At 32.6% G+C, this 67,882-nt stretch overlaps 4 protein-coding genes and 2 long non-coding RNA genes across 7 annotated transcripts in view; all 6 read right to left on the bottom strand.

The window, feature by feature from the left end:
- Positions 1-15,451: 15,451 nt before the first annotated feature.
- On the bottom strand, positions 15,452-16,309 carry LOC122598898. Its single transcript, XR_006323773.1, has 3 exons — positions 16,137-16,309; positions 15,993-16,044; positions 15,452-15,770 (listed from the first exon to the last, which is right to left on the bottom strand). It is a non-coding gene; the product is annotated as an uncharacterized LOC122598898 (long non-coding RNA).
- Positions 16,310-27,309: 11,000 nt separating this feature from the next.
- Positions 27,310-27,882, bottom strand: LOC122602061. The gene is made up of 2 exons (XR_006324149.1): positions 27,849-27,882; positions 27,310-27,712 (listed from the first exon to the last, which is right to left on the bottom strand). It is a non-coding gene; the product is annotated as an uncharacterized LOC122602061 (long non-coding RNA).
- Positions 27,883-29,696: 1,814 nt separating this feature from the next.
- On the bottom strand, positions 29,697-36,666 carry LOC122598818 (probable WRKY transcription factor 53). The gene is made up of 3 exons (XM_043771305.1): positions 36,184-36,666; positions 35,039-35,173; positions 29,697-30,443 (listed from the first exon to the last, which is right to left on the bottom strand). The coding sequence occupies exons 1-3, from the start codon at positions 36,555-36,557 to the stop codon at positions 29,918-29,920; spliced, it is 1,035 nt and encodes a 344-aa protein (XP_043627240.1). The 5' UTR covers positions 36,558-36,666; the 3' UTR covers positions 29,697-29,917.
- Positions 36,667-42,130: 5,464 nt separating this feature from the next.
- On the bottom strand, positions 42,131-45,010 carry LOC122598817 (BAG family molecular chaperone regulator 6). Its single transcript, XM_043771304.1, has 3 exons — positions 44,947-45,010; positions 43,445-44,707; positions 42,131-43,341 (listed from the first exon to the last, which is right to left on the bottom strand). Exons 2-3 carry the CDS (start codon positions 44,648-44,650, stop codon positions 42,199-42,201), a joined length of 2,349 nt encoding a protein of 782 aa, XP_043627239.1. The 5' UTR covers positions 44,651-44,707; positions 44,947-45,010; the 3' UTR covers positions 42,131-42,198.
- Positions 45,011-45,550: 540 nt separating this feature from the next.
- On the bottom strand, positions 45,551-52,828 carry LOC122598816. The gene is made up of 14 exons (XM_043771303.1): positions 52,333-52,828; positions 52,172-52,258; positions 51,424-51,533; positions 51,220-51,270; positions 50,971-51,142; positions 50,312-50,626; positions 49,858-50,067; positions 49,127-49,612; positions 48,124-48,333; positions 47,548-47,736; positions 47,022-47,185; positions 46,760-46,912; positions 46,607-46,685; positions 45,551-46,232 (listed from the first exon to the last, which is right to left on the bottom strand). The coding sequence occupies exons 1-14, from the start codon at positions 52,690-52,692 to the stop codon at positions 45,783-45,785; spliced, it is 3,036 nt and encodes a 1,011-aa protein (XP_043627238.1). The 5' UTR covers positions 52,693-52,828; the 3' UTR covers positions 45,551-45,782.
- Positions 52,829-62,660: 9,832 nt separating this feature from the next.
- Positions 62,661-67,882, bottom strand: part of LOC122599948 (protein ABIL1-like) — a 5,349-nt gene continuing 127 nt past the window's right edge. The window contains exons 1-11 of one of the 2 annotated variants that reach the window (XM_043772569.1): positions 67,655-67,882; positions 66,118-66,200; positions 65,478-65,628; positions 65,008-65,107; positions 64,827-64,919; positions 64,156-64,240; positions 63,849-63,901; positions 63,641-63,747; positions 63,309-63,479; positions 63,193-63,211; positions 62,661-62,976 (exon numbers count right to left, since the gene is read on the bottom strand). The exon at positions 67,655-67,882 is cut by the window's right edge and continues 127 nt beyond it. In XM_043772569.1, coding sequence (XP_043628504.1) covers positions 63,339-63,479; positions 63,641-63,747; positions 63,849-63,901; positions 64,156-64,240; positions 64,827-64,919; positions 65,008-65,107; positions 65,478-65,628; positions 66,118-66,200; positions 67,655-67,759 — 918 coding nt within the window. In that variant the 5' untranslated portion in view covers positions 67,760-67,882 and the 3' untranslated portion in view covers positions 62,661-62,976; positions 63,193-63,211; positions 63,309-63,338. The remainder of the gene's footprint in view (positions 62,977-63,192; positions 63,212-63,308; positions 63,480-63,640; positions 63,748-63,848; positions 63,902-64,155; positions 64,241-64,826; positions 64,920-65,007; positions 65,108-65,477; positions 65,629-66,117; positions 66,201-67,654) is intronic. The other variant, XM_043772568.1, reaches the window with a different exon arrangement.

The raw sequence follows: 67,882 nt of genomic DNA, 5'->3' as shown, positions 1-67,882 counted from the left end.
AATGGAACTTTAATATTTCATTGTACATAATTATGAACTCGTCATATCAATCAAGATTTAAGATCAAATTGACCTTCATATAAGCACATAATTGAGGTCTAAAGCACGTCAAGAACTTAGATAAATTGAACTGTCTGGCCGTTCTAATGGCAATTGTACGTTTTTAAGAACTTAATAAGAACATTTCTAAGACGGTTGTTACAAAAACTATATAGGTTGGGTCATAAAAACAGACTTAGATTATAATCTTGATTAGGAGACTTAACAGGAAGCTTAATCAAAGGGTTAGGGGACTTAACAGGAATCTTGACTATTTAGACCGAGGGACTTAACAGGAAGCTTGGTCGTGATTAGTTGTTCAACAGTTATAAATAGCTGGTAGATGATCTATGTGGCATGAGAACTGTTTCCATGTAGATGTATCATTTCCATTTTTATTATCTTTGTTTTACTTTTCAAATCATTTTGTACTTCCTCGCTAGACCAAGCGGTTGGAAGCTTTTTGTTAGTTTTAGTTAATTAAGTAGTGACAAACCCCAAACAATCTTAGAATTACACCTAGCTGCATTCTTAGAACATAGTCCCTGAGAATGATCATGGTCTTACTGATTTGCTATACTTTAAACGAACGGGTCCACTGCCCGTGAGTGAGTGTAGTAGAGAAGTTAACCTTGTAATATATAAATTTAAAACTTGTTAGGAATTTTAGCAATAATCCCTAAATTCGGAAGTTCCGATTTCTCGTTGTCGTTGTCGTCGTCTTCTGGCGGCTTCAAGTTTTTGGCTTCTATTGCTCTTGCAGCCTTATAAGAAGACACTGCATCTTCTTCTTCTGCACACACACAAAGATTTATTTCAAGAGATCGGCATACGGCTCATGAGAGATTGATGTCCATGTACTTTGTGGATGAGCCGATGTTTGTAACAACCCTCAGTTTCCAATTAGGACTATTTACTTATACTTATCTAGGTATCGATCCGTAGAGGTTTATTAAGAGAAATGCCTTAGAAATACCATAGATGACTAGCTATCTTAGAAATGCCATAAACAATAACTATAATCATTCAAAACAACCTCAAGCTATCAATGAATTCCAATTGAACTTGATGAAATGCCAACGAACCAAAAAGTTTCATTCGAGAAGTTAAGTTGCAAAAATATTTGTACAAGACTCACAAATTGTGATAACATTCAAGAAATCCTTATAGATGTCCAACCATTTAAACATTAAGAGAATCTAAGTCTATGCAAACACAAATATATATATATATATATATATGATGACCATCTAAAAATATATTTATAAGCTAATATGCATTTAAAAGTGTTATGAATAAAATGTGACCAATTATCCAACCAACAAAACTACTTGTTACAAATAGCATCTTGCTGTTGCATCAAAACATAAAAATGTTGACTAATCTCGCTAACATTGAACTTGGTAAAATGAAATGATTGAATAATTGAAAAATGAGATTATTCAGGAATACACATTGAATGCTGAGATTACGCATTGAATTTTTGGAATAATAATAAGTATATATATATATATCTTATATAAACTGCAAGTTTATAAACAAAGAGTTAATTAACAAATTAAAACACAAATATATATGAACACATACACAGATATACGACCATATATATATACATATTCATACAATCACACAAGTCTTTTAAAAGCCTACTAACTAGTAATTTAAATTAACCACACATGCACCCATACATACATAATGTACCTAGACATCAAATAACTAACAAAAACAAATTTCCTTTTCAAAATTTAAGCTAAAATTCGGCCTCCCCCTTCCCAAAACACCTTACCCAATCAAAAAAATCAACCACTCTTTCATTTCTTACACTTCCAATACACTACTTCACACAATACTCAACCTACACACTCTTACACTCCCCAAAACACACACACAACATTATTCCCTCCCACAAACACCTTCTCTCTCTCATTTCCCCTTAATTTTTCTGCATTTTCCTCTCCCTTTCTTCTCTTCATTTCGGCTCAAACAACAAAGAAAAAGATTTAAGGGTTATTTCTGTGACAACCCTCATTTTCCGACTAAGACAACGTACTTATATTTATCTAGGTATCTATCCCTAGAGGTTTGTTAGGGAAATTGACCTTCTAGACATTTAGGCATATTGACAATTGCCCTCTAGTACGGTGAAATGCCTTAGAAATGCCATAAACAATAACTAAAATCATTTGAGATAATCTCAAGCAATAAACTAGTTTTAAATGAACTTCATAAAATACCTTTGAACAAAAATTTTTATTGTTCATCAATTAAGTTATATAAACAATAATGTAAGACTCACAAGTTGAGATAACATTCAAAATTCCTATAAATTGTCCAACAAATTAAACACCAAACCAAATTTAAGTAAATATGGCCATGAAAATAAAAATTTCCATCTCGAAAATATTTGTAAGTTATATGTACATAAAGTGCTTAAATAATGAGTAAGTATATATATGCTTAAAAATAAATACAAGTTTACAAATAATAGCTTATGTAACCAACTAAAAATACAAGAATATATTCATACATACATATATACATGACATATACATACACTTATATATTTTTAACCAAAACAACTAATTACCTACATTTAACTAACATAACACTTACAAAACAAATACCCACTTAACCTATACTTACACTACAATATATACACTATTTTTATACAAAAAAAAAAGAAGAGAAAACCCTTCCCTCTCCCCCTATTTGGCCATCCCCCATACATCCACACACATACATCTCCTTTTCAAACTTTGCATGTCTTTTTAGTCTTGGAACTCACCACAAACACATACTAAACACCACTTTACACACACAAGTCATTTACTCTCTCAAAACAACTTTCTCCTCTCTCTTTTTCTCTCTTATTTTCGGCAGGAAAAAGGGCAAGAAAAGCAAGAAAAATCAACATAAACACATACTAATAATAAGGGTTTAAGATAGATTAAGTAAGGGTTATTGTAAGCATAGTTTAAGGGTTGTATTGAGGTGTGAATAAGGGTTGTTGGAGGCTTTAAGGGGTCACGAAAAATCTGCCTATTACCATCTTCAAAAAGTGATTCTTCAAGGGTATAATCTTCCCTCCTTTCACTAGAGTAAAATCTTGTTTATGTTTATGCTTAAAGGTGTTATCAAAAACTCATGTTTTCTTTATGAATCTTCAAGTTTTCTTTTGAATATACACTTGATGAGGGAAAGTTGATAGAATCTTTTCTTTCATGCTATTGCATGTCAAGATCTAGAGAAAAGATTCAAGGATTCAACAAGTTTAAGATCCAAAAGTGTTGTTATAGATTAAATAACTTTTAAAGTCATTTTTCCTTTGAAATATGGTCATATTTTTATATATCTTGATGAATATATTTCTGGAGTTTTTCATAAAAATATGTTTTTAAGTTGTTGAATTGAAGATGGATAAATTAGATTTGTTGTTAAAATGATGAGATGATTACATGCATGCTTGGATTTGCACTAGTTTAAGTTGTTTTGATTTGAGATTTGAGATGGGTCTTTAATTGATGAGTTCATATATATTTTGATGTTAAAATACATGTTAATAATCTGGGATTTATGAAGTTAGTACAAGAAATAAGGATTTTATAAGAATTCAAGACCAAACAATGCATAAATGTCACTAACCGAAATCACAAGAACACAAATATAAATTCATCACCTTCATCACATGATTTGTCCATAAAATATGATATAAAATCTGGAGAAAACACTAATGAAAGATGAAGAGATGAATTAGGATGAACAAAATGTATTGGGTTTGCCAAAATAAGTATTGGGTGAAGCCATAAAGTAAAGGCATGCATTGGGCAAACAAAGTAAGCTGACAGAATCCATCTTCTGTCTTTGAACGGGAAAATTGGGCATGTGAGGGCATTTTCAAGAAATACTATCAAAATAAAAGTTGTAGACAAATGAGTTAAGATTAACCTCCAACTGGAATTACTCAAAAATACTGAACCGAACGAAAGATATGATTTTTCTACTGAAACTAGTCAAAATTGTAATTTTGTATGAATATTTTATAAACTTTAACAATTTTTATCTCCTAATCCATAAAGTTCCAGGAGATCATACTTGGTGGAAAGTAATTTCAATGTGTTGTGAACTTAAAATAAAATCATGGGATTTTTCTAACAATCAGAACATCAAGAACTTTTATAAAACTTCTGATGTCGCAAGCAGTGCCCATTCGGGACAGTTTGTGTTTGGATAATTTTTAGGGACGCCAAACATCATCTAAAAATTCACCAAAAATTCACAAAAATACTAGATACATATAAGTCACTGTGTAAAAATCATGAACGTCCAAATAATTCATCTTGACCCCAAAATAGTAGCTAACATTTCTTAAAAATAAAGTATAAAACAAAAAATTTGTAAGTAATCTTATAAATGGCATAATGGGCTATGTAATGAACTAAGAACCATAATGGGCTAACCCGGCCCAAATAATGAACCCATAAGGAACACAAATTAGTAGGCCCACTTGGCCCAATAAGCCTTATAGCCCAATAACCACTATGACCCATTATGCACCTAACCCAAATAAGGTAAAGCCCAATAACTAATGTAAGCCCAAAACATTTAAAAGCCCATGACACCTAAGGCCCAATTGATAATGGCCCATAACACTTAAACGAATTTCATGAGATAAGTGTAATCAGAATAAAACAAAGATAATTAAGTGAGATTGACATAAGTAATTATGTTAACCAAGCTATAAATTGATATCACAAATGTTAATTCACACTAAAATCGGTTACACAACAAATGATGAATAAGGTAACATAACTTAATAAGATATTTCTACATGATGACCTAAGATGCCAAGTGAAACCACAAATGAAGCCAAGTTACAAAAAATCTAACAACTTATAACTACGCATGTCATAAAAGTACCCTTTTACACCATCAATCGCTACAACCAAAACAATGCGAATGTTGGCAATATACTTGGATTCCACAATTGATAGCAACATAATAAAAGTGGCATTTTTAAGTGATGGCTTAAGATAGGAACTTACGTGTATTAGTCCTATCGTAGGGATAGTCTTGGCTTTCAAATGTGATTGAGAAACGTGACGGATGTATGATGGAGCGATTGATGGGAAGTACCCATTTTGGATAAGTGAATATAATATGTGGCATATCAAGGTGAATCATAGCCCCCTTTCAAACTATTTTATGTGTTTTAACTATCGGGGTGAAAAGCATGATATATAAGCTAAATTGCTTTTATTATTTCATATATATGAAATGATTCTTGATATTATGATTATGAAATGAAGTTGTTTCGTATGTTCATTATGATAAATGATTTATATGATGAGCTTGAGTTCTGTCAAACTGCTTTCTTCGGTTCACTACTATTTACTCCGATTATGGAGGCCTGTAGTTAGTTAGTTGCGCAACTAGGTTTCGTCCACCCACCCATTTGTGTAACGGTGGAAGGTTGGTTGCCTTTGTGACAACCTCCACTTCCAGTCCGACCACGGGTGTTCTAGCTACCTTACTTAGGTCGTCTCCATGGCACGACCCCTTTATATTATTATTATTACGGCACTTGATTGACAGCTTGTGCAAGATTTATTTATTTATTATTGGACTTTGAAAAAATAGTAGTAGTAGTGGCTCAAGCATTTACTCATCAAAATTATGTAAATTATGCCTTTGTGGCTAAATGAAATTTGACATTGAATTATGCCTTGTGGTTAAGTGAAATTGATATTAATATTGTTGATAATTGGAAATTGTTTGAACATACGGATTGGGTATCGTCCCTCATATGATATCTTGAAAGACGTTGAAATTGGTGATATTGAAATGATTTTGGTAACCGAATGATTTTGGTATGATATATGAGTAATCGATTTATATACTTTTTCTCTCATGATGATCTGATAAATGAGAACCTGACATTTTACTATGGATTTTTCCAAAGTCTTGATATAACATTATGGTATACGGAAACTTGATAACATGATATGAAAATTTTGTCGATCGTATGGTTTGGATATTTCGAAATGTAATAGTAATCAGTTTTTCTAAGTATTAAAATGGTGATGTACCAAGATTTATATAAAAACCTATGCACTCACCAACTACGTTTTCGTAGTTGACACTTTTTCTTCATGCTTTTCAGGAAATAAGCTTAAGCATTGAGGATTTATATGCTTCATGATTATTTGCATTTTCCTTTGGAGTCAAAGATCAAACCTTGTGATAGGTAATGGAATCCGCCTTGATCATTGTAGTATACTACTTCATATGCTTGTTATTTGTTTCGTGAACTTAATATTCAAGTACGATGGACGCATTTGTACTTGGAAATTGGTTCACATGCTTGTACATTTGTAAATTCTTTTATCAAATAAAACTATGGTGAATGTTATTTATAATCCTTTGTTTTGAATACTCGACTTTCTGTACATCTCATTGTTCCGCCTTAGTTGGGGTGTTACAATTTCAAGCTTGGAATAAGGGTTATTAGGAGCACAAAGGCCACGAAATTTCTGCCCAAAAATCATCTCCAAAACCGAGTTCATCAAGGGTATAAATCTTCATCTCTTTGTTTAATCTATCTTGTTCTTACTTATACTCAAAGATCTTTATCAAAAAGGTTATATTTTCTTCATGTTTTCTTTGAAAAACACACTTGATGAAGGCAAGTTGATAGAATCTTCTTCCTCATGCTCATGCATGTCGAAATCTAGAAGAAAGATTCAAGGATTCAACAAGTTTAAGACCCAAAAGTGTTGTTATAGATTAAATAACTTTTAAAGTGATTTTTCCTTTGAAATATGGTCATATTTTTATATATTTTGATGAATATATTTCTGGAGTTTTTCATAAAAATATGTTTTTAAGTTGTTGAATTGAAGATGGATAAAGATTTGTTGTTAATATGATGAGATGATTACATGCATGCTTAGATTTGCACTAGTTTAAATTGGTTTTGATATGGGACTTGAGATGGATCTTTTAAGGATGATTGATGAACTTGAAATTGATTGAAATCTGTATATTTGATGTTAAGAGATACAAAATAAAGTAATAATCTTGTTAGTGGGAATCTAGAGGTTAAAGCAAGCAACCAACACCATTGGTGAGTTGATATAACCAATAAACATTCTAACAGAATTGATCTCCTGTCTTAGAACGGGTAAACTGATTTTGTGAGGGCATTTTCAAGAAAAACTTTCAAAATAAAAGTTGTAGAGGAACGATTTAAGTGTAACCTCCAACTGGAATTAATCAAAAATACTAAACAGAACGAAAGATATGAATTTTCTACTGAAACTGGTCAAAGCTGTTATTTTGTCTGAATATTTTATAAACTTTAACAATTTTTATCTCCTAATCCATAAGGTTCCAGGAGGTCATACTTGGTGGAACGTAATTTCAATGTGTCTTGAAGTTTAAATAAAATCATGGGATTTTTCTAACAATCAGAACATCAAGAACTTTTATAAAACTTCTGATGTCGCAAGCAGTGCCCATTCGGGATAGTTTGTGTTTGGATAATTTTTAAGGACGCCAAACATCATCTAAAAATTCACCAAAAATTCACAAAAATACTAGATACATATAAGTCACTGTGTAAAAATCATGAACGTCCAAATAATTCGTCTTGACCCCAAAATAGTAGCTAACATTTCTTAAAAATAAAGTATAAAACAGAAAATTTGTAAGTAATCTTATAAATGGCATAATGGGCTATGTAATGAACTAAGAACCATAATGGGCTAACCCGGCCCAAATAATGAACCCATAAGGAACACAAATCCGTAGGCCCACTTGGCCCAATAAGCCTTATAGCCCAATAACCACTATGACCCATTATGCACCTAACCCAAATAAGGTAAAGCCCAATAACTAATGTAAGCCCAATAACTAATGTAAGCCCAAAACATTTAAAATTCCATGACACCTAAGGCCCAATTGATAATGGCCCATAACACTTAAACGAATTTCATGAGATAAGTGTAATCAAAATAAAACAAAGATAATTAAGTGAGATTGACATAAGTAATTATGTTAACCAAGCTATTACTGATATCACAAATGCTGATTCGCGCTAAAATCGGTTACACAACAAATGATGAATAAGGATAACATAACTTAATAAGATATTTCTACATGATGACCTAAGATGCCAAGTGAAACCACAAATGAAGCCAAGCTACCAAAAATCTAACAACTTATAACTACGCATGTAATTAAAGTAACCTTTTACACCATCAATCGCTACAACCAAAATAATGCGAATGTTAGCAATATACTTGGATTCCACAATTGATAGCAACATAATGAAAGTGGCATTTCTAAGTGATGGCTTAAGATAGGAACTTACATATATTAGTCCTATCGTAGGGATAGTCTTGGCTTGAAATATGATGGAGGAACATAATGGATATATGGTCAAGGAAGCTATAGATGGGAAGTACCCATTTTGGATAGACGAGTATAATATGCGGCATATCAAGGTGAGTCATAGCCCCCTTTCAAACTATTTTGTGTGTTTAACCATCGGGGTGAAAAGCATGATATATAAATGAAATTGCTTTATATATATATATATATATATGAAATGATTCTTGATATTATGATTATGAAATGAAGTTATATCGTATGTTCAATGTGATAAATGTCTTATGATGAGCTTGAGTTCTGTCAAACCGTTTTCTTTCGGTACACTACTATTAACTCTTCGAGAGGCCTGTAGTTTGAGAGTTGCGCAACTAGGACTTGTCCCCTCACCCAACGCGTAACGGTGGGATGTTTGGTTTGCCTTTGTGACGACCATCATTCCCAGTCCGACCACGCGGTGCTCTAACTACTATATCAGTGGTCAATCAGATACCACGCCCCCTTCTACTACTTTATTGGTCGTCTCCATGGCACGACCCCTTTGTTACTATTATTGCACGTGATTGACGGCATGTGCTTCTTATTATTTTGGACATAACCGGTCTTAGTAGTGACTCAAGCATTTACTCATCAAAATTATGTAAATTATGCCTTTGTGGCTAAATGAAATTGATATTAAATTATGTCATTGTGGCTAAGTGAAATTGATATTAATATTGTTGATAATTGGAAATTGTTTGAACATACGCATTGGGTATCGTCCCTCATATGATATCTTGAAAGACGTTGAAATTGGTGATATTGAAATGGTTTGGTAACCGAATGATTTTTGTATGATATACGATTGATCGATTTATATACTTTTCTCTCATGATGATTTGACAAATGAGAACCTGAAATTTTACTATGGATTTTTCCAAGTCTTGATATGACATTATGGTATTTGGAAACTTGATAACATGATATGAAAATTTTGTCGATCACATGGTTTGGATATTTCGAAATGTAATAATAATCAGTTTTCTAAGTATTAAAACGGTGAGGTACCAAGATTTATATAAAAACCTATGCACTCACCAACTACGTTTTCGTAGTTGACACTTTTTCTTCATGCTTTTCAGGAAATAAGCTTAAGCATTGAGGATTTATATGCTTCATGATTATTTACATTGCACTTGGCAATTTTCATCGGCTAGTTTTGGCCGACACAAGTGAACGTTGGGTCTGCACTTTTGAACGTTGGGAGCGTGTTTTTGTTTTTTTGTTTTGTAGTCAAAGTGGCCGTTTTTTAAAAAAAGTTTACAAAACTTACCCCCATCTTTATTTACTATATATACAACAGAATATACATTCATTTCCACTACTAAAAATTTTACTTACTCTCTACATATCTCATCTCTTCTACATATTTTTTTTAAAATGAGTCCCACAAAAAAATCATCCAAAACATACCGAGCACCAAGAAATCAACTCCCGTTTCAAATTCCTCGGCCCGTCGAACAACAATACGATTTTGTCGGTTCTTCAAATCAAAACAACGATTTGGGCGGTTCTTCTAACCAACATCAAAACAAAACCTAAAACCTCGACCACGACTTCTCTCAATTGTTAAGCGATGGGTTCCCCGTGCAAATCGACATGTGCCGCTTTGAACTTCCTTCCCAACCCACTCAAACCCACGATCACTTTTCTTGAAGACAATGATGATGTCCAAGCACAACCCGACGAGGCGTATGATGATGTGCGCGACACCTCTGGCGAGGAGGTGGATGCGCCACCTCCACCCGGTCGTGGGAAGGCAAAAAATACAATTGCAATGCAAACACGACATTTCCGAAAAATACGGGTGGCCATGTGATAACTTGTTTTAGTTGTATTGTCTTTTTATTTAATTCCTATTTGTAATGTTTTTAGTTTGTATTTGTATTGTGTTTTTAATTTTAATGAAACTTTAGGGTTTATTTTGAAACTTTTGAAACTATTTCAATTGGCAAAAATTGGCAAAATGTGGCACTACACCATCAAATTTGGCTATATTTCGGCTAGTATTGACAAGTTTTTGGCTATCACACGTGGCTTCCTCTCATTGGCTAAAAACTAGCCAAAATTTGCCAATTTGCCAATTTTTTGGCACTACACCCTTGCCCCTTAGGAGCAAGGGTGTAGTCGGCAAGTTTTATTGGCAAAAACCATCGGCAAGCATCGGCAAATCGGCTACTCTATAGCACTTATATCGACTTGTTTCGGCAAGCAAAATCGACAAGTATTGGCTATATATATATATATATATCGGCTAGTTTTGGCCGATGGTAGTGAACGTTGGGAGCGTTTGTTTTGTGACCGTTTTTTTTTTGTTCTTGTGCTATTGCCGAAAACCTAAAAATTTTTTTGGGGGTTTTCGTTTTTGAGGCTTGATCTACGTTTTTCTTGGCTTCTATTGCCGGAATACGTGCCGATAAAACTTATCGATGCTCCTAAAGTGATATATCATCCTTCCGATGAGATCCGAAACCCCTTTTTGGGGTTTCCGGTCGTCGCCCGCCAAAAACGTTCAATTTTTACGGCCAAAACTTTGTTTGGCCTTGCAGGGGTGTAGTTGGCTATGTTATTACTTGTTCCTTTGGTTTTTCGGTGATCCCTTTTTGGGGTTTCCGGTTTTCCGATGTGCTTCCTGTGCTTCTGCATGTTGCATCGGTTTTCCGGTGAGCCCTTTATTGGGTTTTCCGGTGAGCCCTTTGCTGCTGTTGCTACGGCGGCGTGTGGTTTTCCGGTGAGCCCTTTCTTGGGTTCTTGGTTAACTGCTGCTACTACTACTTCGGGATGTTTTCCGGCGAGCCCTTTTTGGGTTTCCAGTTAGACTCCTGCTTATATACGTATATTTATGTATATTTATCTATTTACATTGCCGGATTTTTCCTTGGTAGTGTTAGCGATAGCGTTGCCAGATTTTTCCTTGGCGTTGTTGCCGAATTTTGTTCCATTAAAGCAATAGGTAGCCGAAAAAAGTAGTTCGTAACCGATGATGATATCGTTGAATAGTTTTTTAGGTTTCCGGAAAAAATGGGCGATGATGATACAAATGTTCGTAAAAATGGGACTCGGATGATCCGGGGCATATCTTGGCGGGGTAAACCCTTCGGGTTAGCAGCCATGGCGTCTCCGACTTCTGAAATTCCCGACCCCCAAATTCTGAGCCTAAGTTTTATTTTTTACAAAAAAAAGTCACTTTTTTTAGCTTTCCGGCAACTACGTTTTATAAATTCCGGTTACATTTATTTACTTTTGAAATTGGCAAATTGGCTAGTTTTCCTATACTACACCACCATTTTTTGCAACGACACGTGGCGATTTGTGATTCGCCGATAGCTTGCCAAACTTGCCAATTTGCCAATTTTGTGGCACTACACCATTGCCTCTTATAGCATGTAGTTTGGCTAGTTATTGGCAAGAATTGGCTTAGACACGTGGCTCTTTGTAATTGGCTTAAACTTTGCCAAAACTTGCTAATTTGCCAAACATTTGGCTCTAAACCTTTACCTAAGTATTACCTTAACAAAATCTATTCTTAGAAACAAATGATGGTGTGTATTCTTCTAAAATTTCGTTTTAAAAAAAGGACTACCATAATTGATTCTTGTAAGTTGTAATTGTTCCAAAAAAACTAAACGCTGATGCAATAGAATCTAAAGCAAGTCCAACACCTGGACCACAATTAGCTAGATAATAATTATTATCATCCTTCACGTCATTTGGACAGTTTCTATTTTTATTTTATTTTTTAACAGTGACTTGGACAGTTTGTAACTTTTTTCCATTAGGCAAATCCCAAATAACAGCAGCCTGCTTAGTGCCCTTTTAAAACCCATAGACCTCAAATGGTTTATCACTATATATACTAAAAATCTAGATGAGCTGGTCCGAATCTACAAAACACTTCCGAATTTGCTAAATTCTTCCGGACTTATCAAAACACACAAAACAATATGTTTAACTCAAAACTGTTGCAAGTAATTCTGGAATATTATAGTCATTGCATGGTTGTAGTACACCTATTTTGATTTTCGAATCTTTGCCAAAATCTGATCCACTTTCTTCGTTTCCTGAGGAATCTCCAAGAAAAACATCATCATTGGTGAGGTCGGCTTTCCCAACTACTAGCTAGGATGGATTTTTTTTTTTTTTTGACCTTTTTTCTTTTATCTTTCACTTCGGCCTTTCCTTGCTTGCGTTTCTTTCTTAAGCTTGCCCTTTTATCATTCAAGATCTTAGCAAACCCTAAGAATTTGTTGCAAAATGGATGGTAAATGGGGTTTAAGTTTTTTGTCTTTCTGGTGAAATATTCGAATTCGTTCGACATGAGTTGTATCAATTTAGATGCTACCGCATCATGGTCCTAGGAGGGGGTTGGTTTCCAATGGAAATTATGTTATTTAAGTTTTAATCTATTATCTACCAAATAACACTTTTGTTTTGTTATAAACGGTAGTTTAGAAACATCTTCACTGTACGAACCTATGTGTGTATTCGTGATTCTTTATTCAAAGGAACATAACCTTGCAAACTTCATAGCCACCTGATACTTTGTTTTCTTACAAGTTACAAAACAAATATCTGAATAACCCTTGTGTATCATAGTATAATACAGTAGTTTGTACTCCATGTTAGAAATCATTTGTGTAGCTGTAGCTCTATCAATCTGCCTTAGCAAGCATAGAGAGAGTTTGAACTTAAGATTGATACAAATATGAGTATTACCTTACCAAAATCTATGCTTAAATACAAATGATGGTGTATTCTTCTAAAATTTCGTTCTAAAAAATGACAAACCGGATACACTCCTGTAACTGTTCCAAAAAAACTAAACACTGATGCAATAGAATCAAAACCAAGTCCAACACCCTGACCACAATTAGCTACATAAAGATTCCAGCTACATAATAAGTAACTAGGCTTAAAGCCAGCGTGAAACGCGGGGCTAGTTCAAATATATTACAAAACTAAATATTCTTTTAAATATTTGTAAACAAACAATGTTTTAGATTTTTCTAAAAAACATAGGCTATATCTAACTCATTCCTTGTATATTATCAAATTTTCATTTTTACTCATCAAATTATAAAAAAAAAAATACATATAAACACTTAGGATGTGACCTAAGCGTTAAGTCTCCTCTTTAAGAGAAAAGGATATATATGTAAGCGTTAAGTCCTCTCTTTAAGAGAAGAGGATATAGACCTAAGCGTTAAGTTTCCTCTTTAAGGGAAGAGTATATAGACCTAAGCGTTAGGTAGGTCTCCCCTTTAATAGAAGGGGATATAGACCTAAGCGTTAGGTCTCCCCTTTAATAGAAGGGGATATAGACCTAAGCGTTAGGTCTCCCCTTTAATAGAAGGGGATATAGACCTAAGCGTTAGGTCTCCCCTCTAATAGAAGTGGATATAGACCTAAGCGTTAGGTCTCCCCTTTAATAGAAGGGGATATAGACCTAAGCGTTAGGTCTTCCCTTTAAGAGAAGGGGATATAGGCCTAAGCGTTAGGTAGACCTACGCGTTAGGTCTCCACTTTAAGAGAAGGGGATATAGCGTTAGGTCTCTTCTTTAAGAGAAGAGGATATATACCTAAGCGTTAGGTCTCCTCTTTAAGAGAAGAGGATATAGACCTAAGCATTAGGTCTCCTCTTTTAGAGAAGAGGATATAGACCTAAGCTTTAAGTCTCCTCTTTAAGAGAAGATGATATAGATCGAAGCGTTAAGTCTCCTCTTTAAGAGAAGAGGATATAGACCTAAGCGTTAAGTCTCCTCTTTAAGAGAAGAGGATATAGACCTAAGCGTTAAGTTTCCTCTTTATGAAAAGATGATATAGACCTAAGCATTAAGTCTCCTCTTTAAGAGAAGAGGATATAGACCTAAGCGTTAAGTCTCCTCTTTAAGAGAAGAGGATTTAAAAACAGTTTTTACATATATATATGGGTGAGTTATTTTAGAATCATCCCTTATTTTAGGACCAATTAGGACTACATCATAATCATCATCACCGACCACCATCACCACCATCACCATCATGATCATCTCCGACCAAAAGCAATGGATTTGCAAATTGAATTTATAAAGTTTTACTTTTGTAAATAAATGTGTATTTAACACTTGAACCAGAGGGCAAAGCAATAGTAGTAATCATCATATTTATTGATAAATGAAAAGGATTGCAATAGATTATACAAACAATCGGCTATATATACTTTAGTCTTTTTTTTTTTTTTGTAGCCACGCATTCCTCCACACTGGTTATTAAAACACGGGATTATCTCATCTGAGTCAGTCAATCGATGACCGTAATGAAAAATGGCCTCCATGCTTTTAATCTGTACACAAGATTAGACATGTGTTTTGAAAAGTGTAACTTGATAAAAACAAAGTCCAATAAGTTCTTACTCACTCTTAACTTCTGCAATTTCAACTCTTTCATACTTGTAAAGATTATTTTGGTATTTATAAATAAGTTTTATGATGTAAGTTTTATAATAAATTTTTTATATGTAAAAAATCATTACATATAAACTAATAAATGGGCCAAATGTCAAAACCGGCATATTGAATAGATTTATTTCAGCGTCAAACGCGGATTTATTGAATAGATTTATTTCCGGATCCATAAGTGCATAAGTGCAATTAGCAATGAATAAATATTTAACTCAACTTCATTAATCTAAAATTCCATAAGTGTAATTAGCAATGAAACTAAAAATCCAAAAAGAAATTACAACTATGTAGCCAAATATTGGCTTGCCCATAATCTGAGCAACTTGAGCAAAACATGAAACAACCATTTTCCAATCTTTTTTTGCAGGCCAACAATTTGACATAAGTTGGAGAAAGAATGACGGAGACCATTAAAATTACATAATGCAAGTTCAATCCATTTATAATCGAATGGGTCAAATAATAAGGAGCAGCTTATTAATAGTAATTATATATAGTCGAGTAGACTAATCCATTAAGAGTTACGACTTCATAGGGATTCAAAGTCGAATGACGGAGACCATTAAAATTACATATTGCAATTTCAATCCATTTATAATCGAATGGGTCAAATAATGAGTAGCTTAGAAATAGTAATTATATATAGTCGAGTAGACTAATCCATTAAGAGTTACGATTTCATAGGGATTCTAAATCGTCTCAAATCAAAATCCAAAAAAAAGCACCGTTGTTGATCACTTTTCAACGGCCTCCAAGCTACACGATGCCTCATTATCTATCCATAAAAGCTTACTTGCAGCCTTCGTTTTCTTCACGTCTTGACTCGAGTATACCAATATCCGTTTCACCATGTTACAAAACTCCCTGCATATGGACATTCATCAGTGATGCTTGACATACAAATGGACTATTACTTTAATCATCATGAGTTCATGAGAACCCACCCTTAATACATGCTATGTGCTTGCAGAATATATGCAGTAACAAATTAAAATTGGGCCTAAAGAAAAGAATATTACTAAAGACATAATGCATATACTCAAAGATAACATGTGTTTACGAATGAATGATCAATAAAAGACTTACCTATATACCCAAAGAACACCAATAAATTCAGCTTTAAATATGTCTTATTCCCCTGCACATAACACAAAGGATCACTATAAAAAGAACCCAAAACGTTCTATGAGATTGATCCTTTGTATCAGAAAACCACATATAGCCATTTACCATATCGTAGACATCTTTCACGTTGTGGTCCTTTTATCACTTGCTAAAACAAATGAATTCCAGAAAATACCAATAAATTCAGTTTTGAATGTCTTTTCTCCAGCACATAACACAATGGATCCGATAAAACCTCAACTCAATAAGCCAAATTAGGGCGAAAAATTAAGAAACAACCAAATTAACTACACATTAAAGTTGAAGAAACAACCAAATCCATACCAAAAACACACAGAATACTGATCACTCATTCATATATAATTAATACAAAAAGATCACTAATTACATATACTATTGTGGAGATTATTTGTCTGCTTAAATCAACATTAAAATGGAAGTTTTAATGTCTATTTCCAAAAAATGTTCCAAACTGTTATGGTAAAAACACATGAGAATAAAAAATACATGGTAGCACAGACAAAAAAAACTACACAAAAACACATACATGCTATGCAACCACAAAGCCTCATTGGATACATAATAGTCGTTTACCTGAAACCATGAACTTCTTACCTAAACGGCCGAAAAAATGACGACTTGATTGAAACACACACCCCAACCTATTCCCTTATCGACCACAGATTTTTCACACAGTATAAACACTATCATACAAAAAGCAATTTCTCACACAGTATAAACACTATCAAATACACAGCAATTTCATCATCAACACCTAAGCTTATTGCTAAAACATACATTATTGCTTGACACGTATTGTTTAATGACAGCAGCATAACCTCTTCTCTTTAAGAGAAGGAGATATCATCCTTCACGTGACTTGGGCAGTTTCTAACTTTTTTCCATTAGGCAAACCCCAAATAACAGCAGCCTGCTTAATGCCCTTGAAACCCGTAAACCTCAAATTTACCCAAAAATAGATGTTCCAATTATTTGGAAAATAAAACTGAAAACAGAGATCACTCAAGACCTCAAATAACGTTTACCAACACATCCTTACATAAGTTAATGATGTCCGCAATCTATATTCCAATTCCAATACATACAGAAACAAAACAATATGAAACATCAAAATATATATCGACTCAGGTAACAACAACGCAGACAGTACCAATGTGATGTAGCACTACCTCGGAGTTACCGGGCATGTATAGTCCATTCCCAGTAGCCGATCTTAAAGCAGATTGTAAGTCCCTGGTCACACAGATACACAGAATTATCAAAAAAATATAATCAAGTGCGGAATCCTCCATTATACCCAATCAACAATAGTAAACACAACGAACACAATTAAACAATAGCGGAAGCCTTTTATTAATTTGGTATAATATCAAAATACAATCAACATACTCTGCTAATCAAGAAACTAAACTGATGATTAACCTCTCAACGATATGGTTAATCACTATATATACCAATCTAGACGAGCTGGTCAGAATCTACAAATCTCGCCTGAATTTGCTAAGTTCTTCCGGACTTATCAAAACACACAAAACAATATGTTTAACTCAAAACTATTACAAGTAAATGACTTAACACAATCTTCTGGAATGCTATAGTCGTTGCATGTGGTTGTAGTACAACTATTTTGATTTTCGAATCTTTGTATCCACTTTCTGAGGAATCTCCAAGAGAAACATTATCATTGGTGAGGTCGGCTTCCCCCGCTATTAAGATGGATTTGTTTTTGATTTTTTGAACTTTTTTCTTTTATCTTTCTCTTCGGCCTTTCCTTTCTTGCGTTTCTTTCTTAAGCTTGCCCTTTTATCATTCAAGACCTTAGCAAGCCGTAAAAATTTGTTGCAAAATAGATGATGGTAAATGGGGTTTAAGTTTTTTGGTAAAGCAACTTCACTATTTTGTGTTTCCGGAGAGATATCCAGGGCATGAGTTGTTTTTAGTGAGAGGAGATTTTCAACATAAGTAGCAAAAAGATAAAACCTCGATATCCAATAAACACTTTTAATATAAGTTGTTTTTTCAAAATCATATATCCGCATATGACCATTGTTGACCACCAACATTTTGCCATGACCATCATCATCATCAAAAACTGTGTAATCTGTCTCGGTAAACTCATTATCATCAAGAAGAATCTTAGTCCAAGATTCTTTGACACCGTACTCATTCATTAACCAAATCTCAAACTTAAAACATCTGGAATACATATACATGGCAAGCTTTCCACCAAGGACAACTAGTCGGCAATATGTAAGGAGGGTCTTGGTAACAGGAGATAAATTGGGTACGGGTACTTGACTAAAACTCTCGTCTGCTAAACTAAAAGCAACAATTAGGTGTGAAAAATCTTTATACCTACCATTCCAGAGAAGAAACCCATCAAGAAAAACGGCATCAGACCAGCCACGAATATCATAAGGGCTATCAATGAATAGCTGCCTCCAAGTATTACTTCTGAGGCTGTAAACAAAAGTTTGGGTAACCAGATCTGTATTTTGATATTGCTGTCCAAAGAAAGCAAGGGTAACAACCTTGTAATCATCAGTGGCCGAATCATAACCGAATCCATGCATTATGAAACGGAGGTAGGTCCCTCCATTCCGAGGAGGAGGATTATAACCGCATTGCGGTAATTGCACGGATTCCAGAGTAGTTGGGTTCATAAGCGTGAGTGTGTCGTAAGGGTGCATGCCCGTCCCTTGAGAGACCAAGACCAGGCCGTCACAAGAGCCTCGGAAATCCACACTTGCATCATCAGTAAATTCAAAGGGTAATTTATGTGTTGGATATATTATATGATAAAAAGGGCGGTAATCATCAATAGGTGGGCGTGAATACAATACATAACTCATTGTCCACCTATCTAGCGACACATACATGTGGTGCTGCTTGGTACGGTTGTTTCTGTTGAAAGTCAAAGTCATATCCACGTGATAATTTCAGTTGATTTATTTTACCGTTTGTTTTCTTATAGAAGTAGTCAAGAGAATAAGTCTAGTCTTTCATTATATTTCGGTTTGTTACCTATTTTCTAGGAGTAGTGGCAGTAGCCCGTTAGTTTTTTTATTAGTATTTAAGTAGTGTTATGTTCCTCATTATGAAGTAACTTGAAAAATAAAAAGTGAGTTCGTTCTCTTATTTTTTAGTGCACCTTAAATAGCAGTAAACTCAAATTGTGTGTTCTTCAATTATCTGATCTATAAGTTCTTCAATTGGTATCAGAGCCTATACGGTTCACAATCCAATCATGTCGGAGATCCAATTAGTTGGTGGCGTGAAGAAATTGAACAACAACAACTACAACTCATGGTCCACTTGCTTGATGTCGTATTTGCAAGGCCAAGACTTGTGGGAAGTTGTGAACGGGACGGATACCACGTCACCCCTGCGAGAAGATCAGAATGGAGTGTTGAAGAAATGGAAGATTAAGGCCGGCAGAGCCATGTTTGTTCTGAAGACCACAGTGGAAGATGAAGTATTGGAACACATAAGTGACTCGGTGACACCGAAAGAAGCTTGGGACACCCTGGTTACTTTGTTTTCTAAGAAGAACGACTCGAAGTTGCAACTCTTAGAAAACAAACTGTTATCGGTGTCTCAAAAGGATCTGACGATTCCACAATACTTTCACAAAATTAAAACGCTGTGCAGGGAGATAGGCGAGCTGGACCCACAATCAAAAATCGGTGACGCACGAATGAAACGAATAATCATTCATGGGTTGAATCAAGAGTATAAAAGTTATGTAACAGCAATACAGGGATGGCCTACACAGCCAACCCTCAGCGAATTCGAAAACCTTTTAGCATCACAAGAGGCGTTGACGAAGCAGTTGGGTGATACCTCACTCAATTCAACAATGAAGTCTGAAGCTGAAGCCCTATATGTGAACAATAGAGCTAAAGGAAAGGAACGATACAAAGGGTTTAATAATAAGCCCTACAGGCCAAATAAATCAGAAAGCCATCCCAAGAAAAGAGGAGAATCTGATAAGTATCGTGGGGAATCAAGCGGTGAACGAAGATCAAAATGGCAAGGAAAAAGGTTTCCGTTCAATTGCCATTCCTGTGGCCGCAAAGGTCACATGGCAAGGGATTGTCGTACTAAGCAATCAGATCAGGGAATGCTGCTGTTACAGAGGAAGAAGCTTGGGATGTACAAGCTAACGTCGCTCAAGTCGAAGAGTCACCGACCTCTGCCCTAACCGTCACCACTGCTGGTAAGCCTACAAACCAATTAAGTGAATGGATTGTAGATTCAGGTTGTTCAAATCATCTAACTGGTGATAAGGAAAAACTAAGCAATCCGGTTAAGTACAAAGGCAGTAGAGTCATTGTTATTGCTGATAATTCGCGTCACCAGATTGCGCATATAGGAAATGTCATTTTCCCATCTGAGGATCAGAAATGTGAATTGAAGCTCTCAGATGTCTACCATGTCCCGGGAATGAAGAAGAACCTTCTGTCGGTTCCTCAATTGACCGATGAGGGAAAATATGAATTGTTCGGGCCTAAAGAGGTGTATGTGTTTAAGGAATTTAAGACCACCTCTGTTCCAATTTTGACGGGTCACAAGAAAGAGGCAGTGTATGTTTTATCTGCACAAAGTGCTTTTGTTGAGAAGACGAAGGATACCCAAAATGCTGATTTATGGCATCATAGGCTAGGGCACGTGGGGTACGATAAGCTGGATTTGATGATGAAAAGGGAGCTGGTTACCGGGCTTCCTAAGCTTGAAGTCAACAAGAATATTGCTTGTGGAAGATGTCAGTATGGTAAAGCACACCAAGAAACCTTCCACAGCTCAAATTATTGAGCTGAAGCACCTTTGGTGCTGGTACATTCAGATGTATGGGGGCCCACTAAACATGCTTCCATTAAAGGTATGTTGTATGCTGTAACATTTATTGACGACTATTCCCGCTATACATGGGTTTATTTTATGAAAGAAAAAGTTGAGGTGCCTCAAAAGTTCAAAGAATTTGAAGCTGAAGCCGAAAGAGAAACTGGATGCAAAGTAAGGTGTTTGCGGTCAGACAACGGAGGAGAGTATTTGTCAAATACTTTCAATCAATACCTGAAACAACAAAGAATCAGACGCCAGCTTACTTGTCCAAACACACCCCAACAAAATGGTGTGTCCGAGCGTAAAAACAGGCATTTGGCTGAAGTTATGAGAAGTATGTTGCATGACAAAAACCTTCCAAGTCGTTTTTGGGAAGAAGCTATGCGCATAGCATGCTACCTGATCAACCGCACCCCATCTCAAAACTTACAGTATGCATCACCGATTGAAAGGTTAATACGTGTTAAACCCAATGTTCATTATTTTCGGGTTTTTGGGTGTGTGTGTTATGTGTTTGTACCTAACCAGTTTCGTGATAAGTTGGAGAAAAAGGCGACTAGATGTATCTTTATAGGTTATGATCCGGAAAGAAAAGGGTGGCGATGTATTGAACCAAACTCGGGAAAAGTTCATGTCTCACGAAGTGTGGTATTCGATGAGATGTCCTCGTGGTGGGGGCTTGAAAATCAGTTGGTTGAAGACTCAAAGAAGCTGGTTGAGGATGTAAATTCCTCTATGGTTAAGCTGAATATTGTTGATGAAGAAAAAGAAGTTTCTGATGCACCCGAGGAAGAACCGATTGTGCTTATACAACCCAGTCAAGAAATAGTAAGTCCACAAGCACAGCTAAGAAGGTCAGAAAGGCAGAAGAAACCTAACGCAAAGTATGCAATCATGTATGCTAAGGTGGCTATTGCTGAAAACAGTTTAAGTGAGCCAGAAACGTTTCAAGAAGCTGCACAAAATGAAGAATGGTTAAGTGCTATGAAAGCTGAAATGAGTGCTCTTGTTTCAAACCAAACATGGGAGCTAGTTCCAAAACCTCATGATGTTAACCTAGTGACGTGTAAGTGGGTTTACAAGGTGAAGCAGAAATCTGATGGATCAGTGGATAGATTCAAAGCTCGTTTGGTAGCACGTGGTTTTTCTCAACAACTGGGGTTAGATTATGAAGATACCTTCAGCCCCGTTGCAAAAATTACAACTGTCCGTGTTCTTTTAGCCTTGGCAGCTTGTAAAGGTTGGAAGTTGTGGCAGATGGATGTTCATAATGCATTCCTATACGGAGAACTTGATCATGTTATTTACATGATGCAACCGATGGGTTTTGAAGATCAAGAGCATCCAGAATATGTATGCAAGTTGAAGAAGGCAATCTATGGTTTGAAGCAATCACCAAGAGCGTGGTTCGGTAAGATGGCAGAATTTTTGGAGCAAAATGAATATCAACTTACTTCAGCTGATTCGAGTTTGTTTGTCAAGAAAATTGGTGAGAAAGTCATGTTTATCCTTGTTTATGTAGATGATTTAATTATTTCAGGTGATGTGGAAGAGGAAATTGAACTTTTGAAGTCAAACTTGTCTATAAGGTTCAAAATGAAGGACCTTGGAAGGCTCCAACACTTCCTTGGTCTGGAATTGAACTATACAGAAAAAGGAATGGTATTACATCAAACAAAGTATACCATTGACTTGTTGCATAAGTTGCAAGTGGCTTCATGCAAACCAGCAACGGTTCCTATGGACCGGAATGTTAAGCTATATGCAACAGAAGGTAGAAAACTAGATGACCCAACATGGTACAGAAAGATGGTTGGAAGTTTGATTTACTTGACATTGACACGGCCTGATATTGCATTTGTCATTGGAGTTCTTAGTCGGTTCATGCAAGACCCAAGGAAGCCACATATGGTAGCCATGAAAGAAGTTCTTAAGTACATCAAGGCCACCGCAGGAAGAGGTATACAGTTTAGAAGAGAAATCGAGCCTAAGTTGTTTGGTTATTGTGATGCTGATTATGCTGGTGATGTGAATGAACGAAGGTCAACAACTGGATATGTTTTTATGTTTGGCTCGAGCCCTGTTTCTTGGTGCAGCAAACGTCAACCGACAGTCTCTCTATCCTCGACAGAAGCCGAGTATCGGGCTGCTGCTATGGCAGCCCAAGAGTGTGTGTGGTTAGTCGAGTTGTTAAGGAACCTGAACCAGAAAGTGGAGTATCCAGTGAAGTTGTGGTGTGACAATATCTCAGCAATCAAGTTGGCTCAGAATCCAGTGTTTCATGCTAGAACCAAACACATTGAAGTTCACTATCATTTTATTAGAGAAAAGGTATTAAGTGGTGAGATCAGTTTGGAAGTTATTGCTTCAGAAGAGCAAGTTGCAGATGCTTTTACAAAAGTCTAGTTGGTACAAAGCTGAGGGAGCATAGTAAAAGCATGAGCATGGTGGAGTATGACATTGAGAGGAGGTGTTGAAAGTCAAAGTCATATCCACGTGATAATTTCAGTTGATTTATTTTACCGTTTGTTTTCTTATAGAAGTAGTCAAGAGAATAAGTCTAGTCTTTCATTATATTTCGGTTTGTTACCTATTTTCTAGGAGTAGTGGCAGTAGCCCGTTAGTTTTTTTATTAGTATTTAAGTAGTGTTATGTTCCTCATTATGAAGTAACTTGAAAAATAAAAAGTGAGTTCGTTCTCTTATTTTTGAGTGCACTTTAAATAGCAGTAAACTCAAATTGTGTGTTCTTCAATTATCTGATCTATAAGTTCTTCAGTTTCGACAATGGGTTTTCGGGTTGTGTAAGTAGAGACAGCCAACCCTTTGAAACACACCTAAATCGGCCGACGGGTTCGGACGGAAGACGATATAGAATTTCAGTAATCATATCTGCTGGAAATGCGGCGTTTACACTATCGTCCTCCATCGTACGTTATTACGACTATGATATTAATTAATAGAAAATATAACTAGTTTTGATTAATAAAAGCACAACATCTTAAGTAAACTAGTTATAAGGTGGGGTGAACAACCCCCTATATATAATCAGGATTTGGTTAGATTAGGTTATACTTTATTGGGCTGAAACATTAATTCGGCATGGCTTTTAAATAATTTTTTAGTCTTCATGGCGCGAGGAAAAAAAAGACCTGTTTGGCCCAAACTGCTTTTCAAAGAACAAAACAAAAGAAAAACCGGTTTGGCCACACACACAAAAAAAAAGGGTTTCGGTTTTCCCCCAAATCGCCGGTTTCCAACGGGTTTTGGATATTACCTTTAGGACCGGGTGAAGTGTTGGTTTCAAAGAACCGGTTTTTTGGGCCTATTAAATAATACGATTGCTTTTGAACAATTTGAAAATCGGGTGATAATCTATTTTATGTGTTAAAAAGGTGTCAGACTTATTTAAAAGTTGAACAAAAGGTTTTTGCAATAATATTTGATAACGCAAGTAATAGTACTACTAATGATTGGTCTCTTGGGCATATGAGGACTTGCTTTCACAAGTCAACTCAGAATTGTAGAAAGGGTAAATACAACTATTTCACTTTTTTAATCTTTTAGTGCAATATTATTTATTTTAAGAAGTATTGTTCAAAATCATAACAAGATTTATAACTAAAATGTCATGCATATTTTGATTTATCAAATATGTTATTATAAGAAAAAAAAAAGAATAAGTAAATTATTTGATGTTGTCATAATTAATATATATTTTATTTATGTACCTTTTGGTAAAAGATAAAACAAGTAAATAAACAATAGATCAATTTTTCTTTATCACAAAAAAAAAAAATTTCAAATATTTATATAGCAAAATGAAACATTTTTTTTTTTGTTTTTTTTTTCCAATTTAATGATTGTTATCAATATTTTTATTTTTTATAAGCAGTTTTTTAGTGAGAATATGTTTAAAATGAGAACAATAAGAACGATCTTCATCTATTTGATGAAAAAAATCTAAAAATTAGTATGATTAAGAGTATTTTAAAATACTTAATTCAATTAATGATAATGATGTCTTTTTACATGTATATTGGAAGGGGGAAAAACGATTACTAATAAAAAACATTTCAAATTTTTTTTATTAAAAAATACATACGAATGTAATACAAGTTGATGACCGTTACAATTACAAAGGCTGCGTCCATTATATTACGAAGTTGTTCATTCACTTTAAAGGAGTCCAATTACTTTGCCCCCTTTTGAAATTTAGAAAAGAAAAACCGTCTCCACATGAAATTGAATATGAATAATCAGTTAAATAAGATCCAATCATAACCGTTTGTTAATGATAAATAAAAATTAATTAAAAATTTTAATTTGCTTATTTATCTTTACATTAGCTGGTGACGTGGATGTTTATAACTGGTTCTTTTATGGTGTATATTTTAATTAGCTTAAGCATCTGAGTGAAACCCAAAAAATATTAAGTTAACTGGTTAATAGTTATTTCAATTATGATGTAAATGTTAAATATGAAAAATACGACAACATAGTTAATTAAGAAGTAATCAGACATTTTTAATTACACACCTTAAAAGTTATTGCAATAAATAAAATTCAAATAAAAAATCTTGTTCAAAATACATTCAAAATATGATCAAACAATATGTAAATGATTTGTTTGATATTAAGGTTTTATGGGTGACTGGTTATGTAGGGACCATTTCGTTTTTATATGCTGGTCACATTTTATTCATCAAATGGATTGAAAAGTTAAATTAAAGACTTAAAGATTAAAGAATAATAAATTATGAACAAATAGGAAAAGAAATGTTGAGAGAATAATATGACATCACAAATAGATTTTTACAAATAAAGTTCTTCAACAAAGTAGGTTTGGGTCCTGTAGAAGGGGCAGGGTTTTATCCCAATTAAATGTCGTGCATTCAGGAAGGTTTAGTTGGGAGTTTTTTCTCCTACTAAATAAATGAGGGGCCCTCTAGCAGACCTGATTAAAAATAAATAAATAAATGAAACGATAATAGCCATTCCAATTCAGATTTTTTTTTACCTACTATTTAGGTAAAGACTTGAACTTTATTTATGATAAAGATATATTAGGACATCCCATATATACAGAAAAACTTTAGATCATTCAGGAAGTGGTGGAGTATTTCATGTCAACAAAAGTATCATCCAATCATAATGTACCAATAACGAGATGATACTTTTGTTGACATGAAAGAAAACCATATTTATTATTATTACTAAATTATGTCTCATGGTTAGAGCAATATAACAAAACTAACTAGATTTTAAGCCCGTATCGAATATACGGGCTTACGATGTCATCAATATTAAAAGTTTTTATTATTGTTCAAAATTTAGTTTACTATCTGTGGTAATAAAATAACTTTTAAAAATATGTTTATTGAAATTGTTTATTGTGTCATGCTTACCGATATTTGAATATTACAAAATAAAAATTATAAAGGAGATGACATAACGTACTGCTTTATCTTTTTTCCTTCTTGGTTTTAAAACTTTTAACCAACGAATTGATATGTGTACTATTAATAGGGTGTTTGGGATTGCGTTATAAAGTGATTATGTAATAATTACGTTTGTAAAACACAAATAATTTAAAAAAGTGTTTGTATGAAAAAACTAGAGTGAAGTCCCGTGCGATGCACGGCTTAAGTATTTCTTTATCAAACACTATATGTAGGAACATTGACAACTTTATTAAATTTCAACTTAGAAACACATATAAAACATAAATGAAAAACACTTTTAATTCATAACTTAAAAGGAACTTTTGACCCATAAACCCACAAATCCTAATCTAAGACAACAAACATGAAAAAAAAGTTTTACGCGATTAGTTTAATAACTTGTACAATTGTTCCAAAAACATGAAAATATCACACAACCAAACCTAGCCAAAAGTCATCTAAAAAAATTTCAAATGCTTAAAACACCAAAAATTGATTGGATACATTGATTTATTATTACGGTATAGGTTTTATAACTTATGCTATACATCGATACCTATGACTAAAAAATGAAGAACCATGTGTCGACAGAACAAACCATCATCAAGCTAGAAGTTTCAATACATTTAGTAATGGTCTATCAACCGATTCTGACTTTCCAATGATAAATTAAAATAAATTGGGTTTGAATTTAGGATTATCATAATTTGAGAAATGAGAAATTGAACAAAAAAAAAAATGGAATTCGAATTGACATGATGAATGAATGAGAATATCTAATCAGTGAGTTATGAAAGATAGATGTAACTCTTCCACTTCCAAAGCCGTTCCACATACACCTTTCTCAACATTAATATTTAATACAACTCATTTAACCCATCGATATATGCATATATTTAACATTTTATAATCACTACAACCTATTAAGCATTAACCTCATAAACAAAAAATGGTGATTAACATTAACCATATTAATGAAATCTTTAATTAATATCATAAAGAGAGGGGCTAAACCACCTTCAAGGTCACAACTTTATATGTATATAGATATAGATCTTTCTTTTACGTAAAGTCATTATCAAATATATGTAGTTTAGTTAACAAAAGTAATTAACCCTACTAATTAACCCTATTAACTACACACGATGAAGCGGCAAGAATGCGTTAAATTCTTCCACCACCATGATAGAACTTTACAGTTCCAGTTTATTCATATTCGTGTTCTTATTGTTGATTGCTAGTGTATAAGAATTTCCGCACTTATACATTAGATACTTAATCTCGTTTGCTCCGGTGGCTAAGGGACTTTCATGGATTATTGTCCACATTTACCCTATGTATGTCTTCCTCATATACTTCATAGAATCACACCCTGCATATCTTAATACGCATCAAAATTGTTCATCTAAAAAAGTAAGTAAGTAACTGCTCAGTGCCGCCTTCCGCAGGTTTTGAGCCCCAATACCTCGACGGTGTATGGGGGAGGTTAAGATGTAGGCAGACCTTACCTCTACCAAAGTAGAGAGGCTGCTTCCAGTTTCTACCTAAATGGTAAAAAAGACCCTCCAACCTTTGCATGGGATGAGGATCGAACCCATGACCTCTGTCTCCAGAGGCAAAGATGTTTACCACTAATCTAACCATGCTGCTCATTGTTCATCTACAAACATTAAATAATCAGCAACTTCTAGTCATAATAATGTAATTATACAAAAAAGTAAAGAAGTTTCACCAAACTGACATTGTATGTAGTAAGTTTCTTCTGTCATATTTGAGACATCCATTTCAGAGGCTTGGCCCGTTTAATGCTTCGATCATCCTTATATCTGGGTTCATTCTGTCACTTATTCGTGTTTACTTCAATCTTTCATTGCATGAACAAATTATGGGTTATACTTATGGTATGCTTGCAATCAAGCTGGTAACTTGTGGGAACCATCCTCCTGGCCCATCTCCAGACCGCAAAAAACCTATATGTTTGCAATCACCGTACAAATCTTGACCTGATAATTATTGCCATTGCTCTCGGACGGAAAACTGTTACGTGTTACATATAAATTAAGCAAACTCTCTAAGATTCATGTCTCCCATTCCAGCTGTTTCTTTGACTCGTGACTGAGACGTGGATGATGCTCATATGAAAAATTTCTTCTGCCGTGTTTATTTCATCCTAAAATAGCAACTTCTCTCATAAATTGCCTGAACAAATCGTGTGTTACACCTATGGTATACTTAGAATGAAGCTGGTACTTCATGGGGACCCACCTCCTGCTCCTGACATCAATGTACAACTCTTGACCTGATAATGATTGTAATTACTCTTGGCTGAAAGCCATTTTATTTTAAAATTATGACTTGCTTTTTCAGTAATATCAACTCAGAAAACTTACTAAATGTTGTGCATAATAAAAGTTGCTTGAAAGGAAATCTAATACTCCATAATATTAGCTACTAAAGAAGCAGAATTATCAGTATATAAACCCAAAAACAAACCACAGAAAAAAAAAAAGTGATGTGTATCCAAAACTTGAAAAGGAAAGCGCAATGAGGCATTGTATCAAACAGCTTATGAACATTATCTGTAAATATATAATACTAGAAGGACTATTTTGTAAATATGATACACAGAGATTATATGTATATATAAAAAACGGTAAATTGATAGGAACCGTTTGATCCCATGTACCGAATTGGTACCCACATAATCCCCAGCAGAGATAGTGTCAAGATTATATGTGTATATATATATATATGTATATGGGGGATGTGAATATAAGGCTGTCGGATATCTTAGCTTAGGTGTGGAACACTCACATATTAGTTTTTTTAATCCATAAAAATCATAGGGGCCCATGCATTTATTCATTAAACAAGAAATAATAAAATATTAGTATGTGAGGGGTTCCACACCTAAGCTTAAGCGCTGGACAACCTTATATTCCCTATTCCCTATGTATATATATACATAACACAGTTTATAAAAGAAAATTAAAAACTATTAAAAAAAAGAGTGACCAATCCCAATGCTCTTTTTTCATTGTGGTCCCCACCTTCTGATTTTATGGGCACCGGGCTCAAAACCTTTCACCCAACCCGCCTGGCTATAGTTTTGATGGTGGCAGTGGTGTAGCCGCTGGTTTGTACCCAGCCCGCCTCAACCCGATGGTCCACTCCGAGCCCCCTAACGTTACAGAAACAAATTCTTTACGTAATAATAAAGAGATCTCAAAGATCTTTATCTTAAAATTACCTCTTGTCTATTTATATCATAATCTTACTTTTCCTTAGATTGGTCATCAAATCCGACTATTAACTATCCGGAGTCGTAACAAATTCATTTGTTGGCATAATCCCCATACAATTTACAACATTATTATTATCTTGGAAAATAATATACACTCAAAGGAAATAGAAAGAAAAAAAAAAGGAAGATAGTAGAGTGCATCACTTACACTGAACATATTATCATCAATTTGCTTTTTCGGGTTTGTTACTATATATTAGCCCGATCGAGGGGAATGCAAAAGTAACAACAATTAACTAATACTAGTCTAATAAGGTAGGTTTTTAATTATAATTAAGTGAACATTTCCGTCGCAAAATAAAAGTTACCATCAAAATCTTCTCGATCAAGAGAAAACTCCCAATCCACCACCAAAGGCGAATTTGTTGATGAATTAATTGGTGTTGACTTCATCATCTCAGCACTAACATCAGAATCCAAATTCTGCAAATTGACGTCGTAGTGAAAAGTAACTGGATCACATCCTAAATGGAAAAGCTTTTCTAGTTTTTCGGTTTCAATTGGTGTTGAGGCAAACGAAAAAGAATTATTAGGAACGAGTCCTTTCTCCTCACTTTTATTATTAGCTTTGAAGCTAAAAACACGTTCTATAAACATTTTATGTGTCGGTTTTGAGTCGTCTTCTTCTTCTTGCTGATTTAAATTTTTCTCCGATAATAATGCTTTAGATGGTTGAGTGAGGCAAGTGTGCCTACCCTTATAAGTTACTTCAAAAACCGATGCATCTTCATCCGATCTTTGTATTTGCTTTGTTGCCAAACATCCTTGAACGTTTCGATGAGTGCATCTATAATATGCCCTGTAGGAACTTATTTATTTAATTATATGCAACCAAATCGAAAGGATAATTTTTTCATTAGTTAACAATTATGAATGAATGACATATATGATTTTTTCTTATGTGTCATGCCTACATTAATTTCTTAATTTTAAGCATTCTCTTTAAAATAATTTTTTATCTTAATTATCATTAATTAATAATAAAAAATACAAAAGTAAAAAAATAAACCTAGAGAACAAGTCGCCTAAACAAGACAATGTATCGGCTAACAATGTTAAAATCTTTCTATCAATTTGATTTTTTTTATTTTGAATAATGAATACATCTAAATCTTCTTGATATTTATATATTTATATCATTGGTATTGATATATTTATATAAAATAAAATCTTCTAATTTTGAATCACCTAATAAATATAATATATCTATATCTATCTTTTTTTTTGTATTTTATATTAAATTCACAGGTCAACTTTTTGTATTTTAATTATTATAATTAATTCTTCCATGTATATTTTTTAAAACTTAATGGGTGGATTTTTTTTTCACCAAGATACAAGTTACGATTTTAATCTCTTTATATAATTAAGAAAGGATAGTTTCAAGTTTAGTTGACATTAATCTTTGATTGTCGCATCATATTTTTTTCTTATGCATTCTCCTTTTCTTTACAAGATTTATAGTGATTTAGTTTAAAAAATAATTATTGATACGGTTGTTATCTATCTATATTTATTTATAGATATTTGTGTTTAATCTTCATCTTTAATTTATAGTTTAAGTTTTCAAACTTTTTGTTTTAAACAACGACATTTATAAGTGTTTTATTTTAGAACTAGGTATTTTTATCCGCGCGATGCACGGTTAGTTATAGATGTTGATTGAAGTGTTGTCTTACATTTTTTTTACGTAGACATTAGTAATTGTTAATATTTTGGTTTATTTGTAGTATCGTTGGCAGCACAAAAACGATGTCAAGTCCAAAATGCATCACGGTAATTTTTGAATCAAGTCCGTAAACAAAAATATCTGCTAAAACGGAATGGATATTACATTGGAAGAGACCATTTGCACTAAAACTTAATATAGTTAAAGAGCCCATTCAATATTTCAATCTAAACTTATAACACATCTTCAAATAATAATTTACACTCGTATAAACTTGTAAAACTAAATGAAATTGACATTCTTTTTAACTTGCTATACCATTACTATATATAACCAACCATGCATTATACACCAAATTATTTGTCAAACAACCCATTAAAAATCCTACAGCAATTATGCATCAGCCAACTTAATTGATTTGCTATCATAAAACTATATATTAATTATTAAGTTGAGAGAGTACCAAGGCTAACTATTACGAGTACTTCCAAAGCATCAAATATAAAAGAAATAAATTCAACTTTTTGGCTGAAGAAACAAATGAGTGGTTCAAAAAAACATCTATATAAATTTAAGATAAATGCTTTACCGTTGAGTCATATGTACATAAAGCAAAAGTAATATCGTTTATAAACTTTCAAAGAAATGATTGCTCACTGTTAACATTAAGCTATTACCGCTAACATATTCAAGCTTGAGTTGGTTCACATAAATATTTCATTCGAGAAAACGAACGACATTGTTTGTTGGGTAAGCTAAATCATAGAATTTAGAAATCTATCCGACGAGGAACCAGTTCAAATTCCAACCATGATATACTTAAAAAAAAATCTGTTAAAGATAATAATTAATTAATCTAAAAACTTACATATTGATGTAAAATCAATTAAGAACTTACAGATTTATGTTAAATCCCTAAATATAGATAAAAAAAAATTAATGAATAATAAATTTATTTCTATCAAAAAGCAATTCAAAAAAACTTACAAATTTAATTATAATGTGTTAAGCAAAGAAGAAAAATAGGGAGGAAAAGATAACCTCAAAAACTTTGGATCGGTATATATGTATATAGGATGAACATCCTTGTGTTTTTTGGGTAACTGATATCATGTTCCTAATTATAAAGATTTAAATTCCTACAATATAAAGATTTATGGTATTTGAAAGATTATATAGATCTGATATTATTTACATCAATACTAATATTATGTTATATTATTATTATTATAGAAATATTTGTGAAAAAAGTTTAATATAATGTCTAACAACTTTTTTCATTTTTTTGTTTGTTTTGTATCCAAGATTTGTTTCATTTTTTTTTTCTTTTTTGTATATTATATCTTATCTTTATTTGATATAATTATATTTTCCTTTACTTTTATTCTTGTATAAATATATGAGATAATAAGAAAATTGTAAAAAAGTATAAAAATGACACATAGGTTACAATCCTATGTATCAATATTATAAAATAGGTTTGAGTTTTTAGAGGTTTTAGAATCGCTCGATTTCCTACTTTTTTTAATAATTATATATAGATTAGAACAGTTTCTTTTTTAAACTCCTTGATTACTCTTTCTTTTTTTTTCTTTTTTTCTAGCAAATCTATCCTATATATAAATATTAATATTAATTAATGCTATAATCATATCATACTTCTCTAATCATTATTATTATTATTATTATTATTATTATTATTATTATTATTATTATTATATATTATATAATTTTCGTTTTAAATTTTCTTATTATTATTACTACTATTATTATTACTCTCACATATAAATTTGTTCTAACTTAATATTATTAAGTTTAAATAATCATACTTAATATTATTAAGTTTAACATATATATCATATGTTTATATTTATAAAAATCATAATCTTATTATTTGCATATTACAACAGTCGTAATCTAATAGTTTTTATAATATCTTAAACTATGAATAATACCATAACTGTCAATATATTTTTTATTTATGTCTTCGATCCTATCTGGACAACGTCCGGGTTTAATCTAGTTAATTAATATTAAGGAAAAGGAGCTTAGGTGTGTAATCATTCACATATAAAATTTTTAGTATTTTTTTTATAAATAAATAAATGTTTGGGCCTCCATGAATTTTATGGATTAAAAAAACAATATGTGAGTGTTCCACACCTTAGCTTAGGTACCTAACAGCCTTATATTACCATCCTCTTCTTATCAATTTCACACACATATTTTTGATATTTGTTTTTATATTTGATTTAATTTCCCCTCTTCACTTTTATATCTTTATTTTCATCCTTTGTTTCTTTCTTTATTCTATTTTATATATGTTATTTTCAAATTTTACATGCATAATAAAAGTATAATATTATTAAAAATTCTTTGCGTTATTATTATGTAGAAGATGTATTAATACTTTTGACGTATATATGTTAATCATTGTTTTGAAGTAATATAACTTAAAATATTATATTTGTGATCAATTTAATGTAATGTGTATATTACCATGCATCGCATGGGGCATAATCTAGTATACATATATAGGGGTTAATTATTGTAAAATAAATATTAAAGTAAAACAAATAGGAGTTCATCTTGACCCTTAGATAAGATCATGGTAAAATTGATGCACAAAGATTCACGTAGCACAAGTGTATATATTGATACACGATTTTTTTATGATGCAAAATGATTTTTAGTGAAATTAAAACCTAGTGTTTTATTTGTTTTACTTTAATACTTGTTTATTTTACCTAATATATATATATACTAGTACGGTCCTCGCGCAATGCAACGATGGTCATGGTGGTAATGGTGTGGTGGCGGGGGTGCTTATTTGTGGTGGAAGTGGCGTCGAGTTGTGTAGATAATTGATTTAAATGGTTATTAAAGATTTTTTAAAAGATAAAAAACCGGTAATGTAATTTAATCATCAAAGGTATTTAAGATAATTTTTTCGTTTAACTTTTAAAGAGAGGTTGTTTGTAACCAAAAATTATATTAAAAATAAGGGTATTTTGGGTATAAAAATGTATTGAATTTCTTAAAATAAAATAGTTTAGTTTGCTTTATAAAAGTTATATATGAAAAAGTTAATGAGAACATTTCTTCTCATTATTAAAATAATAAAAATTATCTAGATTTTATTCAAAAACTTATTACCATCATTATATTACCATCCTTCTAATATTAATATACATATACAGGGGTTAGTTATTGTAAAATAAATATTAAACTAAAACAAATAGGAGATCATCTTGACCCTTAGATCATGGTAAATTGATGAACAAAGATTAATGTAGCACAAGTGTATATATTGATGCATGATGTTTTTTTATGATGCATGGATGATTTTTAGTGAAATTAAAACCTATTGTTTTATTTTAATACTTGTTTTATTTTACCTAACCTATATTTATATACTAGTAGCGATGGTCGTGGTGGTGACGGTGTGATGGCGACTCTTTGTGATGGAGGTGGCGTCGAGTTGTGTTGATAATTGATGTAAATGGATAATGAAGATTTTTCAAAAGATAGAAACCGATAGTGTAATTTAATCATCAAATGTATTTAAGATAATTTTTTCGTTTAACTTTTAAAGAGAGGTTGTTTGTAACCAAAAGTTAGACTAAGAAATAAAAATATTTTGAATATAAAAATGTGTCAGAATTTTTTAAAATAAGAGAGTTTAGTTTGTAATGAATGAATGAGTGACTGAATAATGGACATACCTTGGGTGATGAGCACCTAAGATATCCTTCTGACCATATTTTCTCCAACTATATCCATCACCTCCTTCCGCTGTACAAACTTTCTTCTTCATCACTACTTGTTCACTCCCATATTTACTAATTCCCTTTGTTTTCCTGCACGCGCCCGGCCGAAATAGTTTTAAAACAAAAATGATTCATTAACATAATATGTATACAAATTAATTAATGCACGCATATACATATGGAACTTTTATTTTGAGAAATGCAAGAGCCATAATAACTTGTAAATTATGCATTAGATTATGTATTTTTAAACGTTATAAAAATATATGTTGTATAACAGAACTTTTTTTTAAATCTTATACATAATTGTTTGTTCACATGTGAACTGAACATAAACAAATTATTTCACAAATTCACGCAAGGTTATTTTGAAAGTTTTTTAAAAAAATTTATAAAGACAAGGAAAATCTCTCTCTCTCTATATATATGTATATATAGGGAAAAATTATTTTAGGGACTCCTTATTTTAAGGACCATTAGGGACTCGTATTTTTTGTAACTTACAGACCATCATGATCATCTCCGACCACCACCATGATTTTCCGGCGACAAGCCCGCCGGAAAATCATGTGCAAGTTAACTTACACACGTGTAAGTTAACTTACACATGATTTTCCGGTGGGCCCGTCGCCAGAAAGTCTTAGTGTTTTTACAAAAAAAAATCTTGTATATCGTAATAGATGATGATGGTGGTGTGTAAGTTACAAAAAACACGAGTCCCTAATGGTCCCTAAAATAAGGAGTCCCTATATATATATATATATATATATATTTTAATCGATAAAATTCATGGGGCTCAAACATTTATTCATTAATCAAGAAATATTAAAAATTTTGTATGTGAGGGGTTCCACACCTAAGCTTAGATGTCGGACAATCTTATATTCACTTTTCCATATATATATATACATATATATATATGGTGGTTTTTCGGTGAGAACGCCCTTATAATGAGAACACCGTAAAAACACTTAAAAACGTCCTATTGATACATTAAAAGTTCATAAAACAACACAGTGTAACTAGTTATCATATGGAAGTGTTTAATAACAACATATTATTGATCCGTTAAAATCAAAAAACCTAAATAAGTTAATTACCTTTTTTTAAAGATATTTGTGTTGCAGCTGGGATTGATATTATGATGATGATGAGTCGTGGGGATTTCATCATGACCAGGAGCACCAGAGGAATTAGAAGAAGAAGAAAAAGGAGGAGAAAGTTGATGACTACTTATAATTGTAGTTATGTTGTTGTTGTTGTTATGGAGGTGCAGCAGTGAAAGCGCTTTCTCATAGGAAGAAAGTATCTTGTCAACAAGCAGAGACGGCTCACATAATAATAATGACCTTCTTGTTTCATCGTCGGCAGCTGATGATGATGGGATTGGTTTCTCAAGATGCTCTTTAAGCTGGTTAGTGAAATCTTTCCCTTGAATTAGCAGCTCATTGATCAAAGGCGGCCTTTTCCTCATCTCCTCCCAATGGACAATATTATATAATAATTAATTAATTAGAATATACTAATACGAAAGGAATGTGGGTGGGCTGTGTCGTTTGTAAAATAAGCTATCCAATTTTTAAGGGAATTGAAGGAAGGAAGGAAGGTGTGTGGAAATAGAGGTGAAGGAAGATATTATTATTGTCATGTATACACACTTATAAAGAGCCCAGAGTATGAAAAGGATGTACCCCGGCCCATGAAATTATTGACTTTTTCAAAACCCAACTACATACGATTTCCCCTTACATGTACCCCTACTGAACTATTGTACACCATACGACCTCATACGACGTCAACTCAAACAATGCTATAGATATATATAGTCCAAACTAATTAAGAGCTCGGGAAAAACAAATTCAGGAAGCAAAACTATATAACCCACGAAAAAATTCAAATATCCAGGAAAAAACTAAACATTTAATTGTTAAGGAAAGATATGATAAATAAACTAAACTATGTGAATGCCTCTTATTAGCTAATTTTATATCAATCAAGTGTTAAAATTGGTATGACTTTTATAAACCGAATAAATTTGTTGTGCATTGAGAAATATGATAAACAAACTAAAAATGTGCGAACGCTTTTTATTAACTAATTGTATAAATTGATATGACTTTTTATAAATCGAATTGTTTGTTGTGCATCTAAAACACTCAATTGACTTTAATTAATTTGTACACTAAGAAAGCAACATGCTCAAATATATTAAACGTATTTACTAACCATAAGTGATAGATATAAATATAAAATGATACTCAGATGATATGTTGGATAAAGCAAATCATCGTAATTAATTTAAGTTGTTGTCATCCCATCCATTGATGGAACTCAGATCCTTGGCCGATTAAAACATGAAATTTTTTACATACTAATTTTTAATATTTGTTGTATAATATATAAGGATAATCGTCCAGGTCTTATTGTGAAAGAAAAAAGCCACCCCGCCACAAATTTCAATTTGTGGAAAGCCTTCGATGGCTTCCTTATGAAAACATCCATTTTTAGGCCCATGATTTTTAAGGGTTAAAAAATCAAATGAAATTTCATACAACTAAATAATTGATATGGAGATAGTGAGTGAAAGAGGCTGGAAGAGAGGGAAGGATACTAAATGAAGAAGTCAGCAAAGGGAAAAAGAAAAGAAGAATGTTCGAAGGTGGTTCCACGTTGTTGCCTTGGCTTTTGCTTTTCACGGTTCAAAAAAGTTGATTGTTGGGTGAGAAAGAGACAAATCTATCAAGGAGATGATATAATGATAGATGAGTAGATGACGATCACACGGAGCGTGTCATTCTCAAACCCCATTGCTTACGTTCTTCACTAATGTTTTAAAAGCTGTCATTTTTGGTCCTACCGAAATGCTATTGTAGGTTTTACCGGACAGGATTACCGATAGGTTAATTTTAATATTTTTTATATAAAAAACTAAAAAATTTGTTATAATTTAACGCAAATATACAAAACACAATTGAAATTCACTCAAAAATTATATCAAATAGATATTTTATAACAAAATATAAGTTTTAAAGTTTACAAACAATAAAAATAACATTCAAGTATCATAAAAATAATTCCAAAAAAGTTTCAAAAAAAAATACTTGTAATAATGAAGAAACCAATTTTATCGGAAAAACCGGACAATACCAAAAAAGCCGGACAAAACTGGGAAAAACGACAATATGGAATAGTGAAAATACCGTGCATAAAACCGGGTTATTGTGTCGGACCACCAACCGGTATCCAGTACGTACCGGTATATAAAAATTGCTCGTCACATCCCCCCCCCCCCCCCTCTCCCTCCTTATATATAAAATAAATTTAACTCCAAATAATATTATGGGCGTATAAATAGAAACAACTTAATACCGTATAAAACGGAAATAAGTATTCTGGATGTATCAGATAGAAACAACTTAATACCGTATAAATGGAAATAACAAGAGCTCTCAGGTTTGAGTCTTACCCAGATATATTTAGGCGTGACGAGATGTATTCAATTTTCACCTATGATAAGTCTTTAGTTTTTCTCCATCAGATCTTTAGGTGACAGAGAATTCTCATCAAGTGATTTAGATTGGGGATCTGTTATGCAAGGGTCTTTATAGTGTGGACCCGATTTAAAATATCATATGCTAGACCTTTCATCATTCGCGAGTAATTCATATATTCAAGAAAAAAACTAAAAGTAATCATCATTTTCAATTCTCGATAAGTGTATATTTGAATAACATTTTATTTGGCTTTTTGAAACTTGATGCAATTACTATTATTATTATTATCATTATTTTAAGATAACACAGTTGAACTAATAACTTATTAATCAATCAAATTGCTCAATTTATTAAATTAATTCTCACTTATGTGATCATTTAGATTAACTACAAATTAAATATCTCAATAATCATTATCCAAATATATAATTATATTAATATTTGTAGAAAAAGTCTCATTAATTTACACTTTTTTGTTTTCCATCAATAATTTACACTTTTAGCCTTGAATACTTAATTTATATTTATTTTTAGTCATCAACTTGAGAGAATTTTTTAATCGTTATCCAAATATATTTATATATTAGTAATTATATTAATTTGTAGAAAAATTCTCATTAATTTACACTTTTTTGTTTTCCATCAATAATTTATACTTTTTAGCTCTGGATACTTAATTTATATTTATTTTTAGCCATCAACTTAAGAAGTTTTTTAAAATTTTATAGAAAAAATCTCATTAATTTATACTTTTTTGTTTTCTATTAATAACTTACTCTTTTTAGTCCTGAATACTTAATTTATATTTATTTTTAGCCATCAACTTGAAAAAAAAAATTTAATTTACAATTATTTAATTAAAGTAAAAAGAAATTCACCATATGAAATATAGTCTACAAAAATTTATTTCAAAACCTAATGCCTTATTAACAAATATTAGATTATATTTTAATAAATTATAAATATTAATATTTAATTTAGAATTTAATATAAACACAATTTAAACTCTAGATACATGTCTCAAACATAATAACAGATGACAATATATAACATCATTATCCTAAACACAATAGGAATCACAAAACATGGGACGATTACAGAACAAAACATGATTTACAACAAAGGGTTACTTGAATACTAAATTCAAATCAATATGAACTCCATTCAAGATTCATTCTATCTCTCAAACAAAAAGGGTGCATAATATTCTCCCTTTTTCTATATTAGTTTTGCGTATTAATGTTTAAATTTACGGTTGTCACTCAGAATATAAAAACAACCCTAATTGTTATTTAATTATCATAGGACACATGATTGAAAATAAACTTATGTGTGTTATGGGTCCGCATCATAATCAAATACATATAATTGAATGTCAAGTACAGGATCACAAGTAAGTTTATATTTTAACTCTTAATTATCTTTCATAATACTATCACATTATGAGTATAACTGGTTTTAAAATATATTTTAACAATATAAAAATTATTATAGCATGTGTCTTGTGGAATGACTACGAAAAACAATTTCATCAATATGTCTCCGCTAATGACAGTGACGAAGTTATGATTATTGTGATATAATTTGCAAAATATAACACTTAGAACCGTATATCTTCAAAATTATAAGCTTTTATGACTTACATGTATGAAAATCTAATATTGATAATATGATAAACAAATCTAGTTATTATTAAACATCACTTCTATTTTAAACTTGTAATATTTAAAAATTAGTGGAACCTGATATGCTATCTGGGTGTCACTATTATTACTATATTTTTTGTATATTATTATTACGTATATTTTTATTAGCTAGAAGTTAAGTTAAAAGATAATATAAATTATATTATTTTCTTGATTATATATATAGAGGTTATAGAATATGTGATTGTTATATACTTAAGTATGGTTGTATATCACTCATATTTTGATTTTTAAATCCATAAAAAAAATATGGAGACAATCATATATATATATATATATATATGGGAGAAGGAGTATAAGGTTGTCTCATACCAAGCTTAGGTATGGAACCTCTCACATACCATTTTTTGAACCATAAAAATCATGGGGGGGCCATGTGTTTTATTAATTATACAAAAAATATTAAAATATTGTTATGTGAGGGGTTCCATACCTAAGCTTGGGTATGGGACAACCTTATATTCACTTTTCCCTATATATATATATATGAGGGTATGGAGTATGTGGCTGTTAGATACCCAACTTGGGTGTAGAACCCCTCACATCTTGTTTTTTTAATCCATGAAAAGCATGGGGACCCAAGCATTTATATATATATATATATTAAAAAATATTGATATGTGAGGGGTTCTACACCCAAGCTTGAGTATCTAAGAGCCACATACTCCATTTTCTCTTTATATATATAAATAATACCCGTACGATATACGGATTAACGATATTTATGTGCGATATATACCGTAAAAGAAAATTAACGTAAAAAGAACTTAAATTATGCAATCTTTTCATGATATATAGACACACATAATTATATTAGCGTAAAATTTAAATTGAATGTTATGTTTAGAGTTTTTATTTCTATATAAACTATATTTTAGACCCGTGTCAAATACACAAGATTAAGATGTTATAAAGATTAGATTATTACTAAAATCTAAGTATATGCAACCGAAAAAATCTTATAACTTCAAAAGGAAAACTTTAGTCAAAAACAATCATGAAAGTTCAGATTTTAAGAATGTAATAAAAAGTAAAGCCATGCAATATTTTTAAAATTATAACCATATATCTTCTTTCATCTTATGCAATACTTTTTTGTAGACAATATTCGGCGTATTTTTTGTTTTTTTTTTATCTTTCTCGCATATCAGTATCATGAGCATCCTGAGACCCAAATATTTAGATTTACATTAATTGATTGTATATTGATCCGTAAAAATTGACATTATATTTTTTTATAATTATAATTATGACATGTGTATCGTTAGATGCAATTCAAACATTATTTTATAACTAGTGACGATCCGGGCACGAAAAGTGAGGCTTTACCCTCACTCTCTTTAGTCTAACAATGCTCAAATGTAAGCATATACATATAGCCATGAATACGCTTTTGGTTGGTTTGGCATGTCTAGGTTATTATTAAAGCTAGGATGACCTAATAAAATATGCTCGTTTATTATCTTCAATTATCAAATATAGATCCCCTTTTTTCCGAATCATGGACGGAACTTAATAAGTTAATACGGGCAAGGGCGGTCCCGTCCCTCCAAAATGTCACGCTATTAATGGTAAATATATATACATAGTAAACTTGGAAATCCAGATAACAACGTCGTACCTAATGTGCTCCTTTTCTTATTTGGCAAAGGTTCAATCCTCTAACCTCCTTTAAACGCTTTTACTCCTCTCGCACTTTAATCTACTTAAAATTGATAGCTGTTCTCATACTTGACTTTTCCTAAACAAAACAACTATATATGATATGTTGTATAACAAGTATATATACATCATCGCCACATACATATTTATTTATTTTTTTCCATATACGACAATTATTACCCATTATTTAGAAAAAAATTAAAAAAAAAAAAAAAAACAACAAACACAAGTTTATTTGTCTCATTACCAAACATCACACCAGGCAATCCCTTACTAGCTCATCATCCAAACCACGAACCCTTGTGGTGTTGCACTTGTTATTATTAACTTTCATTTTCTTCTTCTTCTTTTTGTTGTTGCACAGCTTCTTCTCAACATCCTTCACTCTTGCTGCCAGCTCGCTTATCACACCCAACTGTTCCTTCATCAGCTCCTCCACCGCCATCCTCAACTTCTCGTTCTCCTCCACAGACGACACTCCAACATCCTTCATTAGTTTGCCATCTTCCCCACTCCACCCTGCTGGCAGAGCTTCATGTGCCACCACAACATCATAATCCTCCTGGACCCCGTTCACTGCTGGTGTTTCAACTTTCATCTCTGCCATACGTTCTCTATCAACGTTGCCATCATCTACAGATTCTGTTGCTTTGAATATAGGATCATAATGTTCCCATGACTCCACATTTTCGAAGATCTGTTGACTTTCGGGGGCGAGCCTGATATCATAAGGTTTTGTTTCTTCTTGAGATTCCGCTACTTGTACCTCACAATGATCAAACACAGTACTACTTGCATTGGCTTCATGTACTATCCCTACATTGCTATCAGGATTTGCTTGCAGTTGGTCAGACTTCTCTTGGGTGGCATCATCTACAGGCTGCTCTGATACTTGAAATTGGCGGTCCTTAGTGGTCTCTTCAACTGGTTTCTCGGATTTTGTAGCATGAGTTTCGTCTGCCTCATGATTCTCAGATATGCATGTATCTAACTCCACTTCTTCATCAATGTAATCTGCTGGAACCTGATCCTTGTCAAACTTCTCTTGGACAGCATCATCCACAGGGTGTTTGGTTTCCACGGACACCTGAAGCTGACAGTTGGTAAGCTCTTGGGTTGTATTCTCATTTTGCGCCTCCGAATTGGTCTGGAGATTAACATTACAGGCTTCTGCACCATCATCATTAAGAGATTCTGCAGCTTCAGACCCCATAGATTTGACATTACCATCCGATCGATCAGACCCCTCTTGGATAGAAACATGTCCAGGATGCATAACCAATTCAGTGCTAGACATGGTTTCCTTGATTGGGGTATAAGAATCAAGCTTCTCTTGCAAACCCACAAGCTCCTTTGCAACTGATTTCCTGATGTCACGTACAACTGGATGTAGACCCTGATAGATATAGCACAACATTAATTATTTGATGACTTTTTACTATAACTTGTGAGAAAACGTACATACTTTATGAAACATAATTAAAATTTAAATACTGTACCTGAATGGTGTCAAGCTTTAGTAGAAGGCTCATTATGGTCTCTCCAATGATTAGTTTTTGCTTATCACTTTGGCAGGTGTTAGAAGATGATGCCAGATCCTGAATACGCTGTCTCAGCTCGACAACCTGACTCCTAACTTTAGAGATCTGCCTCAGTTTCATCAGTGGCTGAGATTTCCTTACTTGAAAACCACGATACACAGACTGTATGATCAGAGCTGCTTCATTTACCGCCATCTTCTTCTTCATTATGTAAGATTCACCTTTACTTGATGATCGACCTTGTGCCTTTTGACATCCTGTTTGTACACTATCAGCAACCCTTTGATTGGCCACCTCAACGGTTTTAACCTTGCTTTTACTTTTTAGGTCTTCTGACAAGTGGCTTTGCTGCAAATAAGAAGAAGATTTTGAACTCTTTTTCCTTGGCAGTGGATCAACGCGTAAACAAACAGGAGGCAGTTTAGAAGATTTCTTTGGTACTGGATCTGTTGGTTTTTCAGGAGAAATATTGGATTTTGGTAGGCTTATATTTTCCTCATTGGTGCCCAGTGGAAAGACAACATGGTTTGTGCTTGTCTCAGACGATTCACTGCCCAAACCATCATCAATTTTCCTTTTCTCCTCCTCCTCCTCCTCCTTTGTCATTTGATTGTTGTTAGAAGGCAACCAAAGTATTGGGAAAGGGAAACCTTTAGCATCCCCGCTGGCCGCAGGTGAATTATAATCCTTGTCTTTGGGGGCGGTGGGGGTTTCTGTTTTCATGTAGATTGGATAAGGGCAGAAAGGAGGCAGGGAGGTGGAGGAGTGGTTAATTGTTTTCTTTTCTTCAAGTTGTGGCTGTATATAATCATCCTGTCGATGACCGGATCCGCAGCAGCAGCAATGATCATACCTCGGCTGCTGCTCGGTAGAATTATAATAATGTGGTGGAGGATAAACTGAGGCTGGAAACGGAGGATAAATATGAAACGGTGGTGGATGGTAGTAGGAGTAGTAATTAGGAAAAGAATGATGATATTCGTGTGGGAAAGGAGGAGGAAAGCAGCAATAAGTATAGGGCGGGGGGTGTTGATAAGGAGACGGGGTTTCACTTGAAGGAGTAAAATCATGATACATTGGATTACTACTATCATGAGTATTATTATAAGCCGGATGATGATGGGGGTATGAGCCTAGTGTCCACGGGTGGTTAGGCGGATACATTGTTTTGTATTGTAATAGTAACGGCAGATGCAACAAGCAAGTAGAAACTACCACTACCTGAAATGAACAAACCACATTTCTTATAAAAAAATTGGGACTAATTAAGTTAAAGAAGCAATGTGTGAAATGAAGTTCATTTCAAAAGTAACCAAAATATACCATGAATGAATTAACGAATGAATGGAAGCTAGCTAATTATAATCATACAATAATACACACAGTATACAATATAATTACACATAATGAGAAATTAAATTTTATTAAAAAATGAATAGAGAAAGGAAAGGGGGGCTTACAGATTGATGATGAAGAAAAACACTGCTCCACAGTAGTCAACACACACACTTGGATATTTGGACGGAATGAAAACTTTTGTTTTTTTGTTTCCCAAAAGAAGATTGTTATAAGATATATAAATCAATGTCTGCATTTATAGTAGATTATATATCTTGAATGAATGGATATTTGGATGGATTTTCTTTAATTCTCTGTCCACGGTTTTCCAGACTCTTCTCGAGCGCCCCCGCCCCTTAACAAACTTTATATTTTGACAAACCAAAATCTTCAACGGAAAGAAGAAGTATCTCGAAATTGCCACCTCCCCTCCATACATTCATAAATTTTTTTTTTCTTCTTTTAATTTAACATACTAACAACCAAAAACAAAATTACATACTTATTCCATCATATTCACTTTACCATCCAACCATACCTCTGGAACGGATTAGGATTCCAAGTTAAAAAATTAGATTAAAATCAAATAACATAATTTAAAGAAGATTATGTTTGATTTTATTATGTTAATATATGGAGATCCTTTAAACTTAGACTATAAATTAACTATGGTGGAGACTGGAGATGGTGTTATACTGTTATATAACTTTATAAAATAAAAAAAAATAAAAAAAAACTAAGTTTAAAATTAGTATTGGTATCAGCATCATCAAAAGATGCAATTTTTACATACAAAAACCCTGAAATTAAGGAGCACCCCTATGCATCTTGCCCAAAAGCAACACTCAAAATTTACTTCACGAAAAAATTCAAGTATAATTAATCAAACTACCAACTACACTGTTGTAAACGACGTCGTCATCAACGCTAAGTTAACAAGAATCACCTTTTAATTAAGCTACCTGAAATGCCTTTCTACTGCCACCACATTATTTGTCTCATTCTCCGGTGGAGGCTTCACATACTTCCCTATCACTTTTTGGCGAGTCCGGTTCTTGATTCTTTGAATCTTTTCTCGCGTCTTTTGCTTCTTTGTTTCTTTCTCCTTTTTAGATTGCATTCTTTCCTTTTCATATATTCCCTTCCACAACACCTCACCCGTTGAAGGCCATAACCACCGCCTTCCTGGGTGGTGGTCCGAGTCGGCCTCCTCCGCCAGATCTTCATCCATGGCCTTGAGGGTGCTGTAGCCAAACCACTTGATCCACATTTTACCTCTCCGTTTCTTGAAATCATGTTGTTCTTTCATTGTTCCGGTGTCGGGATCTATGTACACCATTCTTCTCGCGCTATGATAAGCCCAAATGTTTACAAGAACCTCGAGAATCCGCGAGTAGCAATGCTTGTCCTGCCATACAACCAAGAGTGCACATCATCGAATCATTATAGCTGAAAGAATCTTTGGGCTCAGGTTTAACAATTAGAGGTGGCAAAATGGTGTAGGTTGTTCAACAACAGTACTTTTTGGATCGGTTCTAGCAGAACCCTTAACAGTTTCTCTCTCGTTGTATAGAACTTTGCAAGTAGTACACCTTGGGAGACACTTGACCCATCTAAACTACTCACCCTGTTTCCATTTTAGCCAACTTGAACAAGTTTACCCGTTTGAACCATTACATGCATAGTATAGCCCAAATTGACAATTTTTTTGGTCAAATTGTTACCTATAGAAGTGATTTAAAAGCAGATTGATGAGTTATCTACAGCGGAATAAGAGCTTACCTTAGACAAACTTAAGTAGCACAAACCACTTTTCTGATGCTCTTCATAAAATTGTGCATCTAAAGCGTCTACAAACATTCTGCATATATCATACAATAGAAATTGAATTCCTATCTCTTAAAAAAATTCAGTAATCGAATGAAATCCACATACCTTGAGAACATCACGAACTCGAGGAAAGATTTGGTTGGCATAGCCCAGCTATTCATGATGGACCATGTTCCTCCATCTGTGGGCATCGGAGGGAGAACAGTCGAGTTATTTCTGATCCCGTAGATTTTCTTCAAAGCTTCCGAGAACGAGAACCTTGTACAGATAATACAGACAATTAAATTAGACCTTATCTTTTGCAGAAAACTAATTTAATGGATATATAATTTATAGACATTCTCCGAACATGAGTAGAAGATCTTACTTGCAATTACCGGCATTTATTGAATCACAAAATGACCAAAAATCCTGTTGTATTGGGCTTCTTGGATCTTTATCCACACGGACCCAAAAATAGACAGCATCCCCGTGTTTTTGAGCTTCAATATCTTCTAGTAAAGCAATCTCAGCACGGTCCGATAAAGATTCCTGCTCTTTTCCAAAAGATTTATAAAAGGGATAAGTGCACCGAAATGTAGGTAACTAAGACCGAAAAGTTATAATGTGCACAAACTACTGGAAACCTCTATTGTGTGCACGAACTTGATAAAAATGCTCAAATCATGTAACATGGTATATGTTGCTCCCCATATGAGCTGCCACGTGCAAGTTTTTAATTGGTCGGCCATAGTTAGTTACATAATTTGAACACTTTTACTAAATTTGTGCATACAATAGAGCTTCATGCGCACTATAACATTTCGTCCGTAGTTACTTACATTCCGGTGCACTTAACAATCAAGCGACAATTTGTAATATGAAAATGGTTAGTGTCAAAGGAATTTGCTTGCCTTCCTAGCTGTAGCCCGCCACGACAAAAACCCGATCCAAGCATTCTTATGTATACGGTCAATACGGTTAGCAATAGCAAAAAATGCTCCAAAGTCACCAAGGGTGTTACGGTAGTAGGGTGAGTTTAGAAGAGGAAGACGAGAAGGTGCATCAATGTCATCTCTTCTTGATCTTCGGCTTTTTGTGGACTACAATATCATAAAATTGATAGATGTAAGCTGTTAACTGCTTGATCGCAGTTTAATTTCTAAATTAAGGATGCTTCAGAAGTGATAATCTTGGCCTTTCGGGTATAAGATTCAAGAGTGAACCAAAAAAGTCAAGATATTTCATATCCAAAAAATGATCCAAAACAATATTGAACAACACATAACGATACAAGAAATGCTCAAATCTATAGTCCAATGACAATTGTAGAGCAAAGGTCAGCCATAAAATCTGATATTTATGCAAAATAACAACCTAAAACACCACTGCATGAAAAGCTATAAGTATAACATGCCAAGAAAATACTCATATGTGGATGCAATGTGTGAAAGTCTTAATATGTTTGCAATGGAAGTGGATCAACTTACAAGTCCAATACCACGATAAAGTGATTTAAGGTGCAGAAAAGGCCAAGATCCTTGCCCATTGTAAGGTTCATAGATACATAACGGTTGACCTGTTCTTTCGAGTTCTCCATCATCCCTCTCATGCAAATCATTTTTACTCCGGTCAGTTTTCTTTGCATTTTTGTATACTTCTTCCCATTTCCCCCTCGATTGATCACTTCTATCCCTCAGCTACATACAATTACAAATCCAAATCAAAACCTTGAAAGTCTTTACAATATCAACTGGCGTATCTAACTATGTAAAAGTAGTCCATATATGTTTGGGCGAACAAGTTGTTTTGATGATCTTCTATATCACAAAACCAGAATCATGTAGTCAACTATGAATTCTAATAAAAGGACAGTGCAATGTGCATGTGTTTCTCTTGTTTTCCATTCTCCTCCCGTGCAAATTGCAATATTCAGCTGGACACATATAAAATGAAAATTCTTTGCCTAATTAGAGCCGTCAAAATGGACAACTTGGATGGGTTAACTAACGAGTCAAAATGGCAGCCTGGACAAGTTAAGTCACATATTAAAATTGGTCAGATAGTAATTGGCCTTGACAGACTGAGCTGTCAACATTTTTCTATGGTTTTTATAAGTTTTATAACAATTATAATCGATTAAATCATACTGTACTACAAAAGCTAAACTATTAAAATGAACACACGGTTTCTAATAAATTGGTTGACAAAGTTGTAAGCATTTAAATACACGTTGAGCAACTTTCAATAGTTTCAATCATAATTGACCATTTGTACGGAAATGGGTCTGAATCATCACAAGTAACTATAGCCAAAAAGTTTAAATACCTTAATATCCATGCCAGAATAGCCTAAGGGATCAAATCAATATAATTAGCTCGTTGTAATCATACAGTGGCCCCATAAGTAAATTCGTATAGAAGTTACCGAGAAAGAATATGTTGCAATTTTAATGGAGTAAATGGATAATATGTTCTTTCTTTTTCTCATTACCTCGTCATCTTCTCTCATTCTTTTAGCTTTCATCATCTGATTTCTTCTTTCATCTTCCCATAAACCGTATACAAAGGTATCATTGTCTGGAATAGCACCTGGTCTCTCTTCTTTTAGAGTATGATTCCAGCGATTTTCAGCCTCGTTTAGAAAATGGTTTATCCCTAAAGTTCTATCTACATATCTACGATCTGAAATAGCTTCAAAAGGAAGCCATTGCCACTCTGTTTTGATATCAGGAGGAGCTTCTGATATTGTCCTTGGATATGCAACTTCTGAAGGAAGAAATAATATGTTTTCTAGCAATGAAGCATACCCTTGAATAACTTCCAAAGCCAACATGTTTTTAGCAGTCTTTTTGCCGGTTGAGGCTATATTGCGAGCTTGCGACAATGCTTTTCCCTCAGACACCAATTGTAGCATTATCCGTGTTAAATCCTCTAAATTATCCTTCCGGAATATATGGCCATTTACCCCATCATCAATCTGATACATGTTATCATACTATTAGTTTTCATACGTTGACTTCTAAAGTCATGTATGATACTTCCACAATAAAAAATGAATAGAATATATCATACTAATCAAGAAACGAAATGCTAGAATATAAAAAGCAATAGGAATTTAAACAGAAATAAGCGGTGTTAAAATGCAAACTAACATAGAAATACCATAACCTTCATTAAAAAAGTTAAATATTAGAAGTCAAATGATTGGAGGCTATAACTTACACGTTTGTTGATTACTGATAGGTCAGGAGCGATTATTGGTTTTTCAAGGCACATTGCTCTAATCAGAACGTCAGGAAATGATAGTTCTTCAAGAAATGATCCGTATACTACAAGATCCATTATGCTTAGAACACCAACATCTTCATCAAGTTGGTTTAAAGCTACATGCTTCACTGTATCCATCGGGTATTTGAGGTTTGAAGCAATTTCCTACCAGAAATAGCATTACATTAAGTAATTATCAACTTTGAAATTATCAGATAACTATGAATTATAAAAACTATGGAAGAGAACTTTTGAGAGATATAAATGTAAATCCCAAGTTTTTATCAGCTATCAAAATGCGCATCCAAACACCCCTAAGTAACTTTAAGTAAAAAAATATACTAAATAAGGACATATTGCAGTTTTTAGCAGACGAAGAGAGCAACGAATGAGCTAGATAGAGCTTTACCTCTATAGCTGCACTGTAATTACCGGTTGAATCTTGACTCAATATCATGATCTTGAGAGCGGGACTTGAATTGTCGCCAATAGGAAAGTGGTTCAAAAGAGGCAATAAGGCCTTTAAAACAAAAGCATGCTCCAGCCACATTCCTTTATATAGAAACTCACTTCCCACAATTCCAACAACGAATTCATTCAACCCAACATTCATATCTACGCGCACATTTTTGTGGATGAACGCTGAGTTACCTACTTTGCATGCTTCAGAAGGAGATCCGGGTACGACAAAGTAGTTTCCAGCATCAAAGGCAGCATAAAGCATCTGAAAAATGAGTAATATATTTCTATCAAAAATAAAAACATATTTCCAGAACTAAATAAAGAAGAAAAATAAGATCCAAGATTGCCGTATCATATATATTTAATTCAAAGGATGCATTAGAATAACTTCCTAGAAACCTCTACACTGAAGTCTTATTTCCAGACTCTGCCCCTGATTCTGCGCCCCAACTTCAACTATGGGACCTTTACATCCTAAATCTCATCATGCCATATATATTGCAACCCACAAACTTAACATGTCAAATGATCTAAATAATACTGCAAGATACAAAAAGTGATAAAAAGAGAGTAATTAAAAGTACCAAGAAATCATTGTATACATACAGGTAGGGCATAGTTTGAGAAAACAGTAACAGTGGCTCGATTGAAGATAGCCTTCCAGTCGTCAATCAACTCAACTTGGCTACTCGACACATATCTCATGGCACGTATAGCAAGAGCTTTTTCATTGACAGACCAGATAAGAGGTACAGAATTAAACGGTTCCTGCAAAAGGCTGTAACCACTAAATTAATGTTTTTCCCAAAAATGTAAACCCAGTGGGAAAAAGTGATCATGGATATGTCTACTCACCTTGAGATGACGTCTTTTGCTGCAATAGAGCTGACGAGTATACCATCATAGCTACAAGGTCATTACGAAATGGCTATAAACAGAAAGTTGAATGTACTTTCATTTAAACTTTCATTTTAACCAAAAACATTCTACTTACAAGAAGAGTAATGCATTATACAAGACTTTTGTAATTAAAATAAATTGATAAGAAAACAAACATACTTTAACCAGTCGATTGTAATGCCCCTTTTATCATTAGCATCCACAATATTAACCGGAACTCCAATACTATTCCAAATAGATTGGACAGGCCCGTCTTCAAGTGAGTAAACCTGTATTAGAAACGGACCATCCCAATGATTAAAGTGGCTTACTAGCTACAAAATTTCCTAAAAGAACACTAGTTCTCGACTAAAAAACACATATTTCCTCAGAGGATTAACACATATATAAAACAACAATGAGTTGATAAATGCTTATGTTATACAAACATTTCAACACGAAAGAAGACATAAAGATACTATAGCATCACATGCTAATATAGCACATGCCCATAGGTGACCATATGATATGCAAGAACCAATAGGGAATCTAGAGCATTCTTGTGGTAATCTTGAGCCCAAAAGAACCTTGTGATAAGTTAATAACTCACAAACAGCAGAGAGTCATACATGTGACTCTTGTTTTAGCTGCCTGACGAAATTAGCCGATTGCTAATCAGATGTTTATTACGAGTATTGTAGACAATCCTAAGTCCATTCATCCTTGGACATTCGATCAAAGTCATCTAGGATAAATGGCAAGATTGTCCAAAAAAGTCGAATATGAATCATATGATTAATGTGGACTTGGCTTGAAGCTAATAAGATATGCCAGGTCAATGAAAAACTAGTTTAGCACTGAAAGCATGCCTAAAAAAATGACACGACATCTGACATTGCATTTTTCAATAGCAAATACAAAATACAACCTGAAATTGATAGCCAATTTCCCTCAGAGCAGATGCGACAGAGAACATCAATATCTGCTGTGGATCAACCAATAGATGTGCAAAAACCTACGAATGAAAAGAAATCTAAATTCACAAATGCCTCTTAATTAATTTAATGAATGAATGAATGAAAGACTCACCAAAGCAAGCAGAGGCTTTCTGTTCCCAAATGTATTATTGGTGGTGTTTTTGTTGGTGGGCATAAACTTGACATTTTCACCAAAACCCAAACCATCATTTTTTTTCAATAACAAGTTGTTGTTATCTTGTTTCAAGAAGAAGAAATCTCCATCATCGATTTCTTTCGAAAGAGGCAAAAACAATTGAAACAAGAAGATAAAAAAGATGAATACAGCCAAAGCAGAAATCCATTGCAGGTAATCAATCTTCTTCTTCTTGTTCAAAATCATAAATCGCCCATTATTATCGTACGGTGGTCTTGAAAAAGATTTGAGTAGAGAGTCTCGTTTCAATGGCACAAGTGGACTGAGAGAACCCATTTACATTCTTTCTTATCAACTCAAAAAAGCTTAAATCTTGAACACAATACCCAACTTTTAATAGTTCTTGAGCTAAGAATAACAAGGGATCAAAATATTTTATTTTATTATTATATGAAACACAAGTGGAGTGGAGAATGAATGAGGTATGGCAGAAGGACTATTTGTTTTTCTTTTGATTTGACTTTATTCTTTTCAAGGTAACTAGATTATAACCTGCGTTAACACAGTGGTATAATAAATACTTAAAAGCTATTGAAAAATGCCAGAATAATAAATACTTAAAAGCTTTTGATTTGACTTTATTCATAAATCAACCATGGTATAAATATAATTTCAAAGACTATGATTTGACAATTGTTTCTGATCACCTTACATGTGTTTTATAGATTCACGTAGTATCACAAATGATTATATTTTTAAAGATTACAACATACGTTTTTTTCCAGTAAATTGAAAGCTAAAACATTGGTCCAATGCATAGAGGTAGTTAACTACATATAGTATAAAAAGTTATAAAGATTCACGGTATCCACAAGATAATTGGATACACAAATAGTAGTGGTTTTGTAGAAGCTGATTTTATGCCTATGATCCACAAGCATGTAATCACCTTCATTAATGAAGCCATAGCGAAGTTATTTATTTTCCTAACGCCTCTTCCATTAAAGAGGGACTCGAATGGAACAACTTTTGGGTTGTACTTATATGTCTGCTTCCAAAGTAAGACAATTTTAACCCAGATACAATTTTAACACATATGTTCCAAAATTCCTTGAATGCATCGATGTCAGCCATCTTATCGAACACAATTTGATCTGCCATGATATTGTATATAGTGATATGGAAGCAAATATGTAATATTTATTATGCTAATGTGTAGTTGATGTATAATATTCATACATTTTTCATATCACGATAATGGCTGTTTGTCACAATATTTCCTATGAACTCATTCAATGATTCACTATAAACAATAAAAACCCTATTCTCCAACCTTAATTATATATCATAAAGTGTATAGTTATACTTCATAACATAAGGTTATAACCATAATCCAATACAATATTATTTGTTATTAATTATTTGTAAGAAATCATATACAAAAAATAAACTATAATGGAACATATATAGATCATAATATGACTTGACACAAATTTAGCAACTGTAAATATAAATGCTAACACTTATTAAAAAATCAAATATTAAAAAAGTTTTAAGATTGATCGACATAGCTTTTTTGAAACAATAATTATTTGTTAACAAATCAAGAGAACGCATTTTTTTAATAATACTTATCTATACGAAGATTTATAAGAAAATCAAATATGAAATCAAAATAAAAATAAAATAAAGATAGACGATGATGTGGATAAAAAAGGGTATTCAAAAAGTTAGACATATTAAAGGGTATCCTAAAAGTTAGATTTATTAATTTTGATGTGATTAGTAGAATATTAATTAATAATATGTATTGTTGAAACATTTTATACATATTTGAAGGACTAAAAGAGTATTTAATTAAAGATTGAATCACTGATGATGTCATCTCTTGATCTAAGGGTGGAGAATTAAGAAGAAAATTTAATAAAAGATCTAGATTACTTTATTTTTGAATTAAGGGTTCTCTTTTTGTATATATTAAAGATAATCTGATCCTGTACATGTTTTCTTTTACTCGTATAATGAAAATATTTTTTGAAAGTTTTTTATGGGTAAAATACATATTTCTATCTAAAAAAATTTTTATTTGATTATGATGTCATATCTATTAACCCTTGGTATTGAAATTAAGATTAAGCATATTTTTCATTCTCATACTACCCTTCACATTTACTTTATGTTTTGTTTATCCTATTCCTAACTACTGAAATTACCCTTACAAATAAATTAAATCCACAAAAATAAACTGATCTTTGATTATAATTTAATTAACATTGATCTTTCTATATGGTTTTAAAACAATCGACAGAATCTCATAATCTATATTTTGACACATTATGTAACCAATGTGTTCATCCACAAAATTAGTTATAAAATTTCGCCGCAATGCACGGGTACTATGCTCATATAAATAAAATTGAAATAGCTCTTTACATGTTTAATAAAAATATTAATCATTTATTTAAGGGAAAATTACACTTTTGGTCCCTGAACTTAGCATGTTTTTCGCTTTTAGTCACTAAACTTCAAAAATTACAAATTATACACTGAACTTGTCACTTTTTTTCATTTTTGGTCACATCGCCCAGTTTCGTTAGTTTTGCTCCATTAAGTTGCCCAGATTTGTTAGTTTTTTTTTCACTTTTCATCCTTCCCATTATTGTATAACTAAAATCGATAATCGACAAACTTCAGTGATGAAAAGCGTAATTTACCTAATTTTTTTATATATACCTCATTCGTCCAATTTTAAATGTTATTATTTTAATTTTTTCTTAGTATAATTTTACTTTTAACTTTGACTCCAAACATTTTTATTTGTAATATATAATAGTTGGTGTAAATTAAATCAATGAAAAATATATTTAAAAATTAGTTCATTATTATATGTTTATAACAAATATATATAACACAGACAAAAATATTTACGTTTAAATAATAAGGCGTTATAGATTATCAGAATAACCTACAGCACGTTACTTCAGATAAACATTACAATATCATTTTTTATTTTCGTTTATTAATGGTTAATAAAATGAATTAAGAAAAACTATATAAGTTTATATAACACACACAAAAAAAATTACGGTTAAAGTAGACATAAGAAGACTCAAAATTCAAACATAGTCACTAATTAAATCTATCTTTATAAATAAAAATTTCAATAACAATTATTTCATCGTAGTTTAAAAAAAAAACAATTATTTCATCTAATCAAACTACTATATAACCAATAGATAGTAAACTGTAAACATAAAAAATTTGTTTCAAAACATAATAAATGAATATGTACTTTCACTAATCGGTCAAAACAACATATAAGACCTGAAGTTGGACCGATTATCGATTTTAGTTATGGAATAATGGGAAGTACGGAAAGTGAAAAAAAATTAACGAATCTGGGCAAGTTAACGGAGAAAAACTAACAAAGTTGACGCAGTGACCAAAAGTGAAAAAACATGTCAAGTTCAGTGTATAATTTGCAATTTTTGAAGTTTAGTGACTAAAAGTGAAAAACGTGTCAATTTCAGGGACCAAAAGTGTAATTTTCCCTTTATTTAAAAATGTCTTTGTTTCTTTACTTAATGCGTTAGTTTTTTTTTATTTTGAAAATTATTATTGTGTTAGTTGAATTATTAGATTTATCAAGTTATAATGTTTTAATAACAAACATTACATATATATATTTTTAATATATTGTATATTGAAATTTCAAAATTATAATTAATATGTCCGGGTTGATTAACTAGTTTATATATAAATTTATATTAAATTTTCCCATTTATCTATATCCGGCGAAATTATATCAATTTTTTTATAATTAACTAATATAGTAACTGTTAGTGCATGATTCTCAGTGACATGAGCATTCCAGATATGTGTAGTATATCTGTGTATAAGTTCAAGTCTTGTATTTATCTTGTAATTACCGTTTGTCTTAATATTACCCTGACATATTTTGTGAAAGCCAATTGGGATCCAACTTATGCTTATATGTTTGTTTATTATTTGTATTTTGCAGGTTTTAGACATAACATGTAAAGAGTCATTAAGTTAATATTGTTTCTGCGTATTAACAGCAGTTGAGATATTAACTTAATGTACTTCCAGAGGGAAGTTAAGATATTTGTGTTGCTGCGTATTTACAGCAGTATAAACATTATCTTATATACACACTTCCAATAGGTAATATAGACGACATTGTTTCTGTGTATTTACAGCAGTTGAATGTGTCGAAGGCTAATGCTAGTTCTGCGTATCTTTACAGCAGTTAAAGCATTAGTTGAGTTAATGTTGGTTATGCGTCTTGACATCAGTAAAGACATTAACTCAGAGTACAATGTCGGTTCTGCGTCTTGACAGCAGTAAAGACATTTACTCACTATATCCTAAGTGTTATTTGAGGGTTCTTAAGAACAAGCAAAAGTCTTGCTTGGTCAAAGTAAGAACACTCAAATGGTCATTTGAGAGTTTCTAAGAAACAAGCAAAAGTATGCTTGTTCTCAAGAACTCTCAAATGGTTTGAGAGTTTCTGTAGAAACAAGCAAAAGTATGCAATGTCCACAGAAACACGCAAACAGGCCATAACCCTAATGGGCTTGGGCTTGGAAACACGCATGGGCATGCGTGTTTCAGAACACGCAAACAGCCATTTGCGTGTTCCTAGCCTTTGCCTATAAATAGAGGGTGTGTGTATGCGTGTTCCAACAAGAGTGTAGAGAGAGAAACGAGCAAATCCTAGAGAGAGAAAACTAAGAACACACACGGTTTATCTTGTGGGTAATACTCGTCTCGTGCACGAACCGCAAACACACACCCGTCCCCCCAAACGGCTCGTAGATTGCAAGTTACCACGTGTTAGGTAAGGTGCGTCTGGAGAGCCGTTCCCGGAGTGTTTATCATCACGTAAAAGATATATATATTATATCATCTTAAAGGTAGATATATAAACTGTGGGTTATCTCGAGGAATTTTCGCACCTCAACATATCTTTAAGTCGATCTCTGGTTTGATAATAGTACAAGACCCGAAAGACTTACATGCAGTAACCCCTCGCTTCGCAGAGGGACTAAACATATATGTTAGATACAAATTAATTCATAAGGCATGCATTAGATTTTAAAATCTTGATTTACTGTATAGCAAAACTAATTATAACATTTAGCAAAAAATTCATACAACATTTTAGGTAGAAAGTTTGTGGCAAGACAAAAAAAAAATTACTTTAGATTAGACTAAAGCAATTTCAACATTTCGTGGTGAATATAGAAACACTAAAAGCTTAAAACATCTACAATGACATTAAGTCATTAAAAGTTTTTATTTTGTTAACTCATCATTCCATTAACTTAATTGATTAAAAAGTTGTCACTTTAATGAAAAAGCTTTTTTGAAAACTTTTTTTTTTTTTTAATTCTTATACATATAAGAAAAAACTTTTGATCAAAAGGTTAAGGTTTCTCAACCTTTTAATCAAATAAGTATTTGTTGTTCCTACCCAATGGTGTCTAACATTATACAAAGACTTTTTTTTCTCAAAAAATAAAAAAAGCTTTTCATTTTACACCATTGGATATGCCGCTAGTGGCAAATATAAAACAACATTAAAGATCAAGTTAAAAGTCTCCTAATACAAATTAATTCATAAGGCATGCATTAGATTTTTAAATATTGATTTACCTTATAACAAAAATATTTAGAACACTTTGACAAAAAAGGTTATACAACATTTTAGGTAGAAAGTTTGTGGTAAGACAAAAAGGAAATGGAACTTGTGTGGCCAAAGTGGGAAAAAAAATAATTACTTTGGATTTGAAAAAAGCAATTTCGTGGTTAAAATAGAAATACTAAAAGTTTAGTAGCGAAAATTTAAAAAAAAAGAACATTAAAGATTAGGTCTAGTGGTTTTGTGGCAGATTTAGAAAAACAAAAAGTTTAGTGGTTAAAATAGAAAGCGAAAATAAATAAAAAAAACATTAAATATTAGGTTTAGTGGTTTTGTGGCAAAAATAGAAAAATTAAAAGCTTAATGGTTAAAATATAAAACATTAAAGTCTCATGTAGCTAAGGAGACTTTAATTGTGTTATATATAATGGTAGCAACAACAGTTTGATGGACACAATGGTAACAGAGATGGTGATTGCGTCGGTGGTGGTGTGGTGATGAGTGTAAAGGAAAATGATAATATGAAGTAGTGTATTATTTCAATGGTCGAAATATCTATATCTATATTATATATATATAAAGGATAACTGCGGAAAATAAAAATGAATTTTACTCGATTTTACGAAGTTAGCAATATCCTTTAAAAGCTTTACTTTTTAGAAAGAATCTTTTGTTTACTAGCAAAAAAAGTATCATCTGCCCTGGTAACCTGCTGATGTGTCAGTTTGATTTTTAATTCACGAAATTAGAAATGAACTTTGGATGAATTCACAGAATTAGTAATGTTATTATTTTAATTAATAATAATAATAATAATAATAATAATAAGCACTTTCATAAATAGTAATAATAATAATACAGTTAATAATTACTTTATATTTTCAAAATAAATCTAATAGATAAATTAATATTTGATGAAACTAGACTTATGCACGCACAATTCGACGTTGATGGGGGTAGTGATAGCAGAGGTGGTGGTGGTTACAGTGGTGGGGGGAGCAGTGGGGACGGTGATGGGGGCGACAATGGTGGTGAATGTAAATGTAATTGATGTTAAATGTGTTATTGTAATTCTTTTAAATATTGGGGAATTTATACTGTAAATTATTTTATGAAGGGTATTATAGGTATATTAGATGAAAATGTTTAAATTGATGAATAAAGGTGAAGGGTATGTTTGGTTTCCAAAGATAGAAAGTTTAAGGAAAAAAAAGAATGGTTTGTTTTATTAGATGGTATAGATGGGTAAACATGTATGTTTAAAAGAAAATAATGAGTATATTTGTTATTTAAGTTTTTAGTTGGAGATATTTCTAATTTTGATTGCATATTTGGGGATATATGCAATTTTCAATTATAATAATAATAATAATAATAATAATAATAATAATAATAATAATAATAATAATAATAACAACAACCATTTTTATAAATAGTAATAATAGTAATAATATTTAGATTAATTTTTAAGTAAATTTTAATGTAATTCCCAACTGTATGGATACCCGAAGACATCTCAATGTCAATGACAATGACTGGCAAAGCTTCACCAATCTGATAAATGAACCAGTTCAGTGAGGCGATCCAGATTTCAGTTAAAATAAAGATTAATGCAAGAAATTTAAATGACTGAAACTATATAATGCTAAATATATATCAAATATTAATTTTTCTAATAGATTTATTTTGAAAATATAAAGTAATTATTCATTGTATTATTATATTTTTACTATTTATAAAAGTGCTTATTATTATTATTATTGTTATTATTATTATTATTATTATTATTAAAATAATAACATTGCTAATTCTATGAATTCATCCAAATTTCATTTCTAATTCCGTGAATTAAAAATCAAACTGACACGTCAGCAGGTTAACAGATCAGATGTTACTTTTTCTGCTAATAAACAAAAGATGCTTTCTAAAAAGTAAAGTTTTTAAAGAATATTGTTAATTACATGAAATCGAGTAAAGTTCATTTTTATTTTTTGTACTTATCCTTATATATAATGAAGATGTTTATGTTAGTTAATATAGAAAATGATAATTTTGATCCATCGTTTGAGTATGGAAAAACGAGGGTTATTTTTTATATATAATTAACTAGCTAATTAACCCGGATTCAATTTGGACAGTTAAGAACATGTTTTATTATAAATACAAAATAAAAATATATAAAATAGGTAAATTTCTATGTTGATATTATCAAACTTAATAAAACTTTGTATATAACAATCATTTGAAAGATTCAAAACGCTGATACATATTATATGTTTGAAACTTTTGGGACCTTGAATTAATACACGTATAAAAGTGGTTTTCAAAAAGAAAAAAAAAAGAGAGTTGACAATATTAAGATGCAAGGTGCAATTATTAAAAAAAGGCCATACTTGCGAATTGTGATAATGCGAGTCAAAACTACGTAAGAGGAAATAATAGATAAAATTAAATTGGAAAAGAAAGAAAAGAAATTAAAAAGAAATTGTTAAATTATAAAGAAATATTTTTTGTAATATGACATTATCTTTTTGAAAAATAAGGTATATATACAATTTCTAGTTTGTTACATCAACTTTTCTCTAAAAATAACTTTTGAAAACAATCCTACTTTATTTATAATAAAAAGATGAAAAGATTATATTATATATAAAAATATATTATATATTGTATGACATTATATTATATTATATTATATGGGATGGAGATTTAAAAAAAACACCTTAAGGTGGAGAGATTTTTTTTCTTTCCATTTTTTTGAACTTTTTCATTTTTTTTAATTAAGTCATTTCATTAAAAAGTTTTAAAAATAATTTTGTCTGTAAACTATAGTAGAAGCATGTGAGTCTTTAATGAAGCCATGATAACTAATGATGGAGCCCGTTAGTTTAAACACCTCATCACCGATCACCCTTATCACTTATCATCTCCTATGACTCATCACCCTCACCAGCTACTCATTATTAATATCCTTAAGAGGGAATCTCTTACCGTAACATTATATGTCTAGCTCACTAATTAGGGTTAGAAAAAATTTAATTTGTCCAAGTTTTTTTCTAAAATGAATTATTTAAAAATAGATATCAAAAAAAGGGTAACAAAATAAATAAAATAAAAAACAAAATTTTTTTTCCTTATCTAATTAAGAAACCTCCTTTCAAGATCTTTGTCTATATATATATATGAGTCATATGCCCACGCAATGCGGCGGCGATGATTGTAGTGACACGGAGTAGTGGTGGTAGCAGTGACGGTGACGAGTCGTGGGGGCGTTAATAGTGGTGATTGTAAAAGTAATTGATGTTAAAATGGGTTTTCATTCTGTTATCGCCTAAAGAAACGGAAAAAGATTTCGAAGACATGGAACAAAGACGCTAAAGCTATACAAAATCATTTGAATCAAGTAAAAAACATTTAAAAGCAGACTCACTAGCCCATCACAAGCTTGTTTAAGCCGATATACCAAAACTCCTAACACTATGTTCTTGAGTTTTATATGAGAAAGGAAAGAAAGGAAACTAAAAGATGTTATTTATGTTATTGAGATTTTTTTTTAAAAATCAAGTGAAATTAAGTGAAATGAAAAGAATTCTTATGTCACTTTTGGGGATTGAATTAAGAGAAAATTACATAGATAGTCACTTTTTATGGTCTATATCCTAATTTGGACACCTATATAAAAAATTACTTAGATGAGTAGATCGTCATAGAATTTTTACCACCTAATACTTTTGGCAGGTTATAAAATTTGCCAATCAAATGATACTATGTGGTTTATGAGAGCCACATCTCTTGTACTAGTTTGTAATAAAATCTTTATCATAGAGCTACACTCTATTCTACTATGTGGTTTTTGTCACATCGCATCCTGTTTAGGTTTTTAGTTACGAGTTACTTATTGATTTTTTTCACACATTTTCCTTTTAAGTTATTCAACCGTTATGTGGTCACATCATGTACGTACCATTACTCGCATTTTGTTACATTTATCTCGCTTGAATTCTCAACTACGAGTAATATATTGAGGCATTTGCAAGATCTTATCTCATTTTAGTTTTCTATTACAACTTACTTCTAAGTTTCTAGCACACATTTACTACTTGAGACGAGTTACGATTTGTTATATCACACCCCGTACCACCATTCGAAATTTGTCACATCGTATATTGTTCGGGGTTTCTACAAGGGGCTATTTCTTGGTTTTCTTTTTCATATTTTTGTTCCCACGCCATGTACAACTATTCGGGTTTTGTAAAATCGCATCTCGCTTAAATTTCCAACTTATATATTGAAGATTTTCTTACATTGCATCCTGTTGTTATTTTATGGTTTGTTGCACACTTTAAACAAAACATACGAATGAAAAAGTGATTCTTAGTTAACCAGTTGAAAAGTTTACGTAAATACTTTAGATAATGTAACAAGTTTCAAATAAACAATTGATTTGAGGTCCCCGTAAAGTGACCTTTCCTAGTTTATTAGTAAGCTTTACACCCAATATTCCTTGTAACTTTGATTATTATATTGTAAAATCCAGAAAGAACTAAAAGAAAAATTACTTTGGAAAAATTTAAATCATTCACTTATTTCTCACCAGTTAACACTATTTTATAACTATGAAAAGAAAACAATGATAAAGTTTAAAAATTAAACACTAGTTAAAGGTACTTCATTTAGGCATTAAGCAACTGTTACTGGATTTATATATCACTAATAAAATGAAATCATACAACTTTGATAACGAAACTTTCACTTCAACCGGGGGGAGAGAAGCTTGGCTGATCTTGGATAAATGATAACATCAGTCTTGTTTATTATACGGGTTTTACATATTTGTACAGCGGCATAAACAAACACCAAGTTCCACCATACTCAACACTACCAATCACAGTTAGACCAATTCTCCCTATTAACAGATGTCCTATGCGCTTCTTTTCCACAATGGTGTATAGAGCCTGCAATATGATGTACGATTAATTGATTAATTTTAACTCTGATAAGTAACAAAATGAGTTGCAGTCACTATAATTTATCATATATGTAATGTAATAACGTCTTTTGACTACAATATAATGATTGACAAAAACATAGGGTAAATGGGTGGAACCCTCTGGTCCATGTACGTCTTGGTAGCCAGGAACACCGCATAGAACTCATGCCTGGTGACTTACCATTCTCATACTTCTCCACCTGCCAAATTAATCCAATAGCAAAAATGGTCTAATCTAGAGTACCAATGTTGTATGGATTTGTAGTACTTTGTTTAAAATGTTCAATAAAAGCTTACCTTCCATTTGGATAGACTAAGTCGATTCTTTCATGAAATGGCTTGTTTGGCTGTCTTTTGTTTCACAAAGAAAGACGACAAGAGACTCTTGCTTCGAACAGGTGCACGTACACGTTTATTATTATCAAATGATCGGAATGGTGTCATCGGCTTGGGTCCCTCAGCTGGATCCTGTCAAAATTCCATCAATATATTATATAACTGATTGGGTACAATCAAATTTAAGTTGCCAATAGCATATCATTTTATAACTTCAAACTCAAAAGCTTTTCAAGAAAAGGAAAGTTTCATATCCAGAAATTTATAAATCGACTTTAGCAACTTTGACATACCCGTCGTGTTATGCCAAGTGCCTGCATAGCTGCACTTGACGCTGGCCCTACATTCGACAACTGGGAATGACCTGTTGATGATTTTCTCTGCATGCCCTCTTCACCATCTACAATTACAAATTACCTAAAATTAAGTTTCCAGCTTCCAGCAGCTAATAATAATAATAATATCTACCTAATATACCAAGCTTAACAAACTCATGCATACTTGTCGTATGAACAGATGTGGGAGTACGATGAGAACTTTTGAGATCTTCAATGCTGCAATTATTAAACAAACATTACATTTCTTTTCAGCCACTTGCAGACAATGTCTTACTCGAGATCATGAATCTATTAGGCTTTGATTAGATTTTAGCTATACCATGTCCATTTTCAGGGTCCTTTGTTTATTTTCTTCATGTGAGAAGAAATGGCTACAGGACCCAAAAGATAGATAAAAGATTGGCATAAACCAATAAAGCCTAAAATCTTATTCTTGTGAAGAGCGAACATGTGGTAGCATCATGGATTACCTTATCAATGGGCGTGAACTCCCTTTCAATGTAGACTTGGTCTCTGTTGCTAAATGCCAAGAAAGTGTGTTTGCAGCCGGAGTGCCTGCATTGAATGCAACAAAAAAGTATCTGACCAACGACAGGACTTTTGATTGTATTAAAGAAGGCAACTGTTTTTAGTTCAAATGTTTGACGATCTGTAGCTGAACTCTAATGCTTCACAATTTCTCAAGTATCTAAAAACCCCTGTAATAATAGATATATCGACTGTTATTGATCATACTTGACTTTTTGGGGAAACTATCCCTTGACCTTGTGAAAAAATGCCCATATAAATACTTTAGTACATAAAAAATTAAAAACCACCACCACATAAAAAATAATTAAGATACTAAAAAACCATCTAACTTTTCAAACTAACATATTCTTGCAAATGATGGTGTCCTTTTTGTATTTCAGAAGAAAGGGGTTTGTTGGATCAAGAAGACAGATATGATGGTTCATAGAATCAATCACTTTTTACCCATGAGGAACTAAGCAAATCTTGTGAACCCAGCTTAGAATCAATCCTTTTTGCAAACACACCTTTAACTTACAAACCTTTCAGGAAAGACATTTTAGTGTTTTCATTTGACATCCGAAATCCAAATGTGTTGCAATTTTCATGAGTGAAGGGAGTGTATATCTACCGGAAGTAAATTGGCGAGGCGGTGGTTGAAGATGACTTTCTCTTGCATCAGTTTGGATCAGGGGGCTAAAATGGACCTTTTTGCTGACAGAATCTAGCAATATCGGAAGAAGTTATAAGCTATTAATATCAATTATGTAAAGCGTCATTTCAATATTGCAGTATCACGATAAGAATCTTACTGGGTAAAATATAATGTTTGTGATGCCTTGGGGAAACTGCTAATAACTGTTGCTGTCTGATAGCTTCTCTATCCGTATACGTTTGGCATGTAAGAAGTTGCTTAACATCAAAGGAAAACTTGTCAATGTTAGACGATTTAACTTCAGAAACACTGTATTTGGATAATCGTTGCCCAAAAGAACCTATCAATCTCTTGATAATGACAGAATCAGTAAAGCTTGTAAGAATAAGTGACTTTGACAAATCAGAAATCAAGATGAAGAGTGAAAACTGTAAGCAGCAACTAGTGTCCAAAATCCCTTATTCTTAAGTGTCGTTTTTTAGTTTTTATTTCTATTTTGTTATTTGTTTTTAGGAATACAGAATAACGACAGTCAGGTCGCAACAAATGGCCAAATTCTTTGTCAACGTCAATAAAAAAATATGTTGACATTACAGACCTATTAAAAGAAATTCAAATAGGTCTTACCTGATGTAAACACGTAACATGTAACTCGGTTGAAGAGATTTCTAAAGTCTGCTGGTCTAGAAGGTCTGTCAGTTTGTATGCAACAGTGCCAAGATGGTCAACAGCATTTACAAGAGCCCGAATGGCATAATCTTTTAGGTTATCAAGGACCCTGCAGCACAATTCATATGAAGAGATAATTTTAAAGTAAAACTTTTAAAAAAAGGGACACTAGTTTCTAACACATCCTATAGAAGAACTATTCAGTATCACCCTTTCTCCTGGCGCCACACCAATCATGTTGGTAACTGAAAAGAGATAATGCACAGACAATGAGGAAAAGAGATAATGCACAGACAATGAGGACTATTCCATCTCTATATACATCTACGGGATTGACTTTTTTATCCATTTTAATTGCTTTTCAACGCAAACTGACCAACATCGTTCTTCCATGAAGGCCAAAGAAGTTTGCAAGAATGAGCAACTGTGAACAGATTGTGCCTTATACTTCTTGCCCAAAAATGGGAGCTCTTTGTCAAGAGCAATATTTGTTTAAATGATAAGCAATGTACGATGGTTTGTGAAAGTAAAATATTCATACGCTAAATCACGTAAATAAAATCTCAAGTCAATAGTTACTCAATAGGATGAATCTTACACTTGTTTCTGTTCACTGTGTAGATAAGATTTTTCACAATATTCTGCTGCCGAATAGAGCTGGGGTCTTAAGTTCTTGAGCTCCTAAAATATCAAATACGAATTAGAACCAATGCAGGTATAAATTATTATATAGCATTTAAAGAAGCCTCCGACAAGCAGTTAATGCCATGAAAGAATAAACACATAATAATATGGTAAAGTAACAGCTTGGATATGGCTTGGGAAGCAATATCTGAAAAGAACACTAGTGAATAGTGATAACCGATAAACATAGATTATGACAGAATAGTCGACGACTATGAACATAAATATAACTCTGAACTTGCCATTTAGATTAAAAATGAAGATTTGACTACAAGTAACTTAAGGTAAGATCCATCATATAGATATCCTAAAACGAAAAGGATTAAGCAATCAATCGATAAGATGTTACTATCACGTAATGCAAACTATATAGATAGTCCTTTGTACCATTATCTCTCTGACTCTCTCTCACTCTCACTCTCTCTCTCTTAAGTTTCATATTCCATTCAATTTTTCCTAAAGGAAGCAACGATTTCACATGTTACTGAGAGCACATATATAAAGTTCATTAGTTTAACTTGTAGATACATACGTAAGCTATGTTTGACATTTGTGGTAGACTGGTAGCATTAGGATTAGGGTATGACCTGTTGTGTGTTAACTAACAGCAACAACATCCGAGTTGAATAGTTTGCATACACATAGAAGAGAATATGTGGTGGTGTGTTTTGGGGAAATAAAAGTTAGCGTGAAAAATATTAAGCTAATATCTATAATTATATTCAAACCAGCAAGCTTGGATGAGTGGTTAGCACCCTTGCCTTCGGAAACAGAGGTCAAGGGTTCTATCTTCATGCCTTGCAAGGCTGGAGGTCTTTTTCTATCTTAGATAGAACCTGGAAGTAACCATTCTACACCGTCATGGTAGGGGTAACCGGGTAAGACTCTCTACATCTTAACCTCCCCCGTACACCGTAGAGATATTGAGACCCAAAACCCGTGAAAGACGGCATTGGATGTTCATTTGCTTAATTTTTCTAATATAAAGCATTTGTTCCCTCCTGTTTTTCAACTAAGTAGTTGATAACCCCAAAATGCCCACCTTCTATTCATTATTTTAAACATCTCCACTTGAAATACCTATAATATCTACTTGAAATAGCTATAGGCTATAATACTCGTAACGAAACTAATTTACAACATCTACCCTAACTCCTAAAATAACCTACATTGAGTCAGTGTGATTGGGGAAATTCATAATATTCATTGTTCTACAGGAACCTAGCTAATAATGATTAAGAAGTCGGCCACTTGATTAGGGTTTAATTTAATGTGGTCTACGATAAGCTGCTGCAATATATATATATATATACATATATATAATCATCAGATCTTCTTCTGATATATAAATAAATATATATGAATAACATATGAATATAATATAATGAGATTGAATGATATAGGAACTGAAGCTTGTAAATAAAAAAAAGAAAGAAAGAAAGGAGACTGACCTGTAGAGCTTTAACAAATCCAATGGAGGTGTGCTCTAATGAAGCGTCGTCGTGAAACGTCGTCGTCGTCATCCTTTCAATTGATTTTGATTGATCCACTTCCATCACAATAACATAACGAAAACCCTATTATTACTAGTCTCGCTTTCTTTAAGCAATGAAACTGTGTCGTCGTTTTGATTCAATTTTGTTATATATATAGATGTATATATATGCGTAACTGATTAT

This window comes from Erigeron canadensis, chromosome 5, assembly GCF_010389155.1.
Source record: "Erigeron canadensis isolate Cc75 chromosome 5, C_canadensis_v1, whole genome shotgun sequence".
Taxonomy (NCBI): domain Eukaryota; kingdom Viridiplantae; phylum Streptophyta; class Magnoliopsida; order Asterales; family Asteraceae; genus Erigeron; species Erigeron canadensis.
This window is presented reverse-complemented; position numbering and strand designations above follow the sequence as displayed.

What these genes read in the sequence shown, in the direction of transcription:
- LOC122598818 (XM_043771305.1), bottom strand. Translation starts at nt 36,557, where the DNA reads ATGAGGAAAAGGCCGCCTTTGATCAATGAGCTGCTAATTCAAGGGAAA. An exon ending in ACAAATATCTTTAAAAAAAG is followed by an intron (nt 35,174 to 36,183) that starts GTAATTAACTTA and finishes GGGCGCGTGCAG; the next exon opens with GAAAACAAAGGGAATTAGTA. An exon ending in TTAGGTGCTCATCACCCAAG is followed by an intron (nt 30,444 to 35,038) that starts GTATGTCCATTA and finishes AAGTTCCTACAG; the next exon opens with GGCATATTATAGATGCACTC.
- LOC122598817 (XM_043771304.1), bottom strand. Translation starts at nt 44,650, where the DNA reads ATGTATCCGCCTAACCACCCGTGGACACTAGGCTCATACCCCCATCAT. An exon ending in TAAAGCTTGACACCATTCAG is followed by an intron (nt 43,342 to 43,444) that starts GTACAGTATTTA and finishes TATATCTATCAG; the next exon opens with GGTCTACATCCAGTTGTACG.
- LOC122598816 (XM_043771303.1), bottom strand. Translation starts at nt 52,692, where the DNA reads ATGGGTTCTCTCAGTCCACTTGTGCCATTGAAACGAGACTCTCTACTC. An exon ending in ATTACAGTGCAGCTATAGAG is followed by an intron (nt 50,068 to 50,311) that starts GTAAAGCTCTAT and finishes TATTTCTGGTAG; the next exon opens with GAAATTGCTTCAAACCTCAA. An exon ending in TTTATCGTGGTATTGGACTT is followed by an intron (nt 47,737 to 48,123) that starts GTAAGTTGATCC and finishes ATGATATTGTAG; the next exon opens with TCCACAAAAAGCCGAAGATC.